The following is a 72,089-nucleotide window of genomic DNA, read 5'->3' as shown; positions in this document are numbered from 1 at the left end:
GTGCTATTTTCAGCAGGGTTGCGTCGGTTATGTTGCCTATGTTTTAGATGCCCGGGAGAAGGGCAAGACGACAGTTGATGATGTTCCGGTAGTGCGAGAATACTCGGATGTATTTCCATAGGATTTTCCAGGAATACCTCCAGAGAGGCAGGTCGAGTTCGGGATTGACCTAATCCCTGGTGCGGCTCCGATAGCCAAGGCACCGTATCGGTTGGCTCCCCCAGAGATGCAGGAGTTATCTACGCAGCTGCAAGAGCTACTAGACAAGGGTTTTATCAAGCCGAGCAGTTCGCCCTGGGGTGTATCATTTTTTTTTTGTGAAGAAAAAGGATGGGTCGCACCGTATGTGTATAGATTACCGGGAGCTGAATAAGGTAACGGTGAAGAACCGTTACCCACTTCCAAGGATAGATGATTTGTTTGATCAGCTGCAGGGAGCGTCTTGGTTTTCAAAGATCGATTTACACTCCGGGTATCATCAGATGCGAGTCAGAGGCGAGGATGTGCAGAAGACTGTTTTCAGGACCAGGTATGGACATTATGAGTTCGTGGTGATGCCATTTGGGCTCACCAATGCCTCAGCTGCATTCATGGATCTCATGAACCGCGTGTGCAGGCCGATGCTGGATCGGTCTGTGATAGTATTCATAGATGATATCTTGACGTATTCGAAGACTCAGGAACAACACGAGGACCACCTGAGGGAGGTGCTGGAGATTTTGAGGAGGGAGAAACTTTTCGCAAAGTTCTCCAAGTGCAAGTTCTGGTTGCCCGAGATGCAGTTCCTTGGACACCTCGTCAACCAGAAGGATATTTTGGTAGATCCAGCCATGATAGAGGTCGTGATGCAGTGGGAGGTCCCAAGGTCTCCATCTGAGATTCGAAGCTTCCTAGGTTTGGCAGGGTACTATAGGAGGTTCATTCAAGATTTCTCCAAGATAGCAGTACCGCTCACCCGACTGACCAAGAAGTCGGTGGCGTTTCGTTGGGGGCCTGAGTAGCAGGCAGCATTTGAGACCTTCAGACAGAGATTGTGCGAGGCACCAATTCTTACCCTGCTAGAGGGCATAGAAGATTTTGTAGTATACTGTGATTCCTCGATCACATGTATGGGAGCAGTGCTGATGCAGCGAGGCCGTGTGATAGCTTACGCCTCGAGACAGTTGAAGCCTCACGAGGCTAACTATCCTACGCATGACTTAGAGTTGGGGGCAGTGGTGTTTGCCCTCAAGATTTGGAGACATTACCTCTATGGGGTCCGATATACCATATACACGAATCACAAGAGCTTGAGGTACCTCATGGATCAGCTGCATCTGAACATGAGGCAGAGGCGATGGTTAGATGTGTTGAAGGATTACGACTGTGATATCCTTTATCACCCAGGGAAGGCCAATGTAGTGGCCGATGCCCTGAGCAGCAAGGCAGCAGCGGCCCCGATCAGATATATTTGTTTGAGGATGACAGTGATTACTCCATTGTTGGAGCAAATCAAAGAGGCGTAGGCCGAGGGCCTCAAGGAGGAGATGTAGAAGTGTGAGAGGACTTTGGGCCGAGTAGCTTCTTTTGATTACGACAGTTGAGGATTGTTGACCCTTCATGGGAGAGTATGGGTACTGTACTGGGGCGGAGTAAGGCAGGTATTGATGGACGAGGCCCATAAGTCTCTATTTTCCATCCATCCAGGGGCAACGAAGATGTATAGAGATCTTCGACCCGACTATTAGTGGCCTTCATGAAGCGGGATGTTGCCTGGTATGTGGAAAGACGCCTGACCTATAGGAAGGTTAAGGTGGAGCACCAGAGGCCTCACAGCAAGATGCAACCGTTGGATATTCCAGTGTGGAAATGGGAGGATATCACTATGGATTTCATCACTAAGCTTCCTAGGACCACACATGGAGTGGATTCGATTTAGGTTATAGTGGATTGATTGACGAAGAGTGCTTATTTTATACCGATCCAGGAGAACATATCAGCTGAGAAGCTAGCCGATATATATGTGCGAGAGGTTGTGGCACGGCATGGACTGCTGGTATCAGTGGTGTCAGACAGAGATGTCCGTTTTACTTCCAGATTCTGGAAGAGGTTTCACGACGAGATGGGTACTCGTCTCCATTTCAGCACCACTTTCCACCCTCAGACGGATGGGCAGAGCGAGAGGACGATTCAGACCCTTGAGGACATGCTCCGGGAATGCGTCCTAGATTTTGGTGGCAGTTGGGATACGTATCTTCCATTAGCGGAATTTTCATATAACAACAGTTATCATGCGAGTATTGACCGCCCTCCCTTCGAGATGCTTTATGGGAGGAAGTGCAGAACCCCAATTTGTTGGGGCAAGGTCGGTCAGCGTGTCATTGGGAGCACCGAGGTGGTGCTCAAGACGACAGAGTTGATCCAGCAGGTTCGTAGTAGACTGCAGACTGCGCAAAGTCTGCAGAAGAGTTACGCCGACAGGAGGCGTTCAGACTTGGAGTTTCAGGTGGGTGACATGGTCCTTCTGAAGGTATCACCCTGGAAAGGTGTCATCAGGTTTCGGAAAAAGGGCAAGTTGGGCCCCAGGTTCATCGGTCCTTTTAGGATTTTGGCCCGGGTGGGTTAGGTCGCTTATCGGTTGGATCTTCCGGCAGAGCTTAGCCAGATCCACAACACTTTCCATGTTTCCCAGTTGCGGAAGTGTTTGGTGGACGACTCAGTAGTCGTACCCTTAGAGGACATTCAGGTTGATGGCAGCCTAAATTATATTGAGAGACCGATTGCAATCTTCGATCGAAAGACGAAGAACTTGAGGAGCAAGGTGGTTTAGTTGGTAAAGGTGCAGTGGCAGCACCGGAAGGGATCGGAGTGGACGTGGGAGGCAGAGGAGGAGATGAGGGACCACTACCTAGAGTTGTTCCTAGATGCAGTAGCAACAGACTTCGAGGATGAAGTCTGAGACAAGTGGGGGTGAGTTGTAACACCCCGATTCTGGTATGTTATTTAATGTTATTATTTATTCAAGTTTCAAGAGGGACTCGACGATTCAGTAGCCCGACTCGTCGAGTAGAGACGGGATTTCGAGCACGTTTAAGTTGGCGACTCGGCGAGTTCATATCCTGGACTCGGTGAGTCCATCAGTCTAAATGAAACCCTAAATCCCCGGGTTTTGCACCCTATTTAAGCCATGTTATGAGCCCCAACCTCGTCGCCTTCACCCTCAGAGCATCATTTAGCAAACCTAACCTTTCCTTGAGCATTTTGAGCATTTATTGTGTGAATCTTGAAGTTTTGGAAGAGAAGAAGGTAGCTAGATCCAAGGGAGTAGAAGAAGGTCCAAGATCTTGCATCTGTTGCAGAGTTATTGAGGTAAAAACCGGATTGCCTCTGTTGCTATGATTGATTCTCCTTTGTTTAATCACATTTAGACCATTTTAATCCTTTCCTTAGCTTATTTATGGTAGAGAAATCACATTGGGGTGATTGGACTTTGGGTCTAGCCATGTTTTAGTCCCAAAGTCGTGGATCTAACACCTTTATGGAGCCTTCTTGCTTGAAAGCCCTAGATCTATTCCTTTAAGTGTCTTTTTAGCCTTTAAATCCATTTTCATGCATATGTACACGTAAAGTTGGAAACTTTACGTGGTAACTAAGCTTTATGAACCCAGATCTATAAGTTGTATGCATTAGATTTAAGTAGAATCATCGGAGTAGTGTTGCATGCAACCGACTCGGCGAGTTGCCCTTCAGACTCGGCGAGTCGGGTCGAGAGTCCCCGATTTCTTCCCCTTTAATGTGTCATTCCGATTGAAATTAGTGAGTTCTGGGTGGACTCAGTAAGTCGGAGTTCGGACTCATTCATGAAGGGACTCAGCGAGTCAATGCCCTAAATCGGCGAGTCCAAGGCAATCTTCATACCTCAAGAACAGACTCGATGAATTGTTCATATAACTCGGCGAGTCACAGCCAGAGTGTCATGTGTTGAAGGAGGACTCGACGAGTTTTTCATACAACTCGGCGAGTCGGATGCAAATTGACTGAGTGTTAGTATCGAAGAGGAACTCATCGAGTCTATGCCAAACTCGGCGAGCAGAAGCAAGAAAGTGAGAGTAAGGACTCGACGAGTTGGTGACCCAACTCGACGAGTCAGGTCAACTGTATGTTGACTTTGACCAATAGGTTGACTTTCACCAGGGGTAAAATAGTCATTTTACTCTCAGTATAGTTATCAATATTTGATTGAGTGTGCTTATGGAAATTGTAGCCGGGGTGAAACCGTAGCAGCAGCAGATAGATTCCAGAGCAGTACATTCAGCAGCTAGACTACGAGGTGAGTTTCCTTCCAGTAGGAATGGGTCTACAGCCACAATGCTGGCCCGATTAGCTAGCAGTAGTTTTCGGACTTCGGTCCGACGCAGCAGATAGTGTGTTTGATGCCTTTGTGGCTCAGACAGGATTTATGTGTTATGTGTTTCGGGCTACGGCCTGTTGCAGTATGCAATATATGTGTTTATGATGATATGTGTTATGCTAGTTGATATGTGTTTATGCTATGCTATGATCAGTTAGTTCCGGACTTCGGTCCGATGCAGTCAGTTCCGGACTTCGGTCTGATGCAGCTAGTTCCGGACACCGGTCCGATGCAGGGGACAAGGTCCCAGTTAGTTCTGGACTTTGGTCCGATGCAGTTTTCGGACTTCGGTCCGATGCAGTGGGCAAGGCCTAGTGTTGGGTCGTGTTTTGTATTTTGTGTTGCGTCTATTGGGCTCGTTTGTTAGTCTAATATGTATCTCCGGTTTGGGCCTGTACATCCGTGAGTTTTGTAGGGTTTAGTATATATAGGTGCTTGCATGCATCCTAGAACGAGACGATAGAAGAGTACGATCAGAGATTTATTATTCAGCAAGTTTATCGTTCTTGTTTTTGTAACCCTAGAATCCTCTACAGCGGAAGTTCTTAGTCGAGCTCTGCTGAGGATTGAGTAATCTAATCATTCGACACATCTTGATTCATACTTGGGTTATTTATTGTTTTTATATTCATCGCTTACCTATTTCATAGATCTAATCGATCATCAAGTTTAATTATTAACTTATCAATTGGTATCAGAGCGGGAGGCTGTGTAATTCATACACATCTTTTCTGTGAAAGAGTTTGCGATTAGGGTTATCCCGCATTAACTAATATTTATTGAGCCGTCATTCCATAATTGACGTAACTCAGCATTTATTTGTTTTGCCCTAATATTATTCATTAAAGTTCTGATCTTTCAAACAGGTTAAACGATCAAGCATGGACAAGTCACAATCAAATCCCATCAATATCTCAAACAGCATCGGATCAACGACAAAAATTCCTATTCTTTACACCCAGGATTATGAAGTCTGGGCACATCACTTTGAAGATTATGTCATTGGATCGGAAGACAATGGATACCTTATTTGGGAAGCAATAGTTTCTGGACCATTTGCTCATTCTGCAACGTCAAAAATCATTAAAACTCAGAAAGAGTACAATGATCTGTTAAAAGACGTAAAAGATATTGCTCAAGACGAAAAGGATAAGTTTCAGTGCAATATTAAAGCATTGAGACTGATTCGATTCGCTCTTCAATCCGACACATTTAGGCTAGTGAGTTCATGTAGCTCCGCTAAAGAAATATGGGATAGGCTGCGAGAGCTATATTCCACAGACGAAGATCTGGAGCATTCCATTCAGACCTTACTTTTGTCTGAGTTTGGCAAATTTAAGCAGAATCCCGAGGAAACTGTTACTCAGACGTTCGATCGCTTCAATCATCTTCTTAGTAAGATGATCAAACACGATATAGAAAGGAAGTTGATTGAACAAAAAGTTACGTTTTTGAATGGTCTTAGATCTGAGTGGAGAGCGGTTGTGTCCACTATTAAAGCTCATGAGCAATTCAAATCTTATTCTTTGGCAAAGCTGGTAGGGATTTTGAAATCTCAAGAAAAGATTGTCTTGTAGGAGAAAAATGTGGTCTCAAGCTTGGGATCCTTGGCCCTTCTGTCTAAAAGCAAAAGTGTGGTAGAAGATGAAGACCTTAACTTAGAAGACTATGACCTTACCTCTGATGATTATGCTATGATGGTGTCAAATCCAAAGAGGTTTATTAAGAAAAGGTTTCCTACCAATAAGAACCGAAATTGGCAGGGAAGTTATAGTTCTGAAAAAGTGAGGGAGGAACCGAAGGCAGAAGAACCAAAGAAAGAGCTGAAAGTCGAAGGGGATTCTGGTGTGAACTACTACTACTGTGGAGGAAAGAACCACTATGCCAAAGACTGTGTCCTAAAGAAAATGGCAGAGAAGGATGGAGAAAATGATGAAGAGGCTGTGTTGATGAAAAAGCTTGAAGAGATCAAGAGAAAGAAAACTACTGCTAACCCTTCAATGAATGCTTTAATTGTGCAGGGTTCGGCAGCGGATGATGAGTTCGGTGGCGTGCAGGTCTGGTCAACCGACTCAGAGGATGATGAAGTCAGGAAGCCATCTCATGGAAAGGCTTATGTGGCTAGAGGTGAAGAGAGTAGTGGGAAGTGCTTGATGGTGACGGATGTATCTCAAATGAGGGGATACAATACAGACGGTGGGAATGAAGACACGAAGGAGCGAGAGGACTTGTGATTCACAACAAAACCTCTCAGCGTGCAGTTTAATGAGCTTGATGAATTAATCAAGAAGGTAAAATCCATTTTTGTTTCATTCAAAGTCCCACCAAATTCATATGAAAAAGAATTAAAAAGTGTAAATTCAAGAATCTCATAAATAGACAGCAGTTTAACACAAACACGGGTCACCAATTCTAACCTAACTGACCAAATAAGCAGGGTGTCTTCAAAGAGTGAGGAACGGAGGATGTGGATAGAACTGAAGGAGTCGGAGCTGATCAAATCCAAAGACAAAAACATTTATTTACAAAGAGACAATTTAAAACTTTGAAACAAAGGAATGTGTTTTGTTTCATTGCTAAGCGTCTTTATTCTAACATTACTCAGCTTCATCTTAACTGTGAAATAGGACAGAAAATTCGTCGCATGATTTTGCCCTTCCTTGAGTTTAAGGAGGATGAAATTGACGTTGAAGCATATAATTGTGAAAGTGTAGTTTCGTCTGATGATGTGAATCCAACTTACATGCATGGTCTAGACAAAATTGAATCTTGCATAAAATCCAAGGACCATAAGGACATGTTGAAAAATCTTTTGGATGAAAATGATAAACTGAAACTAAGGACCGAAACCATACAAAAATTTGACTCATTGAATGCCAACTTGAGCTCAGAAAATAAAATAGATGTTGAAAACGCGTCTGAGCTTAATGAGGATGATGATATGAGCGTAATTTCTGTAGAGGATGAAGTTGAATGTTCTGAGTTTGTCAAGAGCGAACCCGAAAACCACAAAAATCTTATTTCTGAAAATTCTGTGGAGTTGCTCGTTTGTCCCAAACTAAGTCCCCGATTCTAGAGGAAAAGGTTGTTGTGTATCAAAATGTGAGAACAACACCAAATCAGGTGTATAAGGTCACATGAGTAACCGAACATCAGACAGCCGAACTCACAGCCATTGTAAACGAAGATAATGCAGATGGTTGTGATGAGTTCTTCTAGTCTGCTCCTATAGACAATGCAGATGAAACCATCGGTCTGTCAGAACGGACATGCTGGAAAACCAAAGGCAGATATGTGCCGGAGCCGCTAAACAAGCCTGACAACTTCGACGTGCCAAGTACTAGTGGTACAAAAGAAGTTCCTGAAGAAAAAGGAGTTCCTTTAGAAGAAGTCACTCCTTCGAGCGAAACATCATCAGTTCAAAGTGAACCGGCTGACAAAAAGAAAAAGCAAAGAGCCAACATCCACTGACAGCCGAAGCAAGTAAAGGATCAGAAGCAGCAAAGAAATCTGAGATACAAGAAGAATCTCTCAGAACGAAAACAGTTTTGGCGATCCCAAAACGCCCATTTCTCTTATCATGACAGAAATTCAAAGTCAGAGAAAAATGTTGTTAGGCAGCAAGAAAGTAATAACAACCGAAAGGACAGGTTCGGTTCTGAAAGGAATATCAACCGAAGGGAAAGGTTCGGTTTAGAGAAGACCAGCTACCGAAAGCATAGGTTCGGCTCCGAAAGCAAAAGCTTCAAAGGTTCAAGGTTCGGTCCCACTAATGACCAAAAACAAAAGGGGCACCTAGAACCTCAAGTCAAGAAAACTTCTCAGTCTAACTTCTCTCGTTCTAATTCTTCTAATTCTTCTCAACCCCATTCTAAATCCAATTCTGTTTGATCTCAAAATCCAAAATCTTCAACGGATTTGAAAGGAAAATCGAAGGTTTCGTGAGTCAAGAATGATCAAAAGCATTCCAAGGTCCAAACGCCTAAACCTGAATCCAAACCGTCTGTAACAAATCCCAACAAAATTAAAGTTGTTACCATTAAGAAGAAAGATGAAACAACTTTAATTAAAAGAACATATCTTGTGGCATCTCTCTTACTATTCTTGTTCATGTGAAAGGCTCATGTGGACCCAAGAAACTTTGGGTTCCTAAATCTGCTTGATTTTTGCAGGTTATCAGTGATGAACAGTTCGACGAAGAATGGTATATTGATAGTGGCTGCTCACATCACATGACAGGGAGGAAGGAAGAGCTGAGGGAATATCTATCTCTTCCAAACGGCATGAATGTCAAATTCGGGAACAACTCATATGACACAATAAAAGGTTTTAGGATGATTACAAACGGAGACTTCACGATTAGAAAGGTTGCATATGCTGAAGGACTACAGCATAACCTCATCAATGTATCTCAGCTTGTTGGAGGTACCGGTCTTAAAGTTTCGTTTGATGATGAGGGTTCAGAAATAATAGAGAAGAAAACAAAAAGAGTGATTCTCAAATCGGAGCGCAAAGGCGAAATGTTTCCTCTTAATCTCAAACCTATCAAAGGAAATCCAGCTATCTGTCTGTTATCCAAAGCACACTCTGACGAAAGCTGGTTGTGGCACTGAAGGCTCTCCCATCTCAACTTTAAGGATATCAACAAACTTGTCACCGGTGGTCATGTTCGGGGTCTTCCATTGCTCAAATTTGATCGAGAACATTTGTGTGCTGCGTGTGAAATGGGGAAACAGAGTCGTCAAAGTCACCCATCCATCATAAACACTAAAGTCGTTGAACCACTTGAGTTGATTCACATTGACTTGTGTGGTCCATCATCTATTTAAAGCATTGGCGGTAGCAAGTATATTCTTGTTATTGTTGATGACTTTTCACGTTTTACATGGGTGTTCTTTCTGAAGCACAAATCTGAAGCAACTCTCAAGCTAAAGACGTTCATCAAGCAGGTTGAAGTGCAGCTGAGGAAAGTCGTTCGTAACATCAGAAGCAACAATGGGCTGGAGTTCAAAAATAAAGAATTCGAAGACTTCTTGGCAGAAAAAGGAACCAGTCACAACTTTTCAGCTCCCTACACCCCTCAACAAAACGGGATTGTCGAAAGACGAAACCAATCTTTGTGTGAGGCGGCTCGAACCATGCTAAGTTTTGCTTCTTTACCATTATATTTTTGGGCTGATGCTATTGCTGCAACATGTTTTACGCAGAACAGGTCCTATCTCAATAAGCGCTTTACTCTCACTCCTTATGAGATCATCAACAACAGGAAGCCAAACGTCAAATTCTTCCACGTATTCGGCTCACGATGCTTTATCTTCAATTCTAAAGAACATCGTAAGAAGTTCGACGTAAAAGCCGATAAATGGATTTTTCTAGGATATTCTCTCACTTCGAAAGCATACAAGGTTTTAAACAAGCGTTCGAGGAAGATTGAAGAAACGTATTATGTGACTTTCGATGACAACTATGTCAAGAAGCTGAAGGCCGCGGAAGAAACAGTTGGAGAAATCGTCTCTCAAACAGGCCAAGTCACAGCCTTGATTGCAAATTTGTTTGAGCAATTTATGGAGTTATTTGATGAAACGGAGAAGGCTACTCTCTCAGAAGCCAATGCAGCAGACAACAAAGTTGATCATATGAAGCAAATCGTCGATGACGCTGCCAAACAACTGGGTGAAGGAGAATCAGTTCCAACTGAACCTTCTCAGCACGGTGCTTCAGTTGAGGGGGATAATTCATCTTCTTCAAAACAGCCAAGTTCACAGGTTGAGGGGGAGAACTCTTCTCCAGCTGCACCCAAAAGCTCTACTGCACCCGAAGGTACTGTAGCTCCCGAAAGCTCTACTCCACCCGAAGGTACTGCAACACCCGAAAGCTCGACATCACCCGAAACTCCTGTAGCACCGGAAAGACATGATACACTTGAAAGCTCATCAGTCGAGGGGGAGAATGCCAATATGTTTTACAACGATGATAGTCAATCTGAACTAGAAGAGATGGTAAATGCCGAATTAGATCCATCCTATGATCCAAATTACCCTCCTCTTGTCAAATGGACTAGAGACCATCCTGTTTCACAGGTTGTGGGTAATATCTCTAAAAAAGGTCCTGACTCGATCACAACTGAAGGCAAAGCAAACATCCTTATTTTCAAAAGTGGAGTTCTGTATGTTTAACTCCTTCATCTCAAAAGTTGAACCAAAGACAGTGAATACTGCTCTTGATCACTCTGATTGGGTTCAAGCTATGCAAGACGAAATTAATGAGTTCGAAAGAAATAAGGGTTGGCGCCTTATTCCAACTCCTCAAGATGCCTCGGTTGTTGGTCTCAAATGGGTATTTAGAAATAAAATGGACAAGGAAGGCAATGTGATAAGAAATAAAGCTCGTCTAGTGGTGAAAGGATACTACCAGGAGGAAGGAATCGACTATGAGGAAACTTTTGCTCCTGTGGCTAGGCTGGAATCTGTTTGAATATTTCTTGCCTATGCTGCACACAAGAACTTTGAGGTCTACCAAATGGACGTAAAGTGCGCATTTCTAAATGGAGAACTCGAAGAAACGGTTTACGTGGAGCAACCTCCGGGATTTGTCAATGAAAAATATCCCAATCACTGCTATATTCTGGACAAAGCAGTTTATGGACTGAAACAAGCGCCTAGGTCCTGGTATGAAACGCTAACCAAGTTTTTAAAGATGTCCAAATTCAAGCAAGGTTCGGTTGACCCAAACTTCTTTTGTAAGAAGGAAGGTAACCACCTTATGATTGTTCAAATCTATGTCGATGATATCATCTTTGGCTCAACGAATCCTAGCTTAACAGTTGAATTCAGAAAGCTGATGGAGACTAAATTTGAAATGAGCTCAATGGGTCCGATTAACTTTTTCCTTGGTTTAAATATTAGACACGGACCCGAAGGCATCTTTATTAACCAGGAAGCTTACACCAAGACTCTCCTTGCTAATTCGGCATGACGGGAGACTCAAAGGTTAAACTTCCAATGGCGTTCAGTACCAAGCTCACTCCATCCTTGGATAAGCCAGCAGTCGATATTACGCTATATCGCCAAATGATTGGTTCTTTAATGTACCTTACTGCTAGCAGGCCTAATATAATGTTTTTTGTTTGTTATTGTGCTAGATTTCAGGCAAATCCTCGTGAACCTCATATGCTTGCAATGAAGAACATACTTCGATATCTCAAATGAACTACCTCTCTCGGTTTATGGTATCCATCCAACTCAGGTTTCTTCGTTCAAGCCTACTCAGATGCAGACCTTGGAGGTTGTGGACTAAACAGGACAAGCACCACTAGAGACTGTCAATTCCTTGACGGGAAGTTGGTTAGCTGGCAATCAAAGAAACAGACTTGTGTATCTTTGTCTACCGCTGAAGCAGAATACATCGCAGCTGCCTCCTGTACATCTCAAGTGATTTGGATCCAAAGCCAACTCCGGGACTATGGACTCAATATGAAAAAGATCCCACTATATTGCGACTCTGAAAGTGCAATTAGGATCTATCATAACCCAATGCAACATTCCAAGACTAAGCACATCGCACTGAGGTATCACTTCATTAAGGATCATGTGGAAGATGGGAACGTCGAAATTCACTTTGTTCGAACCACTGATCAACAGGCTGACATGTTCACCAAAGCTCTTCCTGAAGCATCTTTTAACAAAATTCTACAAGGGCTTGGAATGATGGAATCGGAGTCAGTACCAAAAATTACCTCTCAAGATCAAAAGTAAGAAGCGAAACAGACCGAACGTTCGGGTTCGGGTCTCTTGTATGCCGAAATAGACCGAACGCTCGGGTTCGGTTGAATCATCTAATCTTCGCTTATCACTCAAAGGTAGTTTTCTTGCTTGTAAATCTTTTGTATTATTTTTCAAAAATTCATTTATCTTATTGTCAAAATACCTTTCCTTTCTAAACTTACTTTTTTGGGAAACCGAAATGGACCGAACGCTCGGGTTCGATTCCAAAATTTTTCTCACCTGAAATAGACCGAACGCTTGGGTTCGGTTCCAAAGTTTTCTCAACCGAAATAAACAGAACGCTCGGGTTCGGTTCCAACATTTTTTTTATTCATTTTTTTTATGTCTTATTTTTTTCTTATTCTTATTATCAAAAATTCCAAAAATATTTTTTTATTTTTTCTTTCGTAAATCCAAAAACTCCAAAAATATTTTTCATTTTATTTTGGCTTTTATTTTTTATTTTTTTCTTCTTTCTTTCATTGTGGGTAAATCATTTCATTAGCTAAGTGTCCCTACAAGCATGCTGTTGTATGTGTCCAAAGCCTCATCTGATTCTAAATAATAGCCTTACTGACTTGGTACAAACAAACATTGTCTTCCCAATTAGGCTCTCGTATTTATTCTAATCATGAGCTACCTAACTCTCTTCTTGTGACAACCCGAAATTTCCATTCTGAACAAGCCATATCAAGCCAATAGAAGTAGAGCAGTTACAGTGAAAGTTCAGATTTCGAGTATAAGTTTGGCAGTTTTCAGGATTTTTACACTTAAGAAGATATTAGGAGAGTGGATGCACTAGGGTTTTGTGCAACACTGTTATTCCAAGACTCTAGGACATTAGAGTTCGTTCCAGAATTAAAAATATTTTCTGCCAAAAATATTTCAGGACTATAAATAGATTTCTGAACTAAATTCATTCATTATTCACAATTCCAACTAGAGAAAAGTCGTTTCTCTCTCACGGATCTTCGGGTTTTTATCCCAAATCGTGAGTACACTTCTCTAGTTGTGTTTTAATACTTGTTTTATGCCTATTAACATAGATTGTAGGTCAAATATATGAGATCCGGGAGTTTACCGCCCAAGAACGTTCTTGGGGAGTAAACTCCAAAATGGAGCTTAAAGGCCATCTAGTCCCATTTCCTTGTTAGGTAACTAGCTTAGGGTAATGTGTATGATCATTAGAGGCTAGAAATCAATCAAGAACACATAGTTATAGGAGTTTACGGCCCAAGAGTTTCTTGGACCGTAAACACCATTTTCAAGGGCTTAAATGTGCCCTAATCATCCCAAAGGCTTAGGCTTTATTATAGGCATGTACCCTAAAGTATTTAGAACCAAGAAAACATAAGAAAGCACAAGTGTTGAAGAGTTTACGGCCAAGAGTGGTTCTTGGGCCGTAAACTCCTATTAAGGGGTCAAAGGACACCCTAACTCCTTCCTTAAGCCAAGAGACAATTTGGGCATGTACCTAAATGAGTTATGGACTAGTTAAAACACTTAGAACCCCATGAGTGAGGGAATTTACGGCCCAAAAGGTTCCAAGGCCCTAAACTCCATAAAATGGCACCAAATGGTGCCATAAACTCTTCTAAAGCCAAGTACAAAAGCCTAGATTTGTTCCTAGTTATTATAGAGACTTGAAAGCACCATAATCACCCTCCCAAGGGAGTTTACGGCCGTAAAATCCAAGGGAATATGGTCTATGGGCCCTAAACTCCCCAAAGGAGTTCATATGGTACCCAAACACTTGTATAGCCTTGAAACAATTCACCACTAGAGTTGTAATTATTCTAAGCTCCGTTTAGGCACTTGGTTGAGAGTTTACGGCCAAGAGTTTACTCCCCTGGGCCGTAAACTCCAATGAATATGGTCATTAGACCTTAAACTTCCATTCGGGGCTTTGCACTCCTTTGTTGCAATCCATTATCCTCTTAGCACTTGACCAAAAGTGTTTTCCTCGCGTTTAAATGTTTATACTTGTATAATTAGTGTTTTGATCACTAATTATTTATATACATATGTTTCCATATGTAATTAGGATCATTGTGTGTGTCTAAGTCTTCACTTGACACCAAGCACTTGTCCGATCCTTCCGTACGATAACAGTCCGTTCAATTCCAGTCACTTACTGCAGGTGAGTTCATACCCCTTAACTAATGTTTTAAACTATATTTAAATGTTTTATGGGGGGGATACAAGTAGAATCATGCTACTTCTTATATCAATCACATGTGATTAATAAGTAGAATTATGCTAGTTATTCCATCAATCACATGTGATTAATATACAGTATTCAAATGATTTGGCTACTCATTAGCCGTTTTATCAAACAGTTTCCTTCAAATGATTTTTATAAACATTTTATATGTTTTAAACTCCTTATTACACTATACATTTTACTCTGTACGTTGCCGTTCAAACTTATTTACAACTATGTTTCAAACAAATGTTTCCTTATACTTAAACTGTTTTATCAAACTTATGCCTTCAAATTGTTTTATAGGTTGACATCAAGTCGATCTTTTCTTAAAATAATATTTCTATTTCAAATGTCTTACAAAACTTATTATGCTTTTATATTATAAATTGCATGCCTCTATATGTATAGTTATATAAGAAATATTTAAAAGACTTAGGAAGGTTGTCCACCCTATTTCCTTTTCGCGCTTGAGATGTGGTCTGGTGGGATATCGGGTACTCGTCCGAAAGTCGTTTAAATATTAGTTATATATCATGTGTACATATATAGTCATAAAAGGTCCTTCCAGTTCATTCCATGCCCTTGGGTAGCAAGGGTATACATCCATGTCCATACGTACCACTTAGATTACTAGTAAGCTACCATCTGGGTAGTTTAGGAAGATACTAGAACAATTACTAGAACACGATATCATACAAATGAGTCAGTTCATTCATGATTCAATACCTTCTAGAACATTACAGTACATTACTATACTTGCTAGACAGAGAGAACACACATTACAGCTAGCACACGTAGAACATTACAGTACATTACAGATAAAACAGTTCGTTACATTACACTTACATTAATACGCCAATAAAATTGTGATCCACTGTATGGAAGCATGCCTTAATTGTCATGCCCCGGGTTGTAGCCAGAGTCTCTTGAAGGGAGAGCATGAGTTTGTGTATAGATCTATACTAGATTGACTATCCTACACCTTGCTGCTAGCTACAGCAGGACCGATAGGTCTGCAGGTGCCAAAGGTCATACCTTATTTTCGACTATACGTTGTCATTGTTACCAGTCTATAGTATGGTGCAATTTATCACACAATGCCTTAATATAAATCCGGTTTAAGGTAGTTAGTACAGCAGTAGTTCTTATAGCGCTATGTTTTAGTACTACTTTAGTTTTCCCAATACATATATTTAGTGATCTTTTCACTTAAACTATAAATGTAAAAACTATATTTTATAAATGATAGTTATACTTGGGAAAATTACACCCTCTTACAAGAGACGAACATGGAGAATAGTTAGGTCTTGGTAGAAGACTACCTTCAGAACAGTTAGGTCTTGGTAGAAGACACCATCACATACTGGTAGGAATCATAGGGATTTATAGGGTTTTTCAAACACTTACAGTTCATATACACTTACAAATTCTTACATACAAATACTTACTTACAAATTAAGACACTAAATACTTATGATCTCACCAGCTTCAAAGTTGATACTCGCTTTCAAAATTACTTGTATCTTCAGGTCATCATAGACAGGTACCGATGCAAGGAGAAAGGAAGATGGAGCTTGTTCAAGACTTATCTTTCATTTTGATTTATGCTTTAGTGTTTATCAAAATTTGACAGAACACATTTGTATAATAATTATATTATTAATGCAATGGATGATGTTGTTGCTTGTTTACTACTTTACATTGTTGTTGATATTACATGACGTCCTCCGCCCCAGAACGTTTATGCCGTTCTTGGTTTTGGGGTGTGACAGATTGATATCAGAGCATTGTTTATAGTGAATTAAGTATATCAACCCATAAAAGATATACTAAATATAAATACATAAGGGATTAAAAATACTCTGACCAAGAGTTTATACTTTAAATAGTAAAATATTTAAGTAAGTATACGTGCTGCATTCATACTAAAATCTGTGTCACTAGGACAATACAAAAGAATTACGATTGTTGGGCAACACAAGTAGGCTTAGAGACATATGGTCAAAACTAGGAAGATATAGACTGATCACTTATATTATCCGAGGGTTGACTAGCATGTGCCTAAGTTTAAGTGTGTGGTTGCAACAATGCTAAAATCTTACCAACCCTACCACAATGAGAACAATAGAACATAACATTAAAATTAAAATACTATAGGAGTATTTGGTGTTACTATAAGTACTTTATACTTGAGAACTAAAACGGGATCTTCATTACGAAGTTGATAGTTGCTAACTGGATACACTGAGGTTATATGTAATTAGGATGTTATAGACTTAGAATCTGTGATAATTTTGCCTTACCCCTATTCTGTGTGAATTTGGAATTAAAGGTCACTTATTCGAAGGTCTATCCTGCTTAGATTACACATAGATGGTATGCACTTCACAAATAGCGATGTAACTAATGAAGGTTTTCTAAATAATTATCTAGATAGTTCGTCTAATAATTATTCTCTTACCCTAAATTCTCGCATAGAAAACATAACTGGACTCCATCCCCTCGGCAACCAGTATCTTCCGAATGAAGTCATAGCTGGTTGGTTTGGAGAAGAACCAGAGAATGACCATCCTATCCCCTTGAATGATCACCATGATGAAGACCTTTCGTATGATGCTAACTCCGAACCAGAGGTTGAGAACCTACCCCGAGCAGCTCCCTTTCCAATTCCTAACCCTCGTCCGGCTTTTCATGGCCCGACCCTAAGTGAGTGGAATGCTTGGAAACATGGAGCCAAGGACAAGATTAGCCTATTCCATTTGATGGCGACCGAAGCTTTTACAACATAAGCAATGGGGGCTCAGCAGATAGAGTCTTGCCAATCTTGGTCCGCAGAGTGGCCCGAGATGAGATTCAAGGCAGGACAAACTTACATCAGACTACCGAAGTTGTCGCCGATGCGAGAATGCATACCCTCCGCACCATTCGTCTAGAAGATGCTCACGAGGGATCTGAAGAAACCATGAAACCCTGCTGCAAGCGCTGGCTGAATCACGAGCCGAAGTCATAGAGCTCCGAGTACGCCAGATGGTGTGCGAAAGATACCTACTTGACATGGAACGTCAATTGGCTGAACTGAGAGTTCACCAGAGGGATGACCGTCGCCAATAGTAGACGCTTTACTTTATTTCTTTATTAGAAAGGAATCGTGTTTCCTGTCAATGCCCGATGTGGCATTTTCTATTAAATTATCTTGTACCGTAAGTACTTTAGTTAGGTCTTTATGCTGTCAGGAACTATCTTCTATGGATATGATGTAAGACCTTTACAAGGTCCTTTTCCAGAATCTTTACATCGTGAATATCAAAGGTATTGATAGCCGGCTAACTTCTGTGTCATTCTTCATTCGAGTACTCTTATCATACTTTCATTGGGGTCTATCTAAAATATGCTTTAGTCAAGTCATTGGACTATAGTGATTTATCTCCGGAGACATTTCCAAGTCTCTTTCAATGGTTGGATCTTGTTATTCACCAACCCACGATACCTCGGCTTGAACGACAAACGTCTTGAGACCATTCTACGAACTTACTTCCATTCCGTACTAGGAATGCATCATAGGGATGTATGTCAAACTTTCGAGAACATACTCTTACTCTTTACATGAACAATCTAAGTACATCAGGGTCAACCAGAATCGCTCACAAAACCCTTATCTTTCATGTTACAGAATCATATCGTCATCTGGAAGCAATCAGTCGAACAGGGAAACCTCCGCTTTTCCTATGGACACCGCTACCTTTCAAACAGTAGTTACAGCTGCTGTGGTGGCTGCCGTAACCGCGGTCCTTGCGCACCGTAGTGCTAACAGCACAGTCAATGCTGCTGATGGGAATGAAGTTTCCAATCGTGGTATCCATCCAGGAAGTCACCAAACAGTAACAGCCACAGGCTCGCAAAGCCGAAAAGCTGAGAACAAGAAACGAAAGCGTCAAGCCCGGAAGGAGCGCAAGAGATCCCAAAAGCTGGCTATACAATAGCAGCAAGTGGAAACCCCTGCCGTTCCCGTACCAAGCAGACCATACAAAGGAACACTCCCGAAGTGCGACCAGTGCAACTACCACCACGAGGGAATGTGCCGATTCTTGCAATACGATAATTGCAACAAGATAGGGCACATTGCTCGTTTCTGTAGAACTACCTCCACCACTGGGGCAAGCCTAGTTTGCTTTAATTGTGGTGAGCTTGGACACTATAAGAGGGATTGCCCGAAGAAGGAAATCAAGGAAAGAACCCGTGTCCCCATAAGTCCCACTCGACACTTCACTTCTACCACCAAAGTTGGTGCTGTCCAAGTATGTCACCAATGCGGTGAAATTGGACACTTCAAGAAAGATTGCCCGATAGCAAAGAACTCGGGTGCTGATGGGAAGATTCTCAGGATCACAGCTGCAGGAGAGCCTACTCCGGAAACCACGTTAATGTAATTAAGGCGTTTCGTTGTAACAGACTTATAAACTATCCAGAACTAGTGCAACTAGAGTCTTACCTTTTGCGAGATCCTGTCTGTATAGGAATTCTCGTGTTGCGTATACTTGTCTTTTGTAGTATATCTTATTCGTAGCAATAGTCTTGTGGTAAATCTAAGTACTGTAACTTTGTTCATGGTTGCACGGTCATGTTTTGTCTGTAAACGTCTTATGTTCAAATCTAATGTCTTTAAGTTTCAGTATGATTCTGACATTATCATACGACTCGATTCAATTTGATCCTCACAAAAACAGCTTCATACGTACATCTCTTTCTTCTAGATCACTTTTCCAGCGAAACTGTCACATCAAAACACCGAAGTACTCATGCCAGGAGTACCTCTTAGTTATTTTCTTTCCGAAGAAATCCCCGAAGTTCCACTCGTGCAGTACGTCAAGTTCAATCCAAGGATTCATGCGATTGATCTATCACTGAGGAAGGTATACGTAAGCGTTATATATGATCAAGCTTCTACATGTTTAGAATTGATGATTCCACTTTAACTTCTTTTTCCCTGATGGGATGTGAGCTTAAACAAGAATCAGTTATTCGACTACCTTTTCAACATTAATTATATGCGACTCGTATACCCGAAATTGTGATTGTGAAACCATGTATGAATTCTAATATGAACTTCAGGATGGAGAACTGCTTAAGCCTGCGAGTAATCACATCGTCATGTGAACAAACTTAGAACCCAGTACGACACCCGTAAACAGATCACCCTATAGTTTAAACACCTACGGAAATACCAGAACAGTACAAACAACTTAACGAACTGCACAACGATAGAATAAGATGACTAGGTTTCTCACCCTAGAGAACCCCGGTCATATTCTTCCAGAGATCGACGGATCGCATTGTATGTACCTCGGTTATCGAGGACTCTGTCAAGATTTTTCATTAGAAATCGTTATCTCTGCCCCGCGTAGACGAAATGGTTGAGCAAACGCAAGGAATGAAACTACTTCCAGGAATGGATCTGAGATCTGAATATCACCAGTTCGAGTGTTAGGGAAAGATGTCCGGAACACTATCTCCTGAACTCGATGCGGACACTTCGAGTCCATAGTGATACCCTTCGGATAGGACCAATACGCCCATAGTTTTCATGAGCTAAATGATTAGGGTACGTCTTTCTTACTTGGATCAGTTCGTCATTCTCCATGTAATGACTTACTTATCTACCCTTGTAGTAAGAAGAAAACCCATAGAAACATTTCCTACAGAGGAACTTTAGCGAAGTTCTCTAGAAACGAGTCTTGAAATTGAAGAGTCAAATTTCTATGACAAACTGTTAGTAATGTGGGAAATTTTGAGTACTCTTTCAATTTGTCAAAACCGTTGAGCATTTATCGATACCAGAGACGCTGGCAGTCTTTCGCCAAATTCTAGGTCTTACCGACCTACCATCTTAGTTCATTCAGAACTCCTCGCAAGCTACAGAAACTCGTACGACTTTGACCCAGCAAGGGGTGGCCTTTGACTGGGAAGTTACGCAAGAAAATGAACCTTTGAAATTCCAAGTGAGTGACCCAGTCCTTTAGGATAACTCACTCTGGGAATGGCTTAATACGCTTCGTATCACGTGGAAAGCTAAATCCAATATAGTCAGGACCTCCGAGATTCTCGACAGAATCGGTCCTGTGCCTCGCACAAACTAGACCTACTCCGCGAACTCAGTAACGTACATTCTGCTCTTCGCATCTCGATCGTGAAACCATACCTTTTCGTCAGGACTCTTGTAAGTCCACTCGTCGAGATCCTAGCCTTCATATTAGAACCGTAGTGACCCTCGACAGAGAGGTCAAGCGGACGAAGCAACGTCGTCGCCTGTTAGTGAAGGTTCGTTGGAATGCCAATCGAGAACCCGATTTCACTTAGGTACGCTAGAACAAATTGATTAGGAAGTTTCCTCCTCACGACTCGATCATTTGTGCGTACTTCCTTAACTAAATCCTAATTTCGGGACGAAATTCCCTTCAACAGGGGGATGATGTGACAACCCGAAATTTTCATTCTGAACAAACCATATCAAGCCAATAGAAGTAGAGCAGTTACAGTGAAAGTTCAGATTTCGAGTATAAGTTTGGCAGTTTTCAGGAGTTTTACACTTACGAAGCTATTAGGAGAGTGGATGCACTAGGGTTTTGTGCAACACTGTTATTCCAAGACTCTAGGACATTAGAGTTCATTCCAGGAATAAAAATATTTTATGCCAAAAATATTTCAGGACTATAAATAGATTTATGAACTAAATTCATTCATTATTCACAATTCCAACTAGAGAAAAGCCGTTTCTCTCTCACGGATCTTCGGTTTTTTTTATCCCAAATCGTGAGTACACTTCTCTAGTTGTGTTTTAATACTTGTTTTATGCCTATTAACATAGATTGTAGGTCAAATATATGAGATCCGGGAGTTTACCGCCCAAGAACGTTCTTGGGGAGTAAACTCCAAAATGGAGCTTAAAGGCCATCTAGTCCCATTTCCTTATTAGGTAACTAGCTTAGGGTATTGTGTATGATCATTAGAGGCTAGAAATCAATCAAGAACACATAGTTATAGGAGTTTACGGCCCAAGAGTTTCTTGGACCGTAAACACCATTTTCAAGGGCTTAAATGTGCCCTAATCATCCCAAAGGCTTAGGCTTTATTATAGGCATGTACCCTAAAGTATTTAGAACCAAGAAAACATAAGAAAGCACAAGTGTTGAAGAGTTTACGGCCAAGAGTGGTTCTTGGGCCGTAAACTCCTATTAAGGGGTCAAAGGACACCCTAACTCCTTCCTTAAGCCAAGAGACAATTTGGGCATGTACCTAAATGAGTTATGGACTAGTTAAAACACTTAGAACCCCATGAGTGAGGGAATTTACGGCCCAAAAGGTTCCAAGGCCCTAAACTCCATAAAATGGCACCAAATGGTGCCATAAACTCTTCTAAAGCCAAGTACAAAAGCCTAGATTTGTTCCTAGTTATTATAGAGACTTGAAAGCACCATAATCACCCTCCCAAGGGAGTTTACGGCCGTAAAATCCAAGGGAATATGGTCTATGGGCCCTAAACTCCCCAAAGGAGTTCATATGGTACCCAAACACTTGTATAGCCTTGAAACAATTCACCACTAGAGTTGTAATTATTCTAAGCTCCGTTTAGGCACTTGGTTGAGAGTTTACGGCCAAGAGTTTACTCCCCTGGGCCGTAAACTCCAATGAATATGGTCATTAGACCTTAAACTTCCATTCGGGGCTTTGCACTCCTTTGTTGCAATCCATTATCCTCTTAGCACTTGACCAAAAGTGTTTTCCTCGCGTTTAAATGTTTATACTTGTATAATTAGTGTTTTGATCACTAATTATTTATATACATATGTTTCCATATGTAATTAGGATCATTGTGTGTGTCTAAGTCTTCACTTGACACCAAGCACTTGTCCGATCCTTCCGTACGATAACAGTCCGTTCAATTCCAGTCACTTACTGCAGGTGAGTTCATACCCCTTAACTAATGTTTTAAACTATATTTAAATGTTTTATGGGGGGGATACAAGTAGAATCATGCTACTTCTTATATCAATCACATGTGATTAATAAGTAGAATTATGCTAGTTATTCCATCAATCACATGTGATTAATATACAGTATTCAAATGATTTGGCTACTCATTAGCCGTTTTATCAAACAGTTTCCTTCAAATGATTTTTATAAACATTTTATATGTTTTAAACTCCTTATTACACTATACATTTTACTCTGTACGTTGCCGTTCAAACTTATTTACAACTATGTTTCAAACAAATGTTTCCTTATACTTAAACTGTTTTATCAAACTTATGCCTTCAAATTGTTTTATAGGTTGACATCAAGTCGATCTTTTCTTAAAATAATATTTCTATTTCAAATGTCTTACAAAACTTATTATGCTTTTATATTATAAATTGCATGCCTCTATATGTATAGTTATATAAGAAATATTTAAAAGACTTAGGAAGGTTGTCCACCCTATTTCCTTTTCGCGCTTGAGATGTGGTCTGGTGGGATATCGGGTACTCGTCCGAAAGTCGTTTAAATATTAGTTATATATCATGTGTACATATATAGTCATAAAAGGTCCTTCCAGTTCATTCCATGCCCTTGGGTAGCAAGGGTATACATCCATGTCCATACGTACCACTTAGATTACTAGTAAGCTACCATCTGGGTAGTTTAGGAAGATACTAGAACAATTACTAGAACACGATATCATACAAATGAGTCAGTTCATTCATGATTCAATACCTTCTAGAACATTACAGTACATTACTATACTTGCTAGACAGAGAGAACACACATTACAGCTAGCACACGTAGAACATTACAGTACATTACAGATAAAACAGTTCGTTACATTACACTTACATTAATACGCCAATAAAATTGTGATCCACTGTATGGAAGCATGCCTTAATTGTCATGCCCCGGGTTGTAGCCAGAGTCTCTTGAAGGGAGAGCATGAGTTTGTGTATAGATCTATACTAGATTGACTATCCTACACCTTGCTGCTAGCTACAGCAGGACCGATAGGTCTGCAGGTGCCAAAGGTCATACCTTATTTTCGACTATACGTTGTCGTTGTTACCAGTCTATAGTATGGTGCAATTTATCACACAATGCCTTAATATAAATCCGGTTTAAGGTAGTTAGTACAGCAGTAGTTCTTATAGCGCTATGTTTTAGTACTACTTTAGTTTTCCCAATACATATATTTAGTGATCTTTTCACTTAAACTATAAATGTAAAAACTATATTTTATAAATGATAGTTATACTTGGGAAAATTACACCCTCTTACAAGAGACGAACATGGAGAATAGTTAGGTCTTGGTAGAAGACTACCTTCAGAACAGTTAGGTCTTGGTAGAAGACACCATCACATACTGGTAGGAATCATAGGGATTTATAGGGTTTTTCAAACACTTACAGTTCATATACACTTACAAATTCTTACATACAAATACTTACTTACAAATTAAGACACTAAATACTTATGATCTCACCAGCTTCAAAGTTGATACTCGCTTTCAAAATTACTTGTATCTTCAGGTCATCATAGACAGGTACCGATGCAAGGAGAAAGGAAGATGGAGCTTGTTCAAGACTTATCTTTCATTTTGATTTATGCTTTAGTGTTTATCAAAATTTGACAGAACACATTTGTATAATAATTATATTATTAATGCAATGGATGATGTTGTTGCTTGTTTACTACTTTACATTGTTGTTGATATTACATGACGTCCTCCGCCCCAGAACGTTTATGCCGTTCTTGGTTTTGGGGTGTGACAGATTGATATCAGAGCATTGTTTATAGTGAATTAAGTATATCAACCCATAAAAGATATACTAAATATAAATACATAAGGGATTAAAAATACTCTGACCAAGAGTTTATACTTTAAATAGTAAAATATTTAAGTAAGTATACGTGCTGCATTCATACTAAAATCTGTGTCACTAGGACAATACAAAAGAATTACGATTGTTGGGCAACACAAGTAGGCTTAGAGACATATGGTCAAAACTAGGAAGATATAGACTGATCACTTATATTATCCGAGGGTTGACTAGCATGTGCCTAAGTTTAAGTGTGTGGTTGCAACAATGCTAAAATCTTACCAACCCTACCACAATGAGAACAATAGAACATAACATTAAAATTAAAATACTATAGGAGTATTTGGTGTTACTATAAGTACTTTATACTTGAGAACTAAAACGGGATCTTCATTACGAAGTTGATAGTTGCTAACTGGATACACTGAGGTTATATGTAATTAGGATGTTATAGACTTAGAATCTGTGATAATTTTGCCTTACCCCTATTCTGTGTGAATTTGGAATTAAAGGTCACTTATTCGAAGGTCTATCCTGCTTAGATTACACATAGATGGTATGCACTTCACAAATAGCGATGTAACTAATGAAGGTTTTCTAAATAATTATCTAGATAGTTCGTCTAATAATTATTCTCTTACCCTAAATTCTCGCATAGAAAACATAACTGGACTCCATCCCCTCGGCAACCAGTATCTTCCGAATGAAGTCATAGCTGGTTGGTTTGGAGAAGAACCAGAGAATGACCATCCTATCCCCTTGAATGATCACCATGATGAAGACCTTTCGTATGATGCTAACTCCGAACCAGAGGTTGAGAACCTACCCCGAGCAGCTCCCTTTCCAATTCCTAACCCTCGTCCGGCTTTTCATGGCCCGACCCTAAGTGAGTGGAATGCTTGGAAACATGGAGCCAAGGACAAGATTAGCCTATTCCATTTGATGGCGACCGAAGCTTTTACAACATAAGCAATGGGGGCTCAGCAGATAGAGTCTTGCCAATCTTGGTCCGCAGAGTGGCCCGAGATGAGATTCAAGGCAGGACAAACTTACATCAGACTACCGAAGTTGTCGCCGATGCGAGAATGCATACCCTCCGCACCATTCGTCTAGAAGATGCTCACGAGGGATCTGAAGAAACCATGAAACCCTGCTGCAAGCGCTGGCTGAATCACGAGCCGAAGTCATAGAGCTCCGAGTACGCCAGATGGTGTGCGAAAGATACCTACTTGACATGGAACGTCAATTGGCTGAACTGAGAGTTCACCAGAGGGATGACCGTCGCCAATAGTAGACGCTTTACTTTATTTCTTTATTAGAAAGGAATCGTGTTTCCTGTCAATGCCCGATGTGGCATTTTCTATTAAATTATCTTGTACCGTAAGTACTTTAGTTAGGTCTTTATGCTGTCAGGAACTATCTTCTATGGATATGATGTAAGACCTTTACAAGGTCCTTTTCCAGAATCTTTACATCGTGAATATCAAAGGTATTGATAGCCGGCTAACTTCTGTGTCATTCTTCATTCGAGTACTCTTATCATACTTTCATTGGGGTCTATCTAAAATATGCTTTAGTCAAGTCATTGGACTATAGTGATTTATCTCCGGAGACATTTCCAAGTCTCTTTCAATGGTTGGATCTTGTTATTCACCAACCCACGATACCTCGGCTTGAACGACAAACGTCTTGAGACCATTCTACGAACTTACTTCCATTCCGTACTAGGACTGCATCATAGGGATGTATGTCAAACTTTCGAGAACATACTCTTACTCTTTACATGAACAATCTAAGTACATCAGGGTCAACCAGAATCGCTCACAAAACCCTTATCTTTCATGTTACAGAATCATATCGTCATCTGGAAGCAATCAGTCGAACAGGGAAACCTCCGCTTTTCCTATGGACACCGCTACCTTTCAAACAGTAGTTACAGCTGCTGTGGTGGCTGCCGTAACCGCGGTCCTTGCGCACCGTAGTGCTAACAGCACAGTCAATGCTGCTGATGGGAATGAAGTTTCCAATCGTGGTATCCATCCAGGAAGTCACCAAACAGTAACAGCCACAGGCTCGCAAAGCCGAAAAGCTGAGAACAAGAAACGAAAGCGTCAAGCCCGGAAGGAGCGCAAGAGATCCCAAAAGCTGGCTATACAATAGCAGCAAGTGGAAACCCCTGCCGTTCCCGTACCAAGCAGACCATACAAAGGAACACTCCCGAAGTGCGACCAGTGCAACTACCACCACGAGGGAATGTGCCGATTCTTGCAATACGATAATTGCAACAAGATAGGGCACATTGCTCGTTTCTGTAGAACTACCTCCACCACTGGGGCAAGCCTAGTTTGCTTTAATTGTGGTGAGCTTGGACACTATAAGAGGGATTGCCCGAAGAAGGAAATCAAGGAAAGAACCCGTGTCCCCATAAGTCCCACTCGACACTTCACTTCTACCACCAAAGTTGGTGCTGTCCAAGTATGTCACCAATGCGGTGAAATTGGACACTTCAAGAAAGATTGCCCGATAGCAAAGAACTCGGGTGCTGATGGGAAGATTCTCAGGATCACAGCTGCAGGAGAGCCTACTCCGGAAACTTATTTACAACTATGTTTCAAACAAATGTTTCCTTATACTTAAACTGTTTTATCAAACTTATGCCTTCAAATTGTTTTATAGGTTGACATCAAGTCGATCTTTTCTTAAAATAATATTTCTATTTCAAATGTCTTACAAAACTTATTATGCTTTTATATTATAAATTGCATGCCTCTATATGTATAGTTATATAAGAAATATTTAAAAGACTTAGGAAGGTTGTCCACCCTATTTCCTTTTCGCGCTTGAGATGTGGTCTGGTGGGATATCGGGTACTCGTCCGAAAGTCGTTTAAATATTAGTTATATATCATGTGTACATATATAGTCATAAAAGGTCCTTCCAGTTCATTCCATGCCCTTGGGTAGCAAGGGTATACATCCATGTCCATACGTACCACTTAGATTACTAGTAAGCTAGCATCTGGGTAGTTTAGGAAGATACTAGAACAATTACTAGAACACGATATCATACAAATGAGTCAGTTCATTCATGATTCAATACCTTCTAGAACATTACAGTACATTACTATACTTGCTAGACAGAGAGAACACACATTACAGCTAGCACACGTAGAACATTACAGTACATTACAGATAAAACAGTTCGTTACATTACACTTACATTAATACGCCAATAAAATTGTGATCCACTGTATGGAAGCATGCCTTAATTGTCATGCCCCGGGTTGTAGCCAGAGTCTCTTGAAGGGAGAGCATGAGTTTATGTATAGATCTATACTAGATTGACTATCCTACACCTTGCTGCTAGCTACAGCAGGACCGACAGGTCTGCAGGTGCCAAAGGTCATACCTTATTTTCGACTATACGTTGTCGTTGTTACCAGTCTATAGTATGGTGCAATTTATCACATAATGCCTTAATATAAATCCGGTTTAAGGTAGTTAGTACAGCAGTAGTTCTTATAGCGCTATGTTTTAGTACTACTTTAGTTTTCCCAATACATATATTTAGTGATCTTTTCACTTAAACTATAAATGTAAAAACTATATTTTATAAATGATAGTTATACTTGGGAAAATTACACCCTCTTACAAGAGACGAACATGGAGAATAGTTAGGTCTTGGTAGAAGACTACCTTCAGAACAGTTAGGTCTTGGTAGAAGACACCTTCACATACTGGTAGGAATCATAGGGATTTCTAGGGTTTTTCAAACACTTACAGTTCATATACACTTACAAATTCTTACATACAAATACTTACTTACAAATTAAGACACTAAATACTTATGATCTCACCAGCTTCAAAGCTGGTACTCGCTTTCAAAATTACTTGTATCTTCAGGTCATCATAGACAGGTACCGATGCAAGGAGAAGGGAAGATGGAGCTTGTTCAAGACTTATCTTTCATTTTGATTTATGCTTTAGTGTTTATCAAAATTTGACAGAACACATTTGTATAATAATTATATTATTAATGCAATGGATGATGTTGTTGCTTGTTTACTACATTACATTGTTGTTGATATTACATGACGTCCTCCGCCCCAGAACGTTTCCGCCGTTCTTGGTTTCGGGGTGTGACACTTCTCACATGAGATAAGAGTTTTCTGCTTGGTCCTATTTTTATAGCAGAGGTACTTTGGTTTCTTTACACCATCTACACTACATTTCTCCATTACATTCGCTTCATAAATGTAACCCTTGAGACTCTCAGAAATTACCACTGAGGTTTATGGTTACACAATTTCTGTGTTAATGATCTTATCTTCGTGTCACTACGTGCTAAGTAAAACGCAAAATTCAATAGCTATTATGCATTGATGGTGAACAATTAATTTGCTCTAGCTTTCACTAATGAATTGACGGACTTATCCATGGTGGTACTGTTGGATTAGTGTCTAAGTCCATAACTATTTTGGTATGTACTTGACCCGATGGTGCATGGTCCTTTTAGGTTGCCTTCACCAAAGCAACTTGATTGGAGAAATAAATAAAGAGAGAGGTTATTATGGTTTATTAATATGTTATAAGAATAATATATTAAAGGAGAAATCATATTTGTTTAATTAATATTGGTCAATAATTAATTAAGAATTAATTTTGTGATCAAGTGTAATTAATTAAACTAGAGGGGCTGAATTGTAATTATGTGATAGTTACAAAATAAGGTAAGGATTATCTTATATATATGGTGAACAAATTTGAGGTGTAAATCTCTTAGAATTCGACTAGGATAAGGGTTTCTAAGACTTATCTTATGGTTGCTTGGTGGGCAAGCAACTAGATAAGGATAAGGACTAAAACCCTAATCCTTACACCTATATAAACCCCCTAAGGCTTATGAATTCGGCCAAACCTTCCCAAGAGGTCCTAAGGACGAATTCTATCCTCTCTCCTCTCTCTTTATACCTTCTCCACTTGCTTATGGTGTTTGTAAGCCATTAGAGGAGTGACACTTGTGACTCTCAGCTTTCCAAGGTCAATTCAAGGAGGAATTGGATTGTTATTGCTATATAACAATCAAGGTATGTTCTTAAACCTAATTACATGTGAATTCCGATTTCCATATGCTAAAATTAGGGTTCAAAGTCTTGGATTCAAAGTATATACAATAGAGAAACCTAGATCCAAGTTTTAGGGTTTGTATGAGCACATAGGATGTCTTATGACCAAAACCCATCAGTGGTATCAGAGCCATGATTGGTTTCTATTGTATTGATGCTTGATGTAACTGAAAATCGTGTTTTGGCCTCACTGTTCGACCTGACTCGGCGAGTCACTCTTGGACTCGGCGAGTCAGCCCTACTCGGCGAGTTCTAGAGGGTGACTCGGCGAGTCGGTGCGTCAGATAGTGCTTATCTCGGGATTTCTTGCTGTTTTTGCATTGGGATAATTACCTTATCATGTTAGATTAATATTAATCCGATTATATGATATATTTGACTATATTTTTAATCTAATTGAAGATATTTATCAATTAATAAGATAATTGTTTCCTTATAAGATAATTGATTAATTATTTTAAGTAAATTGATAAATTGTCTTGCAAGAAATCATTAAACAAATCAAATATGGATAATTATGTAATTAAATGTTAGTTTAGATTATTTGTTATTTGATCCTTGTTGTTATGAAAAGTTTCATATTTTGCTCTTTAGGTTTTATAGTTTAAATTTGAACCCCAAAAGTTTTGTTGTTTTGAAATTTAAATAGTTAAAACCCTAATGTTTTGAAAAAGGTTTCAAAACTTGCCCTCAAGTCTTGGAACTTAAAAGTTGATTAAAAAGTTTAATTAGGAATGTTAAATTCTAAAACTCTAGTATTGTTTTGAAAAGGTTCACATCACACCCTTATGGTTTTGTTAATTAATTAAGGTGTATAATTAAAAGAAGTTTAATAAATCCATACAAGTTTAGGTTTACAATTTAATTGAATTGAAGGTATAATTGTTAAATTAGACCACCTAGTATTTTGAAAGTATAAAATACACCCTATACCATATATAACATTAAAAGTCTAACATTATATATATGTATGAGTAAAAGTCAGTCTTACCGTTAATAGGCCTCATTCACGAAGCTAGTCTATAAGGGGCGTTTAAGGAAATTGCCTATAAAATGGCGATTGAATGGGTATCCACTCTTACCCACCGCACTCTTGACTACTAGAGGGTCGTTAGCCGAACGGGTAGGATGGGACAAAACCTTCCATTATAAGTATAATGAAGTATAAAAGTAACTAAATGTTTTCATAAAATTCACAATCTTAGTTATTTAGGCAAAAGTGAATTGATGCAATTCCATGAAATTACACTTTGTGCCCTTGCGAAGACGTTAGTGGAGCGTGTGTGGTTAACCGGCACACTAAATGGGTCTAAGCAAAGGTAGCAAAGGGTGACTCAATGTTTGTCATAGTTCGGTGGAGCGTGTGTGGTTTACCGGCACATCGAATAGGTGACTGTAACATGTGAGGGCACCATGTAAGTTTGCATGGTTATTCACACCCGCTTTGTGATCCTCGGCATCCTAGTCACAAACTAGAGGGGCATATCGAGATTTAAACATGCCATTGAAAGTTCAATGAATCTCAAAGGATCTAGGAGTTTTCATAGATTTAAAACCTAAATTTCTTTTCGTTTTTCATGGTGGAAATTAGTGAATCGTCATTCACTTACCTTCAAATGTTCTGCAATTTGGGTTATGGCATCCCTCTCCCGAGTTGTAGAATATTGTGTTGGGTCCTAGCCTTAGTATTTCATTTGGGTGATTTACTAAGGACTCAATCAATCAACTAACTTGAATTTGTTTTTTCTCCCGTTTTGTAGATGTCAAAGTTCGACAACTATGGTCTTCCCAAATCCCGTGGAACAAGCATTCCACATGAAGATGGTATTCCACGATTCAATCGAGGAACGAGAAATCATGCTTCACTTCCTCCTCCTCCTTCTATTGTTCTCCCCAACCCACAAGATCGAAGAATTGAAAGGTTCAATATCACTAAAGCCCTATTGGAAATGAAACATGAAGATGGTAAACCCGTGTGTGCCCACGTTCTAGGAATGAAATCACACATTGATAGGTTGATAATGTTGGGTGTGTCATTCCCGAATGAGTTGGCTGTAAATTGGGTTTTGCAGTCACTTCCAGAATCATATAATGAGTTCAAAAGAAAGTATTATATGATGGATCATGACGACAACCTCATTGACCTAACTTACATGCTCATTGCTGCTGAATCAGAAATGATTTGGCGAAGCAATGGAGCGTATTTGTTGGGAGAGTCAACCAACCATACTTCCGGGGACGTTCTAGGAGAACCGACTTGCGTTTGCTGCCAAAAGAAAGGGCGTTGGATACAAGTCTGCCCAAAGAGCCTGAAGAGTCCAGAAGATGGGAGAGTCAAAGAGTATGGCTGCGCTTCAGGTAAAATCCACTATCTAACTCCATTAAGTTCCTATTCATTAATTCTTAATACATAATGTAATAAGATTGCATTTGAATGTTTTAAAGGATCGGTGAAAAGAAAGGAAGCTTGGTGAAAGAGCAAGATGAATCTAATCACAAGGAATGGATCTTGATCGCATGGACTTGAAGATTAGATTTTGATCTTAGATAGTTATGATAGAGTTGTTAGAAAATTTTCTTTTGAAATACATAGTTTTCAATGGATTTTGCATTGTAAGGACATATGTTTTCCGCTGCTTTTATAAATAAAATAAATTTTCGTTTGACTTATTTATTTCCTTGCAATGAAATCGTTATGAAAAATTGGTGTTTGCATATTTCTACAACAAATAGATATGATTCTTATTCATGGTGTTTATGGAAAAGTCAAGAATTTACCAAATAGGGAGAGTTTTCTCATCGCCCAAGTTTCAATTGGACAGAAATTTGGAATCATGCAACTTGGTTACATGATGAATGAGAAATTTCATATATGGAAATTAGACTAATTCGTTGACAAGGTGTCAAGTGAAGGACTAAAAGATCGAGCACACAATGTTGCGTGTTGATCAAGTCCACCATAAGAGTAAAAATGATATTCGTCATGATTTACTAAAGGTTTAGTAAATATGATTATACTTACATGATTAGGTGTAATTCTGAATTGATTAAAGGGTTTAAATCAATAGCAGAACGAATAAGAAGAATCAAGTAGGCAGAAAGATAAAAGTTACTCCATTCTAAGATGAAGGGAGAGTACCTTTTATGCTTTATGATAGGTCTTAATGATTAAGAACCATATCTCAATTGATCCTCTAAGTGAGTCTTAGTACAATTGTATGTCTAAGAAGAGGAATCAAGAATTGAAGAAATGGTTAAATCAATAAGTCAATCATACTTCGTTCCAATAACAAATCTTAAAGTTAAGATTGTGACATTGAGTGAAAGGTATTAAGAAGGTTTGTAACCTTCATTAAATGTGGAAAGTTGTGATGTCTTGGATAAGACAAAGACCAACTAGGACCAATTTATGAAGTGTTTTGATAAAAACTACACTAACTCTTGAATATTTGTTTGTCAAGAAATGTTTATTGACAAGAGAATCTTATATGTCAAGGAGTCAGTGGGAGTCTTAATGGTCTTGAAAGGTTTCAAGAACAAATCAAATAAACCTTATCGATCATCACTAGCACACGAGTTGAGGTTTACAACCTATCGTGTTGACATTATTTTGATTCTGTGCCAATCCAATCGAGTTAATTATGCATGTGAGTTCTATGAGTTCTCATTTTGAACGCATAAAAGGCAAAGCACCTTAATCAATGAAAGGTACATTGATAGGAAAAGGTGAGCTGCTTAACTACTTGGAAGACATGGTGGGCAGCTGTGCTACCATAAAGGCAAGAAATCAAGATCAAGAAAGTTCGATCCATAAGAGTTTGAATTTGTCGTAAACTTTGGTTTTGACAAATTCACATGGATAGGAACACATACACCGCTCAAATCTAAGTGTCATAAGATTTCCTCCTTCATGAAAATGATTGTGAGGAAATGCTTTCACTAAGAAAGATTTAAGAAGATAGTGATTGTAAAATTGCATTCTCGAATTCGATTATGGTTACGGTATCCCTTTCCATAATTTGAATTGTGAGGTTTGGCAATTAGTCTTAATTGTTTAGACACACATATGAACTATCGAAGGCAAAGGTGTATAAGTTCAAGAAGCCTTGATAAAAGATTATCAAAGCACTATGTATTAGAAACATGGACTTAAGAAATTCAATAGGTATTGCTTTTCTGAAAGTTAAGATGTTCAAAAATACATGTCGAAGCTAGTGGGAGCATAAGTGTTATGTTTTATAATAATCATCAAGATAGTGGGAGCATAAAAGTTATGATTGTATGATTATTAAGGAAAGTATTGCAAGGTTAGCAATATTAATTATAGAAAACAAGAGTCATACTTTGCAAAGTCGCAATAGTTGAAGAATTGTTTTGCTATAATTAAGGGAAAAAATATTATGCTTCATTTAAAATCTAAAGGTTTAGGTTGAGAAATGTTAATAAAATTTAGTCAAAAGTACAAAGTGTGTTTTTAAAATTTCGATTATGATTACGGCATCCCTCTTCACAATTCGAATTTTGAGAACATAGCAAATAAAACATTATGCGTCGTGTCCCATACGCTTCGGGTATAGGATCGATTGCAAATGCTTTAATGTTTGACCATTCTAAAATTTTCCAAATGTCGAGCGCATTTAGAGGGAAAAGGGACTAGAATTGGTTTTGACTAAAACAATTAAACAACTATCAAAGGACAACCCAAAGTTCGACGAGGATTGGTCGCTTGTGAGTAGTTGGAAGTATAGTATTGGAAAATATGGAAATGTTTCCATATTGGATGGACCATATCGACATCATTACGAATAGATAAGATTCTATTAAGAATGAGTTGTCATATGGAACATATGGAAGTGTGTCCATATTGGGAATTGAATATTGAGAAATCTATGACTAGATTAGAAACTTCTATGCAAAAGGATGTTCAAAGAATCTACTTTGAATGAGAGACATCACGTCTATGGAATTGTCTTGTAACAATCTCCGATAGAGGACTTTGTAATATCATTGGCAATAGTCTTTGTGACTTTGGTGCAGTGACATTACGAAAGGATAGTTGCATAGAATGTTAGAATCTAGCATATTCTATAAGTAGCAAGAATTTGATATTCTTTCACTTATGAAAAGGATTTGGAGTTGTGAAATGAGAATGATTGGAAATGTGTTCAATTTGATCTATTTCACAAAGCAAGAACCATAGGAAAACATTGTGTGCATGCTAGGAGCATGGGACAAGTGTTGTAATTCAAGTAAGAAGTTGATTACCCGGAACTACAAATAATGAGTAATCAATATGGTGATAAATAAAAGGTGTTTTATTTATACTCAAAGGTTTGAGGCCATATGGGATTAGTATTATCCTTGTGTTTCACTTTGCATGTTTTGACTTCCAGAATAATTGAGTTTATTACGAATAATCGAATTATTCAAACGGGCCACAGTCGTTCATATGTTGGAAGTAGATATGAATGAAGACTGTCGTGAGTTGGTGTGTGAATTGTCTAGAAAAGTATTAGACATAAGCAAATGTTTGCTGCAACGTTCATGAGTGCTTACGAATATGATTTGAGCATTGGATTAAACCCACGCTCACTTGGATCACTCCATGAATTGTATCACGAGTGATTGGTGAGACGATAACATCTTATATTCTTGAAACCGAGATGTGTGAGTTGTATCTTGCGAATCGGTTGCATATTGATAATATGTAAACGCACTAGTAACTTGGTGTTATAAAACATACTGTTGTGTGTAATTCGGTGCGTGAGTGCAAGTGAGCATTGTATCAAAGTTTATCCATTCCTTTTATTCAAAGTAGGATAAAGGCGATATATTTGGGCCCCTCGATGGTTTAGTGATGACAAACGTAAATGCTCGGCCGGGCTAGGGCTAATTTGATTTGTTCAATTAGTCTGTCGTCATAAATCAGAAATCGAGAAGTAGTACAAAGAGAATGATTTGAAATCATATCTCATACGATATCTAGAATGGAGGAATATATGATCCCTTATCTAAGGACACGCGTATTTGATATGATCAGAGTTGACAGCGGCTTTGGAAAGCTACGATTGCAAATCGAGATCCGAAGTCATACGCAGAATAGTTGTTAGACTTATCCAAGTGGGAGACTGTTGGATTAGTGTCTAAGTCCATAACTATTTTGGTATGTACTTGACCCGATGGTGCATGGTCCTTTTAGGTTGCCTTCACCAAAGCAACTTGATTGGAGAAATAAATAAAGAGAGAGGTTATTATGGTTTATTAATATGTTATAAGAATAATATATTAAAGGAGAAATCATATTTGTTTAATTAATATTGGTCAATAATTAATTAAGAATTAATTTTGTGATCAAGTGTAATTAATTAAACTAGAGGGGCTGAATTGTAATTATGTGATAGTTACAAAATAAGGTAAGGATTATCTTATATATATGGTGAACAAATTTGAGGTGTAAATCTCTTAGAATTCGACTAGGATAAGGGTTTCTAAGACTTATCTTATGGTTGCTTGGTGGGCAAGCAACTAGATAAGGATAAGGACTAAAACCCTAATCCTTACACCTATATAAACCCCCTAAGGCTTATGAATTCGGCCAAACCTTCCCAAGAGGTCCTAAGGACGAATTCTATCCTCTCTCCTCTCTCTTTATACCTTCTCCACTTGCTTATGGTGTTTGTAAGCCATTAGAGGAGTGACACTTGTGACTCTCAGCTTTCCAAGGTCAATTCAAGGAGGAATTGGATTGTTATTGCTATATAACAATCAAGGTATGTTCTTAAACCTAATTACATGTGAATTCCGATTTCCATATGCTAGAATTAGGGTTCAAAGTCTTGGATTCAAAGTATATACAATAGAGAAACTTAGATCCAAGTTTTAGGGTTTGTATGAGCACATAGGATGTCTTATGACCAAAACCCATCAGGTACAACACGAAATCTCTATTTTTCTTTTGAGTGATTCCTATGAAATTGTTAAGTCCAATAACATTTCTTCCCTTGGGATCCAGTTCTATTTTTTTTTTGAGATTTCACACATATATTAGTTTACCTTGCCAATTAAATTATATCCAACCTACTTGTTCAACAGACTACATTGGTCTCACAAGTACTTCGTTCGATTTCTATCTTATATCAAGATTAGGAATTCTGAATCAAAGCGAAAGCCACCCTCATAAGCCTAAATAAAAGAAGCCTTTCAACACTTCTTAATAAGTGTCTGATCGTTATTCAACGGGAAACCACACAAACACTTTAAGGTCTCTCTTGACCTTGAAGGAAGAGATTCGTGCCCGGGATCCTCTGTTTCGTGTCATTATTGACTTCACATAATCCCTCAAAAGGTGTTGCTTTATTTCTTATTCTTTTACACACTTAGCACGAAAATCTTTTTGATTTTCCAAAATTCAGGTTTCATTAATTTCAAGGCATTTTAATTGGTTTGGCAGTCACCAAAGCCTGTCAGGCAGCGACCGAAAAAGTCGATAAACTATTTACTGATGCCTCTTCCCTGTTGAAGTCTTTACAGGAAAGTGCTGAAGCCACCAAGACCATGCTGGAACCCGTTATCACCTAGTTGGCTACATCAGTCGCTTCTGAGCTGAAGTCGTTCGCTTCCCTCAGACAATCCATTTCTGAAGACAACTCAGCTTTCAGAACTACTATTGAAGAACGTCTCTCCAAGCTTCAAGAAGACTTGGCTGCCGAGAACACTCTAATGGATGTTCTTGCAAGGAAAACTACTGCTCTAAAGGTGAAGAGCATTCAACTCTCCAACTCTCAACAGGAGATTGAGTCTCTTCGATCTGAACAAGAGGTGGTAAAATCGTGTGTTTTGGATGTCCACTCTGCTATCTCAAACATCCTTGAAGGACATGATCCCATTCTGAACTACACTGTGAGGCGTGACCTTGCAGAGAAGCTCGCTCCCGCCCTTGCTCTACTCAGCAAAATTGAAGGGCTCCTTGATTTCGTGTCCATTCCGAAACAAGGGGGAGAAAAAGAACAAGTTTCTCAACCACCTCCTACTTCAACAACAACATTCACTACCGAACCTCCTCCAGTAGGCCAAGCCTCCGGTTCCGGTGTGAAAGACAAAGGCAAAAACATCGCTGAGGAGAGTGAAGATGATGATCAAGAGACAATTACCGATATTCTGAAGCAGCAAAGTAGAAACAACGAGGCTGACATCAGTGCTCGTGTGGCTAGAGAGGCTGAAGAAGCCGAACGTAAACAGAAGGAAGCCCACGACCTTCTTAAGAGCAGGAAAACTCTTTTTCCTTCCTGGACTCTTGAGAGGCTGATTAAGGAAGCCATTGACACACCAAGTATCTTGTGGCTGGAACCTGTGATCTCTTTAGATCGTTCCAATACTGTCGACTCACAGTTCGACATGCTACTGACCCGAAAGGCGTTTATCTTTCATGCCTTTTCCAACGTTGCAGAGTTCCCTCATCCTCATCCACAGGTTGATCGGGACGTAATCGATTTTTATCTGAAGGCTACTCAACCCCAATATCAGACTTGGAGCGCTCAGAAAATTGTCAACGTTCAGGTCCTGAAGCCATACAGGGAAGGCAACTTCACCAATGTTCGCTTCAAGGTACTTCCGGGATCTGCCAAGACCGAACATGCTATTTCACTTGCAGATCTTCCCAACCTTAATCCCCATGATTGGATTATCTTGCACAACATCCTCCTCACTAACGAAGCTGAATACGGTCCGATCATCGACCACTTTAAGAGGATGCTCGTGTGCTACATCATGAAAGTTGCATTGATGGATCAGGAGATTGCGAGCGTATTCAAGAAGAAACCAAACATATCTCCTGTTGGCTCTGCCAGTGATCTCAAATTGATGCAGATGGGGAAGATTGACCCGAAGAGAAACTCAGTCATGTTTACCAGGAACAAAGGACAGAAATGTCTTTTCGCCTTGGCAGACAAACATCTCTACACCACTGCCTGCTTGGAACACGTTTTGGGGATCATCCATCGTTGCAAGCAAAACACAGTGGATGATGTTAAGTACTTTGATGATATGATTCAATGGTACATTCGGTTCAGACAGACAATTCTATCGCTGATCTGGCGTCTGTTTGATACAACGAAGAAAGTTCCCGTTGCTGGCCCAAGCAGAAGAAGAAGTAGTCTCGCTCCAATTTGACGCAAAGGGGGAGATTGTTGGGTCGTGTTTTGTATTTTGTGTTGCGTCTATTGGGCTCTTTAGTTATTCTAATATGTATCTCCGGTATGGGCCTGTCCATCCGTGAGTTTTGTAGGGTTTAGTATATATAGGTGCTTGCATGCATCCTAGAACGAGACGATAGAAGAGTACGATCAGAGATTTATTATTCAGCAAGTTTATCGTTCTTGTTTTTGTAACCCTATAATCCTCTACAGCGGAAGTTCTTAGTCGAGCTCTGTTGAGGATTGAGTAATCTAATCATTCGACACATCTTGATTCATACTTGGGTTATTTATTGTTTTTATGTTCATCGCTTACCTGTTTCATAGATCTAATCGATCATCAAGTTTAATTATTAACTTATCACCCAGTATGTGATTTATATGTATTGTATGGTATGTGGTAGTTTGGGGGAGCTCACTAAGCTTCGTGCATACAGTTTCAGTTTTGGTTTCAGGTACTTCCGCAAGTAAAGGGAAGAGCTCGGGATGATGACATTGCACACACCACAGCTTCAGTCTTTGTCCTGGGAATTTGTTTTGATTGATAGTTTGATTTGATACAGTTGTTTCACAACATTTTATTATGATTTGAGACAATTGACGTATGGTTTTATGATACGACATTCAGTATATGATTTTTATTATTATTAAAACAAAAAATTTTGGGTCGTATTTTTAGATGTAACAGCGCGTTTCTTAATCCGAACGGCATCACTACGAATTCGTAGTGCCCATAACGAGTCCGGAAGGCTGTCTTTGGAATATCCTCCCCTAGCACTCGTAGTTGGTGATATCCGGATCTCAAGTCGATTTTTGAAAAGAAGTTCGCCCCTTGATGTTGGTCAAATAAATCGTCGATACGAGGCAACGGGTAACGATTTTTGACGGTCAATTTGTTGAGCTCCCTGTAGTCGATGCACATACGAAACGATCCATCTTTCTTCTTGACGAACAAGACTAGAGCTCCCCAAGGTGAGAAGCTTGGTCTTATAAAGCCCTTACTGAGCAGTTCATTAAGTTGACAGGACAGTTCTTGCATCTCTGCAGGTGCTAGACGATAGGGCGATTTGGCTACGGGGGTAGCCCCTGGAACTAAGTCGATTCGGAACTCGACTTGACGTTGCGGAGGTAATCCTGGGAGTTTTTCTGGAAAGACGTCGGGAAAGTCGCGTACTACTGGAATGTTCTGAATGTCCTTCGTTTCTTGGCTCACATCGACCACATGAGCAAGGAATGCTCGACATTCCTTTCGCAAGAATTTATGAGCTTGAATGCTCGAGATTATACGAAGGTTCGTGCCAGATTTGTCGCCATAAACTACCAGGGTTTCGCCAGACAGCAGATTAAGGCGAACAACCTTTTTGTAACACATGATATCGGCACGATGTAAACTCAACCAATCCATGTCGATAATGACGTCGAAACTTTTAATTGAGACCGACATGAGATCAATCGAAACTGAATGGCTATCTAAAGTCAGGGTACACCCTATGAATATACTGCTAGTGCTCTCTGTCTTTCCATTAGCCATTTCTACAGTGAACGATTCTTTAAGTGCTCGTGATTTTTGCTTAAGTAAATGAGCAAATTTTTGGTTCAAGAAGCTCCTCTCCGCTCCACTATCAAATAGAATGCATGCATAAGAGTTATCGAGGAGGAACGTACCAGTGACCACTGTGGGATCGATAACCGCTTCCTCATGGCCTATGGCCAGGACTCTTGCTGCTCCACCTGCAAACCCTGCCTTCAGGCAGTTCCTTTTGAAGTGGCCTACCTCGCCACATCCGTAGCAAGTTTGGCCCACTCCAGCATCGGGGACTTGGTTGATTGGATTCGCCGGAGCTTTACAGAAACAGGCAGTGTGCCCCTTCCCATTGCAGTTCAAACACTGCATTTCCCGGCAAGCACCAACGTGATGGAAGTTGCATTTGTTGCACTTGGGAAAACTTCCAACGTACTGCTTTACCGGAGCAGCAGCGGCAGGTGCTATCGCAGCATGAATTGCCACGACCTGCTACTTCTTGGCAGCCTTTGCCATCTTTTTGTCCTCCCAGATCTTCCGCTTGGGGTCAACGGTTTTGGAAGGTTCTGAGATGGCCAGGGTTGTTGTTGTGATCGGGGTACGAACCCCATGGTCTATGAGTCGCTGTGCCAATCGTTTGGTACTATCAAATGTGTTGGATTAATGTCTAAGTCCATAACTATATTTGGTATGTACTTGACCCGACCCGGCATAGTCCATTTGGGTTGCACTTCACCGGCACAATTTATATGGATAATCTTTTGAGAATAGTATATTTATGATTAATATTAATATATTATAAGTTCTAATATATTAATATGGAATCATATTATTTAATTATTAACGATCAAGAATTAATTTAGAATTAATTAAGTGATCAAAATGAACTAATTAAATATGGACTCTTATATATATATGGAATGGGACAAGTTCGTTTAGGTTGGGCTAAGCTTTCATGGATAGTCCATGGAGTGTTTAACCCATGGATCATATGAAATGAAAGGTCATGGGTTTAACCCTAGTCTCCATACTATATAAAGATGTCATTGGTTGGTGAAATTGACACTAGTGTGGGAACACTAAAAAGGGCTAGCCGATTTCACTAAAGAGAGCCAAGTATCCATATTCTTTAAAGTCTTCCAAGGTGTTTTTGGTGATTTGTGATTCCAGTTGAGGCTTCCACACTATTGGGGCTAAGCTCTTAAAGCTTGAAGACATCAAGCTACACCAAAAGGTATGTCATCTAACTAGTCTTTGTAGTATAGTTGCTTCATAATACGCTAGTTAGGATTTAAGCCTTGGAAAGTTCTTATTTGCATGTATAATAGAGAAAACATAGATCCAAGGTTTATAGGGTTGCATGTACACCATAGGAGTGTTAGAATGCTCAAATCCCAACAGTGGTATCAGAGCCATGGGTTGTTTTCTGTTATATTAATGCAAATGTTTTATTTTCAAAGTTGAAAAAAAAAAGAAAAAAAAACATGACGTTTGTCAAATTTTAAGATAATTACTTGTTTTTGTGAAAAACTAATTATTTGTAAAATTTGAATCATTTTCTATATGAGTTGAATTAGGTCAAATTTAGTAAAAGATAAAATTATATGATTATTTTATTAGTTTTAAAAGTTTGATCTAAAGAGTTTTTTGAAACCTCCATAAGTTGTGGATATGAAAAGGTTTAAAAAAAATTGATTCACAGTTTTTTATGGAGTTACAAAACTTGGTCTTAATGTTTTAAAGAATTCCATAACTTGTTCTTAAGTTATGGAACATTAAAAGTTTCATCATAAAAGAAACATTAAACTCCATAAGTTATGGAATCCAAAAGTTTTTTGTGTTACCTTGTTTTGTGAGTTATTTTTTAGATTAATGAAAAATATGTGTTAATAGTTTTCAATACTAGTTAATCTAAAAGTTGTTCATAAAATAAGTTTTTGTAACTTGTCCTCAAGTTATATGAAAAGTTACATTTATGAACCTTAAAAACTCATAAAAATGCCTTAGGTTACAAAAAATATGAAGAGTCTTTCCTTATAAATAGTTTTTATGGCTCCATAACTTGTCCTCAAGTTATGGATGTCCAAGAGTCTCTTCATTAAAAGTTAAGCTTTAATTAAAACTCATAAGTTATGAAAATCCAAGAGTTTTGAAAAGTTTCAAAACTTTCCCTCAAGTTTTGGAATTTGAAAAGTTTTCATTTATGAATACTTTAATTCCAAGTTAGCCCTTAGAATTTTAAAAGTTAAAATTCAACCCTTATACTTTATATTATTATAACTTAAGAATATATATATATATATATATATATATATATATATATATATGTATAAGAGTAAAGTCAGTCTTACCATTAGTAGGCCTCATTCACGAAGCCGGTCTATAAGGGGGGTATGTGACAACCCAATATTTCAACTCTTTGTAATGACCTAAAAAGTCAAGTATTGTAACCATTTTTGAGTTAATAAAATTAACTTTGATAATAAATTGTCCAAAAAGTTCTATTTAAATTCCCTCTATGTTTAAATGTCATTAAACCATGATCGTACGTAAAAAGAACGCCCAAATCCGACTTCGTATATTGAAGTTAAGATTTTTCCAAGTTCGGCTTAGCAATAGACAACTAAAAACTCGAATCGGAGATCGAGCGACTTTTGGCCGGAATGACCTAAACGAGAATCGAAGGTCTCGACAATGGTATTTCAGCGGTGAAAAGTCTGGCAAAAACCGACGTCAGATAAAGAAGTTATGAGTTTTTAAAGAAATTCCTTAATCACGTCATTTTATAATTAAATAATAAAAATAATTTCGGAATTTGCCAACGGAGTCTAAACGAAAGTTGTAGAGCGTAGTCTCACCTTCGCGTGGATATAAAGACCATCGAAAACGGAGTTCGTATGAAGGAGATATGATTTTTTGAAGTTTATTAAATAATTTATATATATATTTAAAGAAAAAATCCGGTAATATCCGAAGGAGGAGACAGCGTCCTCATCCGAGTTATGCGCTGCGTAACCCCGTATGCCCCGCGTACCCGAGGGCCTTGGTCTTGGTCCGTCCACTTCGCCCCTATGCAAAGCTACCGACCCGCCCCATCCGATCCGTCCCATCCGAAGTCGAGGCAGTCGAGGACTCGCTCATGCATGACGTACGCGTACGCAATGCGTACGAGCGTACGCCCCGCGTACCGAGGCTTCTCAGACCCCCTATAAATAGAAATGCGAGGGTTCCGGAAAAATCACCCCATTTCTCTCCTTTCTCTCACGATCTTGCCTCGATTTCCGTGCCCGTTCAAACCCGAAGCTCTGGTCTTTTTGCTCAAGTCCCGAGGGTCGATTTTACTCCCGAGATTCCCAAGAATCCCGAGAAAAATCTGTTTCTCAAGACGAAACTCTGCCCGGTTTTCCATCTCGCTATCTTCAAACTTTCAAGTGAGTTCATACCCCTTAATTAACCTTTTTAAGATATTCTAAATGCTTTTATATGCTTTCAAGGGGGGGGGGGGGAATACAAGTAAAACACACGAGTATTATCGTGTTTTACATAATAAATTATTTTATATGCTTTTATATATCCAAATCACATGTGATTTATAAAATGTATAGGAAACTTTCGTATATAAAATATGTTACAATAGAACTCTATCTTTTCAAATATAAATTGTTGTAATGCATGTATAAACTAAACATTTTCTTAGATTTTATGTATACTTGTCTATCTTAGGCTCTACAAAAATCTATACTTTCATAAGAAGTGATTCCTTTTCTAGGTATTTCTAAACAAACGAGACACACTTTTAGAAAACTATAATAGGTATAGTTTTACAAGGATATTGCTAACTTTTACATACTAGAAACTTGATTTTAAAGAAGTCACTTTCATATACAAGAACAAATGAACATTTTAACACGTAAATCTATTTTTATACCACGGTTTTGTGAGACATAAACTTCACGTACGTTCGAGTACACATTTCAAGTCCTGTATTATATACCAGAATCCGTTGGAGGGGGAGCATGGTGTTTGTGTATAGATCTATACGGGCTTGACAACCCGCGCCCTGACTGTTAGCTACAGTCCACCGTTTGGGGTAACAAACGTCATAACATTCCAAAGCCTGAAGAACGTTGCGTATAGGCATTCCGAGTCAATAGTATGGTTATAAAACTCACATGGGGTATTAAAAATGCATTGATTTACAAGGTTTTCAAACACATTGGTTATTTCACACTTACATACATTTTAGAAACAAACATTTGTCTTGAGAGAAGGCTACTTTTATACTAGTAGGAAATATAGGATTTTCTAAACCCAAACAAACAAGGACAAAACATTTCATTTCATACAAACATTGTCATTTAAATACTTATGAAACTCACCAGCTTAAATGCTGATCTACTCTTTCAAAATTACTTGTATGTCCCAGGAAATCAGTAATTTCAGGTATCATTATGCTTTTGATGAAGGGATGCTGCGGCGCCAGTTTAATCTCATATTTTGACATCATATTGTAATTGGTTTTGAACATGTAACTTTTTGACAAATGTAAACTTTCAATTATATATATGATGGTTGTATTGCTTTCTTTACTATGTATTCTATTGTTACGCTACCACATGAAGTCATCCGCCCCCGAACGTTTCCGCCGTTCAGGTTTGGGGGTGTGACAGATTGGTATCAGAGCAATGTTTATAGTGAACTAAGTATATCGAACCACATAAGATATACAAACTATAAATGCTTAAGGGACTAACACTCTCTGGCAAAACATTTTTCTTTTTACACTTAAGCAGCGTTACGTTTAACTTAAATTGATAGTTCATTTAATTACAATTACATGCATACAACAAATTATTTTCATGATATCTAACTATACAACAAGTATTTAGACAAGTTGACACTACGATTAAGCCTCAATATATGTAATCGGATTTTGGACAAATATAGCGTGATCAACTATATTTGCCCGAGATTGGACCAACGTATATCGAGGAATGATCGTAGTAAGCAAGAAGTCAAAACTTACCAAACCGTTACTAGAATCAAACACAAGAAATTAAATACTATAGGAGTATTTGCTACCTAAACTAGTTTAACTTACATGTTTTGCAAGTTTCAACTTTATTCAACTCCTATAACCCTATTTCTCGTACAGTCAAATGGCTGGATTTCACCACCCCGACGACCCCTACTTTCCCAACCAAGGCAACGGAGGATGGGTCGAAGATGATCCCGAAGAGGACGAGGAACCCATAGAAGTGGATGATGACTCCGGTACTGACTCAGAACCGGAAGTGATCGATTCACCACCCCGACGACCCCTACTTTCCCAACCTCCCGTCTGGGGAAGTCACCTCCATCATTGGAGCCAACAACAGAACTTACGCCCTCCCTACGGCATGTGCCGGGACTTCTATGATGTCCGCGGCGAAGGTTCGGCTGATCGGGCACTCCCGGTAATGGTGGGTAAGCTAGCCAATCAGTCCTATCAGTCCGAAGTTCAAGCTAGCCGACTCCGAGATGTCAACGTGGAAGTGCAGGTTCACACTTCTTACATCCGTAGGCTGGACAAGATACAAGACAATGCTGAACTCCAAACCGAGGCATTCCAAGCGCAAATGATTGCAGCCCTCGCTGAACTGAGGGAACAACAAGCCGCTTTTGATAGGCGTCTAATGGAGTCGAAGCAATCAGATGTAGAGTCAAGCTCCAAGCGCAACTTACGTCGCAAGTAGTGCTTGTCAAAGACTCAAATTTTGTTATAGCTTAGGACCTCGGCTAAAAGTCTTTAAATTTCTCGAACTTTGTAATCGGAGACCCTTATAGGGGTCAAATTTTCATGATCGTTGTATCAACTTTTATATTAATATAAGTGACACTATCATTACTATGTTGAGTATTTCGTTCAAACCTTGAAAAGTCTTTGAGAAACCAAATATTTGTTTCATACTTTCAGTCTTACAAATAACTTTCATCCTTCTATTTTAAGACTCATACTAGCATCTGTTATTGAACTATAGCAATTTAGTTCATGAGACACATAAATTCTCTATTCTATGGAATTCTTATCTTTACCTTTTCAACCTATAGTTGAAGGATGCCTCCGCGTAGGAATCCAAGGCGAAACAACGGTGGGGAAGCACCTGTACCACCACCACCTCCACCACCTCAATTTGATGTTGTTATGTTCCAAGCAGCAGTCACCGCAGCAGTAGCAACTGCCATGTCACAGATCAATAACTCGAGTACTAATGGCTCGGGATCTGGCACACACCCATCCAACCATGGCGAGAGTCATGGACCACCTCGAGAATGCACCTATAAGGACTTTACTAATGCGAAGCCCTAGATGTTTTACGGATCTGGTGGTGTGTTAGCCCTAAGACAGTGGATTGAGAGGACAGAGTCAGTCTTTGAAATCTGCTCCTGTCCCGAGCACAGCAAAGTCAAATTTGCAACTTTCACCCTTATTGATAGAGCTTTAACTTGGTGGAATGGCCACGTTAAAGTACTTACCCTGATAGTGGCAAACTCCATAAGTTGGGAGAGCCTAAAAGCCATGATGATGAGTGAATACTGCCCACGGGGAGAGATTCAAAAGCTCGAACACGAACTATGGACTCTCGGAATGGTTAGTACCGACATCGCAACTTATACCAACAGATTCTACGATCTGGCAATCCTTTGCCCCGATATGATTGCTCCCGAGAGCAAGAAAATACAAAGGTACATCTGGGGACTGACGCCCCAAATACGATCAAGCATGTTAGCTTCCAAACCTGACACCTTTGAAAGTGCCAAGGAACTGGCACAATCTCTGATTGACTACGGAGGTCATCAGAACTCAACCGTTTCTGCACCAGAACCACAGAAAGGAAACAACAACAACAACAACAACAACAACAACAACAACAACAACAGGAAGAGAGTATGGAATAAAGGGAAGGGTGGGTCTTCCAAAGAATCCGCAAAGAAACAATTGGTTTCAGTGAATGCTGCCACTGTACCTACTACAGTCCCTACAAATCCCTACCCCACAAAGCCTTATGTGGGTAACCTTCCAAAGTGCACCAAATGCACTTACCACCACCATGGACCTTGTCGGGAAATGCAGTGCGCCAACTGCAACCGGAAGGGACACACAGCCTGTTTCTACAAGGACCCCGCCAAGCCGATCACTCAAGTTCCCAGTGCGGGTGTAGGCCAGACTTGCTACGGTTGTGGCGAGGTGAGCCACTACAAGAGGAACTGCCCTAAGGCAGCAGGCACCGGCGGTGTGGGACGAGTTTTGGCGATAGGCCACGACGAAGCTGTAGCTGACCCAACTGTAGTTGCTGGTACGTTCCTTCTCGATAATTCATATGCATGCATATTATTCGATAGTGGAGCGGAGAGAAGCTTCGTAAGTCAAAACTTTATTCATTTACTTAAACCTAAACCTAGCAAGTTAGAAAATATGGCCAATGGAAAAATCGAAAACACTAACTGCATATACATGGGCTGTACGTTAACTTTAGACGGCCATTCTTTTCCAATCAATCTCATGCCGGTCCAAATTAAAAGTTTCGACGTCATAGTCGGCATGGATTGGTTGAGTCTTCTGATGGGTTTTGAGCATTCTAACACTTCCTAAGTGTACATGCAACCCTAATAACCTTGGATCTATGTTTGTCTAATTATCATGCAAAGTTGAATTCCAAGGTTATATTCCTATCTAGCATACATGGGGAACAATTTTAACTTGAATCATAGATAGAATAACTTACCTTGTTGTTGCTTGTGTTCCTTGAAACCTTGTGAGCCTAGCACCCCAAGTGTGATGCCTCAAATGCTTCACACAACACCAAATGCTCTTGGAGAGACTCTTGAGATAACACACACTTCTCAAAATCGGCCAAGCCCTCTAGTTTCTTATGTCTCTATGTGTGTAGCCGATTTTGGTGGAGAATATGCTTCTTATATAGTGTTGACACATCTAGGGTTACACCATGTAAACCCTAATGTGTCATGACTCTTCATTTCCATGACCCATGGGTTTGTAACTCCCATGGAGCATCCATGGAGCATCCTATGGGTAGAGCCCAACTTGATAATCCATGGAGCCTCTTAGCCCACTATACAAGATATGGATGATTTACATAATCAACCCATATATTTAATTAGTTATCCTTTGATCACTTAATTAATTCCAAATTAATTCTTGATCAAACTAATCAAATAATATTATTAATATATTAGAACTTATAATATATTAATAATCTCCAAGTGTTATTTCTCTCATTTAGTCTATCCAATTGCATGGTGCCATGCAACCCAAATGGACCATGCCGAGTCGGGTCAAGTACAAGCCCGAAATAGTTATGGACTTAGACACCTTATCCAACAGTCTCCCACTTGGATAAGTCTAATAACTATATCTCTAGTACTTCAGGAACCGACCGGCAATCGTAGCTCTTTCAAGGTTTCTCGGAACTGAGAAGATGATAGTACGCCATTTAAGATAAGTGATCATATAATCCTCCGTTCTAGATATCAGCCGGACAAATACATGGAACATTGTCTTACTTCTTGTCCAGCATTTGTTCCTCGATTTCCGATTTGTTTGACATAGAACTTAATTGAACACATCAACTTAGTTCTGACCGGGCCCGGTACATGGGTCAAAACAAAATCATCGAGGGGCCCAGATATCAGCTTCTAATCCAAGAAGGAACAGATAAACTTCGACTCATATGTTTGTTCTACCACTCATTGAATTACACACAAAAGTACGTTTTATAACATCGAGTTACCAATGCGATTTCGTACAGTCAATGCATAACCAACTTGTAAGTAACAAATCATATCTCTAGGTTTGAAGACTTATATGATATTACCGTCTCACGATCACTCGAGATAGAATTCCATGAAGTGATTCCAGTGAGCGTGGGTTGAGTCCAATACTCAGAACTTATGAGCACTCATGATTGTTGTAGCCTTGTCCAACACCTTAGACCTCTACAACCCATCATGACAGTCTTGATTCATACCTACTTCCGACATATGACCGACTGTGGAGGTTTGAATAATATGTTATACCAAACAAAATTATTCTGGAAGTCAAAACATGCAAAAGAAATATAGTAAACGATTGACAAGAGATAGCAACACTTTACTCATAAATAAAACACCTTTTATTCATCATCTAATGTCAATTACACTTTACAAATTTCTGGGTTATCTAACTACTAAATCTAATATCATCCTTCAGCCCTATGCTCCGAGCATGCTGAAGATGCTTAACCCGAGTCAGTCCCTTCGTGAGGGGATCTGCTGGGTTCTCATCTGATGATACCCTCTTTGCCACGAGGAGTCCTTCTTCGATCCGATGTCTGATGAAATGGTATTTTCTGTCGATGTGTCTGGATCTCCCGTGATCCCTTGGTTCCTTGGCTAAGGCAACAGCACTTTCACTATCACAGAAAATTTCCATTGGCTCTTTAATAGCTGGTACAACTCCAAGGTCTCCAATGAAGTTCTTCAGCCATATCGCCTCCTTTGCTGCTTCACTAGCTGCAATATACTCTGATTCACAAGTAGAATCTGCCACTGTCTCTTGCTTGGAACTCTTCCAAGAAATTGCTCCTCCGTTTAGGGTAAAGACCCAGCCCGACTGAGAGCGGAAATTATCCCTATCAGTCTGGAAGCTAGCATCACTATACCCAACAACTCTCAAGTCATCACTCCCACCGAGGGTAAGAACCCAGTCCTTAGTCCTCCGCAGGTACTTGAGGATATTTTTTACCGCAGTCCAGTGTGCCTTGCCAGGGTTTGCCTGATACCTGCTAACCATGCTCAAGGCAAAAGCTACATCGGGTCGAGTACACGTCATAGCATACATGATCGATCCTACAGCCGAAGCATAAGGTGTTCGACTCATTTCTGCTATCTCAGCCTCAGTGCTAGGGCTTTGTGTCTTACTCAATCTGGTGTTACTCTGGATGGGTAACTCTCCTTTCTTGGAATCCTGCATGCTGAATCGCTTCAGCACTTTATCCAAGTAGGTACTCTAACTAAGTCCAATTAGTCTTTTACTCCGATCTCTCAAGATTCTTATCCCTAGAATATAGGCAGCTTCACCAAGGTCCTTCATAGCGAAACACTTCCCAAGCCAGGACTTTACTTCCTGCAGGGTTGGAATGTCGTTTCCTATGAGTAGTATGTCATCCACATACAATACCAAAAAGCTAACTATACTCCCACTAGCCTTGACATACACACAAGATTCATCTTCACTCCTAGAAAAGCCAAATTCCTTGACCTTTTCATCAAAGCAAAGATTCCATCTGCGAGGTGCTTGCTTCAATCCATAAATGGATTTCTCAAGCTTACACACTCTATTAGGGTACTCGTTGCTGACAAAACCCTCTGGCTGACTCATGTAAACATCTTCAGCCAACTTTCCATTAAGGAAAGCGGTTTTGACATCCATCTGCCATATTTCATAGTCATGAAATGCAGCTATGGCTAACAGAACCCGAATAGACTTAATCTTGGCTACCGGAGAAAAGGTCTCATCATAGTCCACTCCAGGAATTTGAGAGAAGCCCTTTGCAACCAGTCTAGCCTTATAAGTGTGTACTTTACCATCCATGTCGGTCTTCTTCTTGAAGACCCATTTGCACCCTACTGTCTTACGACCTGGTACATTTTCAACCAAGTTCCAAACTTGATTGTCATACATGGATTGTATCTCGCTATCCATAGCCTCTTTCCATTTAGCAGACTCGGGGCCTGCCATGGCTTCCTCGTAGCTGTTAGGGTCATCTTGACTTACTAGTGTCCCATCACTAATAAGTGTCTCACCTTCTGCAGTAATATGGAATCCATAGTAATGCTCAGGTGCACTCCTAACTCTCGTGGAACGTCTCAGAGGTACAGTTTTGTCAATTTGCTCAACAGGAGTTTCCTCCTCAAGTTGAGGGCTAGAGTTTGAAGTTCCTTCACCGCTTGATTCTTGAATTTCTTCAAGATCAATTTGCCTCCCACTGTCTCCTTGGCTTATAAACTCTCTTTCTCGAAAGACTCCTCTTCTTGCTACTAAAACCACATTGTCACTAGGTCTGTAGAAGAGGTAACCAAAGGATCGCTGTGGGTAACCGATGAAAATACACCTCTCGCTTCGAGGTTCGAGCTTATCATGAGTCTCGCGTCTCACGAAAGCCTCGCAACCCCAAATCTTGATGTGGTCTAGTTTAGGTACTTTACCAGTCCACATCTCGTGAGGAGTTTTGGCAACTTTCTTTGTAGGGACTAGATTAAGAATATGGGCGGCAGTCTCTAAGGCATACCCCCAGAATGAGATTGGTAGCGTAGCTCGACTCATCATGGAACGAACCATATCCAACAAGGTTCGATTACGCCTCTCAGCCACACCATTCAACTGTGGTGTCCTGGGAGGTGTCAATTGTGAGACTATCCCACATTCCCTTAGATAGTCGAGGAACTCTGAACTAAGATACTCACCACCACGATCGGATCGAAGCATCTTAATGTTCCTGCCCAATTGATTCTCGACTTCCTGTTTAAATTCCTTAAACCTCTCGAAAGTCTCTGACTTATGCTTGATCAAGTAGACATATCCATATCTACTATAATCATCAGTAAAAGTCAAATAATAACGATTAGCATCCCTTGTGGCATGTTTGAATGGTCCACACACATCCGTGTGTATAAGGTCCAACAAACCTTCACCCCTCTCACACGAACCTGTGAAGGGTGACTTTGTCATTTTTCCAAGTAAGCATGATTCGCAACTATCATCTGACTTTAGGTCAAACGACTCCAAGACTCCATCCTTTTGGAGTTGGCCTATGCGTTTCTTGCTTATATGTCCAAGACGACAATGCCATAAAGATGCTTTATCCAAGTTATTATTAGTAGAATCAATACACAAAACATTATTTCCCAAGTTATCTACAACAGATACAGCTTCATACACACCATCACAAGGTAATGCTTTAAAATAAAAGACATTATTATAGAAAACATCTATAGAACCAACTTCATTATTAAATGAAAAGGTAAACCCTTGTTTGTACAAAGCATGAAAGGAAATAATATTTCTTGCCATTCCTGGCGAATAACAACACTTATTCAAATCTAAACTAAACCCACTACTTAGCGATAAAGTATAAACTCCAATCTTGGTAACAGGTATAGCTTTCCTATTCCCCATGATCAAGTTTATCCTTCCTTGATCCACATCCTCACTTCTTCTTAGTCCCTGCAAGTCACAACAAATGTGAATACCACACCCAGTATCAAGGACCCAAGAATTAGAATGGGGTGAGTTATTAGAAATGATAGTGTAAATACCTGCATGGTTGGGTTTAACTTTCCCATCCTTCACATCTTGCTGGTATTTTGGGCATTTCCGCTTCCAATGAGCTTTTTCATGGCAATAGAAGCATTCAGCCTCTTTTGGGTCAGAAGAAGGAGTAACGAAACCTTTCTTGGTTCCACTTGAAGAAGAGCCATCAAGGGTCCGAACCTTGGTACCCTTAGAAGAGCTCTTTCTCTTCCTCCCTCGACTTTTCCCGATTGCCAAAACCGGAGTAGAGTTTTGAGTAGGAGTGATAGCAACCGACTTCCCTTAAGACCTGTTTCTGCGGTCTTGAGGAGTCCCTGAAGTTTGCTGAGGGTGACTTCTTCCTTGTTCATGTGATATGTCATGCGGAATTGATCATAGCACGATGGTAAGGAATGCAAAATAATATCTATTGCAAGATCCTCCGGGAAGATCACATTAAGCTTCAGCAAACGATCCACATACCTTTGCATTTTCTGCATGTGGCTCGTGACGGATTCCCCGTCCTTCATCATGGTTGTTATCATGGAGCAGATGATTTCATATCTCTCTTGTCGTGCACTTTGATGGTATCTTTCCATCAAATCTTGGTGCATTTCATAAGGGTAGAAATCCTCATAAGACTTTTGGAGTTCCGCTGTCATCGTGGCCATCATGATGCAAGCCACTTTCGTAGCATCCCTTTCATGTGCCCGAAATTCAGCGATCTCCTGAGGAGTTGCAGTGGTCTCATCAATCTCCTTAAGCTCCTTGTCAAGGACATATTCTTTGTCCTCATAGCGGGTAATCATCCTGATGTTTCTGATCCACTCATTGAAGTTGGATCCATCAAAGGTGACTTTCCCACACAAGTTCATAAGGGAAAAGGAGCCATTAGGATTAGAGCCAGAAGCATTGTTGAAAGACATCTTAAGGAAAGAGGACAAGATTAGTTTAGATATAAGAGAGTCCTTAATAAAACACCCAAATGTAATATTAAGGCTAGGATCCAATCACAATATAATATAACTTAGAAGAGGTATGCCGTAATCTAAGCTATATCATATTTGAAAGGTAGGTGAATGACGATTCACCAATTTCCACCACGAAAACCGCAATATTTTAGTATTAGGTTTTTGAATGGTTCTTAGAAATTCCTAGATCCTTTGAGATTCAATGAACTTTTCAAAGGCATGTTTCAATCTCGAGTGTGCCCTCCAAGTTTTGTGACTGGGATACCGAGGATCACAAAACGAGGTGTGAAGTAACCATGCAAATCACTTGGTACCCTTAAAGTTTATCACTCAATCGATGTGCCGGTTAACCACACACGCTCCATCGATACTATAATAAACCCTAAGTCACCCTTTACCTACCTTGTTAAGTCCAAGTTAGTGTGCCGGTTAACCACACACGCTCCACCAACGACTTAATCAAAGTGTAAAGTGTAATTTCATGGAATAGCACCTTATTCACATTTTTCCTAAAGTAACTAAGATTGGGAATTTAATAAAACATTTAGTTACTTTATAATATTCATCATACTTTGAATGAGAATTAATAAGTCCTTGTCTTACCCGTTCGGCTAACGACCCTCCACCGATCAAGCAAGCGGTGGGTGAGAGTGGACACCCATTAAGTCACCATTTTATAGGCAACAACCTTATACCCACCTTATAGACCGGCTTCGTGAATGAGGCGTACTAGCGGTAAGACGACTTTGTTCTTATACATATATATATAATTATTAAATTATAATAATATAAGTATAAGGGTTGAATTTTAACTTTTAAAATTCTAGGGGTTGGAACTAAAGTTTTAACTTAACTTTACTTGTTCCAAAACTTGAGGGCAAGTTTTGTAATCTTTCAAAACTTTTCATTTCTTGTAACTTATGAGTTTAATAGAGTAATAAAATGAGGACTTTTCATTTTTCCTAACTCTTGTGTTCTTTTAATGGTTTTTAATCCAAGAGACTTTTGGTTTTTCCATAACTTGAGGACAAGTTATGGACTCCATTAAAACACATTATGATCATGAATTAATCTACCACATAGGTTACAAATAATTCCTATGATCATCTAAACATCATAAGAACAAGAATATGAATATGAACACTTTCAAGAATCAAAATCACATTTAATCTTTGTAATTTTGATAACTAGTTGTTGTAAATGAGTTAGAAAAGACATTACACCTTCTAAAATAAGTTTTCAAGTACCAAAACATTTTAGGGTAATGATTCTAATCCATTTCCAGCAACACAAGTCGAAATTCTGCACTCTGTCGACCCTACTCGCCGAGTGCATAAACCTACTCGCCGAGTAGGTTGAAGATACACATGAACTCGTCGAGTCCTCCCCATGGACTCGCCGAGTCCATCAGTCAGACAGCAAGATTTTCGACTTTCTTCAACTTTTAAGCACAAATAACAAACAAACAAGCCTAGGCTCTGATACCACTGATGGGTTTTGAGCATTCTAACACTTCCTAAGTGTACATGCAACCCTAATAACCTTGGATCTATGTTTGTCTAATTATCATGCAAAGTTGAATTCCAAGGTTATATTCCTATCTAGCATACATGGGGAACAATTTTAACTTGAATCATAGATAGAATAACTTACCTTGTTGTTGCTTGTGTTCCTTGAAACCTTGTGAGCCTAGCACCCCAAGTGTGATGCCTCAAATGCTTCACACAACACCAAATGCTCTTGGAGAGACTCTTGAGATAACACACACTTCTCAAAATCGGCCAAGCCCTCTAGTTTCTTATGTCTCTATGTGTGTAGCCGATTTTGGTGGAGAATATGCTTCTTATATAGTGTTGACACATCTAGGGTTACACCATGTAAACCCTAATGTGTCATGACTCTTCATTTCCATGACCCATGGGTTTGTAACTCCCATGGAGCATCCATGGAGCATCCTATGGGTAGAGCCCAACTTGATAATCCATGGAGCCTCTTAGCCCACTATACAAGATATGGATGATTTACATAATCAACCCATATATTTAATTAGTTATCCTTTGATCACTTAATTAATTCCAAATTAATTCTTGATCAAACTAATCAAACAATATTATTAATATATTAGAACTTATAATATATTAATAATCTCCAAGTGTTATTTCTCTCATTTAGTCTATCCAATTGCATGGTGCCATGCAACCCAAATGGACCATGCCGAGTCGGGTCAAGTACAAGCCCGAAATAGTTATGGACTTAGACACCTTATCCAACATCTTCTTCGCGCCGACATCATGTGCTTTGAGAAAGCAGTCCGTCTTAATTTCCCTAACAACGAAACATTAGTTATCTACGACGACAAATCAAGTACAAACCTTCGCATCATTTCGTGCATCCAAGCTCGAAAGTGCTTGCGGAAGGATTGTCGAGCATTCCTAGCGCACATCATTGATACAAGTCAAGAACTGAAGGACATCAAGAACATTTCGGTAGTACGCGACTTTCCCGATATCTTTCCAGAAGAACTACCAGGATTACCACCACAACGCCAAGTCGAATTCAGAATCGACTTAGTTCCAGGGGCTACCCCAGTAGCGAAGTCACCTTATCGTCTCGCACCAGCAGAGATGCAGGAACTTTCCAGTCAACTTAATGAACTCCTTCAAAAAGGATTCATAAGACCAAGTTTCTCACCATGGGGAGCACCGGTCCTGTTTGTAAAGAAGAAAGACGGATCGTTCCGTATGTGCATCGACTACAGAGAGCTGAACAAACTTACTGTCAAGAACCGTTATCCTCTACCCCGTATTGACGACCTATTCGGTCAACTTCAAGGAGCAAACTACTTCTCAAAGATAGATCTACGATCCGGATATCACCAATTACGAGTTCTAGAGGGTGATATTCCAAAGACAGCTTTCCGAACTCGTTATGGACACTACGAATTTGTAGTGATGTCGTTCGGATTAACCAATGCACCAGCAGTATTTATGGACCTAATGAATAGGGTATGCCGTCCTTACTTGGATCATTTCATCATCGTCTTTATCGATGATATACTTGTCTACTCCCGAAGTGAGGAAGAGCATAGTCAGCACCTACGAAAAGTCCTAGAAACACTGCGAACGGAGAAACTCTATGCGAAGTTCTCTAAATGCAAATTTTGGATTCGAAGAGTCGAATTTTTAGGCCACGTTGTTAGCGAGAAAGGTATACACGTGGACCCCTCCAAAATTAAGGCCATTGAGAACTGGTCGGCACCAAAGACACCTACAGAAATTCGTCAATTTCTAGGTCTCGCTGGCTACTATCGCAGAGTCATAAAGAACTTCTCTAGCATTGCGAAACCTCTTACTACATTAACCCAGAAAGGCGTGGCCTTTCACTGGGAAGTGAAACAAGAGAAGGCATTCTAGACACTAAAACAGGCCTTGTGCACCGCACCGATACTATCCCTCCCCGAAGGGATAGAAGACTTCGTAGTGTATTGCGATGCGTCAAATCAAGGACTGGGTTGTGTTCTTATGCAGAGAGGGAAGGTTATTGCTTATGCCTCCCAACAGCTTAAGACGCACGAAGTGAACTATACGACACATGATCTTGAGTTAGGAGCAGTGGTATTTGCTCTGAAGATCTGGAGACACTACTTATACGGAACAAAGAGTACTATTTTCATCGATCACAAGAGCCTTCAACACATTTTCGATCAGAAGGAACTCAACATGCGGCAACGAAGATGGGTTGAGTTACTAAATGACTACGAATGCGAAATTCGTTATCATCTTGGCAAGGCCAACGTGGTAGCTGACGCCCTCAGTCGAAAGGAATACACTGGTCGGAGGGTCAAATCTCTGACTATGACTATCCATTCCCACTTATCCACACAAATTAAGGCGGCACAAATGGAAGCTTTGCAACCTGAAAATGTGGCGGGTGAATCCCTGCGAGGAATGGAAAAGAATCTAGAAGTCAAGGGTGGCGGAGCCTACTATCTCATGGACCGAATCTGGACCCCGAAACATGGTGGTTTCAGAAACGTAGTCATGACCGAAGCACACAACTCAAGATATTCCGTTCACCCAGGTTCGGATAAAATGTATCTGGATCTTAAGAAACTGTACTGGTGGCCTAACATGAAAGCAGAAATTACTACCTTCGTAAGTAAATGCCTTACTTGCACTAAGGTTAAGGTCGAGTATCAGAAACCGTCAGGATTACTACAACAACCGGAGATACCATAATGGAAATGGGAGCGGATTACTATGGACTTCATAACCAAGTTACCCAAGACGATGAGTGGACTCGATACCATATGGGTCATCGTCGACAGATTAACCAAATCCGCACATTTCCTACCCATCAAGGAGACTGACAAAATGGAAAAGCTTACAAGAACTTACATAAGGGAAGTAGTGCGACTGCATGGTGTTCCGATATCCATTATCTCCGATAGATATAGTAGATTCACTTCAAGATTCTGGTAGTCACTACAAAGTTCCCTGGGGACTAGGCTGGACATGAGTACAGCCTACCACCCACAAACAGACGGGCAAAGTGAGAGAACGATACAAACTTTAGAAGATATGCTAAGAGCCTGTGTGATTGACTTTGGAAAGGCATGAGATATCCATTTACCCCTTGTCGAATTTTCATACAACAATAGTTATCATACAAGCATAAAGGTTGCTCCGTTCGAAGCCCTCTATGGTCGAAAGCGCAGATCCCCTCTGTGCTGGACTGAAGTTGGTGATACCCAGTTAGCTAAAGGAAGAGTTCCTGAAAGCACTCTCACCGGTCCAGAAATCATACGAGAAACGACAGAGAAGATCGTTCAGATTCGTGAATGATTGAAAGCCTCCAGAGACCGACAGAAAAGCTATGCTGACCAAAGGAGGAAACCTTTGGAATTCCAGGTAGGAGACCACTTTTTATTAAAGGTCTCACCGTGGAAGGGTTTAATACGCTTTGGAAAGCGTGGGAAACTAAATCCAAGATACATAGGGCCTTTCGAGATTCTTGCCAGAATCGGCCCTGTGGCTTACAAGCTTAACCTACCGCGTGAACTTAGTAACATACATCCAACCTTCCACGTCTCGAACTTGAAAAAGTGTCTGTCCGATGAGACTCTTGTTATTCCACTCGACGAGATCGAGATCAACGAGAGCCTCAACTTGGTGGAAGAACCAGTAGAAATCATGGACCGAGAGGTCAAACAAACAAAGCAAAGTCGCATACCCATCGTGAAGGTTCGCTGGAATGCCAAGCGGGGACCTGAATTCACATGGGAACGCGAAGATCAGATGAAACAAAAGTACCCTCATCTCTTTCAGGTTCACTAGTATCTTTACTACTTTAAATTTCGGGACGAAATTCCCTCTAACGGGGGGATGATGTGACAACCCGATATTTCAACTCTTTGTAATGACCTAAACAGTCAAGTATTGTAACCACTTTTGAGTTAATAAAATTAACTTTGATAATAAATTGTCCAAAAAGTTCTATTTAAATTCCCTCTATGTTTAAATGTCATTAAACCATGATCGTACGTAAAAAGAACGCCCAAATCTGACTTCGTATAATGAAGTTAAGATTTTTCCAAGTTCGGCTTAGCAACAAACAGCTAAAAACTCGAATCGGAGATCGAGCGACTTTTGGCCGGAATGACCTAAACGAGAATCGAAGGTCTCGATAATGGTATTGCAGCGGTGAAAAGTCTGGCAAAAACCGACGTCAGATAAAGAAGTTATGAATTTTTAAAGAAATTCCTTAATCACGTCATTTTATAATTAAATAATAAAAATAATTTCGGAATTTGCCAACGGAGTCTAAACGAAAGTTGTAGAGCGTAGTCTCACCTTCGCGTGGATATAAAGACCATCTAAAACGGAGTTCGTATGAAGGAGATATGATTTTTTGAAGTTTATTAAATAATTTATATACATATTTAAATCAAATATCCGGTAATATCCGAAGGAGGAGTCAGTGTCCTCATACGAGTTACGCGCTGCGTAACCCCGTACGCCCCACGTACCCGAGGGCCTTGGTCTTGGTCCGTCCACGTCGCCCCTATGCGAAGCTACTGACCCGCCCCATCCGACCCGCCCCATCTGATCCGTCCCATCCGATCCGTCCCATCCGAAGCCGAGGCAGTCGAGGACTCGCTCATGCATGACATACGCGTACACGCTGCATACGAGCGTACGCCCCGCGTACCGAGGCTTCTCAGACCCCCTATAAATAGAAATGCGAGGGTTCCGGAAAAATCACCCCATTTCTCTCCTTTCTCTCACGATCTTGCCTCGATTTCCGTGCCCGTTCAAACCCAAAGCTCTAGTCTTTTTGCTCAAGTCCCGAGGGTCGATTTTACTCCCGAGAATCCCGAGAAAAATCCGTTTCTCAAGACGAAACTCTGCCCGGTTTTCCATCTCGCTATCTTCAAACTTTCAAGTGAGTTCATACCCCTTAATTAACCTTTTTAAGATATTCTAAATGCTTTTATATGCTTTCAAGGGGGGGGGGAATACAAGTAAAACACATGAGTATTTTCATGTGTTACATAAAGAATTATTTTATATGCTTTTATATATCCAAATCACATGTGATTTATAAACTGTATAGGAGACTTTCGTATATAAAATATGTTACAATAGAACTCTATCTTTTGAAATATAAATTGTTGTAATGCATGTATAAACTAAACATTTTCTTAGATTTTATGTATACTTCTCTACCTTAGGCTCTACAAAAATCTATACTTTCATAACAAGTGATTCCTTTTCTAGGTATTTCTAAACAAACGAGACACACTTTTAGAAGGATATTGCTAACTTTTACATACTAGAAACTTGATTTTCAAGAAGTCGCTTTCATATACAAGAACAAACGAACATTTTAACACATATATCTATTTTTATACCACGGTTTTGTGAGACATAAACTTCACGTACGTTCGAGTACACATTTCAAGTCCTGTATTATATACCAGAATCCCTTGGAGGGGGAGCATGGTGTTTGTGTATAGGTCTATACGGGCTTGACAACCCGCGCCCTGACTGTTAGCTACAGTCCACCGTTTGGGGTAACAAACGTCATAGCATTCCAACGCCTGAAGAACGTTGTGTATAGGCATTCCGAGTCAATAGTATGGTTATAAAACTCACATGGGGTATTAAAAATGCATTGTTTACAAGGTTTTCAAACACATTGGTTATTTCACACTTACATACATTTTAGAAACAAACATTTGTCTTGAGAGAAGGCTACTTTTATACTAGTAGGAAATATAGGATTTTCTAAACCCAAACAAACAAGGACAAAACATATCATTTCATATAAACATTGTCATTTAAATACTTATGAAACTCACCAGCTTAAATGTTGATCTACTCTTTCAAAATTACTTGTATGTCCCAGGAAATCAGTATTTTCAGGTATCATTATGCTTTTGATGAAGGGATGCTGCGGCGCCAGTTTAATCTCATATTTTGACATCATATTGTAATTGGTTTTGAACATGTAACTTTTTGACAAATGTAAACTTTCAATTATATATATGATGGTTGTTTTGGTTTCTTTACTATGTATTCTATTGTTACACTACCACGTGAAGTCATCCGCCCCCGAAAGTTTCCGCCGTTCAGGTTTGGGGGTGTGACAGGGTATAAGGTTACTGCCTATAAAATGGTAGTTTAATGGGTGTCCACTCTCACCCACCGCTTCCTTGACTGGTGGAGGGTCGTTAGCCGAACGGGTTTGACATGACTATAATTCTCCATTCATTAAAAGTATTAATGATAAATACTAAGTAACTAAACTCTTAATAATACCCAATCTTAGTTACTTAGGAAAATGTGAATAAGGTGCTAGTCCATGAAATTACACTTTGCACTTTGTTTAAGTCAGTTAGTGGAGCGTGTGTGGTTAACCGGCACACTAACTCGTATTTAACAAGGTAGGCAAAGGGTAACTTAATGTTTATCATAGTATCGATGGAGCGTGTGTGGTTAACCGGCACATCGATTTAGGGGTAAACACTTAAGGGTACCAAGTAATTTGCATGGTTACTTCACACCTTGTTTTGTGATCCTCGGCATCCCAGTCACAAAACCTGAAGGGTACACTCAAGATTGAAACATGCCATTGAAAGTTCAATGAATCTCAAAGATCTGGGAGTTTCAAATCCAATTAAAACCTAATAAATTATTTCGTTTTTCATGGTGGAAATTGGTGAATCGTCATTCACCTACCTTCAAATATTCTATAGCTTGGATTACGGAATCTCTCTTCCAAGTTATAAAATAGTTTGTTGGGTCCTAGCCTTAATATTTCATATTGGGTGTTATATTAAGGACTTTAAATCAACTATCTTGAATATCTCCCAAAAGATGTCAAGTTCAGACATCTATGATCTTCCCAAATATCTTGGAACCTCACTTCCTCCACCACCTCCAATTATTATCCCTAACCCACAAGTTCTGGGTCACTCAAGCCCTATTGGCAAGGCAAGGTCTAGGTGTGATCACATCTTGGAGATGAAGTCACATGCTGACAAGTCGGGAGAGTTGGGTGTCAAAGTCTTGAGAAAGTTAGTGGTTCAATCACTTTCTAAGTTACATAGTGAGTTCCTTTGGGACTCCTATGAAATAGACTATGACAAGACCCTTAATGATCTTATCTATTTGCTTGGTGTTGCTAAATCAAAAATGATTTAGTATACTAGTAAAGCAAATTTGATTAGGAGATCAACTTCCCAAAACTTTATGGACAAGGACAATAGTTACACAGGAAATCCAGAAATGCATTCTCTTCCCAATGGAAAGGAATTGGCCATAGTCAACTTGGTTGACCAAATGGTAAAGAGAAAGGCTAAGTCTGAGATAGTCCCATGTACTATTACCTAAGGGTCCATATATTTCTATTGCCAAAAGAAGGGGCTTTGGTTATGAAGCTGCCAAACTTACCTAAGGATGGTAAAGTCAATAAGTTTGACTTTATTTCAGGTAAATTCCATTGTCTAACTCTATTAAGTTCCTACTTGGAGATTCTTATTACATGATGTGGCTGGGTCAGATGTTGATGTTTTAAGAATCAAATAAAAGTAAAGAAACTTAAAGGAAGTATATGTTGATTCTGATCACGAAGATGGATCGCATGGTCCGGTGATCAGAATTTTGAGCATGTGCTTAAGAGTTATGATAGATTGCTTAGGAATAGATGACAACAAGTTTTCATATACATTTGCATTGTAAGGATTAGTTTTTCCGTAAAGTTTTAAAATAAAAAGAAAAGTTTTTAATTTTATTTATTTTAAAATATCCTTACAATGGCATTTGTAGAAAAAGGAAAAGATGTTGCTTATATGATTCCATTGATAGCAATATTGGAAATATGAATTTGATTCTTTCATTTGTGGTAGTGTCTAAATTTACCAAATCAGGAAAGATTCTCATCACCCAAGTTTCAGTTGAATAGAAACTTGGAATCACGCAAGTTGTATAGTATGATGAATGAGAACTTTCGAGCATTGGAAAATTAAGACTAACTGCTTGTTCACATGGATGTGTGAGTCAAGAGAAGGACTAAGGGATCAAGTACACTTTCTTGTGCACTTGTCAAAGTCCACCACAAAAGATGGATAAGACTATTCGTCATGATTTACTAAGGTTTAGTAAATATGATTATACTTATAGGCTTAAGTATAATTCTGAAGCATTGGAAAATTTTCAATGTATGACAGAACGAATAAGAAGAATCAAATTAGGCAGAAGGATAAAAGTTTCTGAAATCTGAAAAGATGGGAGAGTACTTTAGTATCATGTTTTAAGATCATCTTAATGATTTTGAGACCTTATCACAATTCATCCTCTAAGTACATTCTGATAGTTAAGAAGAGGAGTTATGAATTGTTGAAGTGGTTAAATCAAGAAGATGATTCATACTTCATTCCAAAACAATTCGTAGAGTTATGCTCTAAGATTGTAACTTGAGTGGCATATCTTAAAGAAGGTTTAAAACACTTGTCAAATGTAAGAGTAAAAGTTTTCTACTCTTGTACATTTGAAATTGGTAAGTTGTGATGTTTTGGATAAAACAAAGACCAACTAGGGCTAATTGTGTTAAGTGTATGTCTTGGTTAGAATCCATACTATCTCTTGAATATTTGGCAAGAAAGTCTTATAGGTCAAGGAGACAGTGGGAGTCTAAAAGATCCTGAAAGGGTTTCAAGAAGTAATCAAGAACAAAAACCTGTATTTCATCACTAGCACACAACTAGTGGTTTATAACCTATCTTGTTGACATTTCTGTGCACATTCCAGTTAAGTTGGCTATACATTTGAGTTCTACATGTTCTCAATTATTTTCATAACTACTTGGAAGCAATGGTAGGCCCTTGAGCTGCCAGGTGGAAAGAAGTTAAGATTGCACAAGTTCAATCCATATGAGTTAGGATTTGTCACTAACCTAGTATTGTGATTATGGTTTTGACAAATTCACGTGGATAAGAACACATATACCATAAAATCTAAGTGTCATAAGGTTTCTCTTCGATTCATGAATATGATGGTAAGGAAACTCTTTCACTAAGTAGATTTTAAGTAGATAGCAATTGTGACTTTTGCAGTTCTCAAAGTCGTTAGTGGAGCGTGTGTGGTTAACCGGCACACTAACATTGACTTATGAGAAATGGCAAAAGGTCTAAACAATTTAGACTATGATTACGACATCCCTTTTCATAGTTCTGAAATTGTTTAGACACACTTGTGAGCTATCTAAGAGAGGTGTGTGATTTTGATAAAGTCTTAACAAGGTAATCTAGTATCAGAAATCTGAACTTTGGTAAGAAAATCAATAAAGTATTGATTTCTAGACGTCTAGTTGATTTCTGGATACATGTCAAAGCTAGTGGGAGCATAAGTGGTATGCTATTAATCATCATGTTAGTGGGAGCATGATAATTATGATAAAGGTTGCAAGTTAGAAATGTTAATTATAGAAAAAAAAAAGGTCTCAATTGGGAAAAAGTTGTTTTGCTATAACTAAGGGAGAGCATATTATACTTCATCTCAAATCTAAAAGCTTAGCTTGAGGTCTTAATCTTATTTAGTCAAGAATATATATGAATTTCATGTTGGAATGGCTCAACATAAGGAAATTCTCTATATCGGTTCATTATTTGCGTTCTAAAATTCGATTATGATTACGACATCCCTTTTCATAATCTGAATTATGAGAACTTGACAAATAGAAATGGAAATATTATAGCAAAAGACTGGTTTAGTCTTTATGTGAGACATCATGAATCGTGTCCCATATGCTTCGGATATAGGATCGATTACATGTGCTATATTCATCCTGTCTAAAATTTTCCAAATGCCTGGGGCATTAAGAAGGGAAAAGGTCTAGAATTGGATATGACTAAAATGATTAAGCAATTGTTGAGGACAATCTAAGGTTTACCAAAGATTGGTTGCTCAAGGACAGTTAGAAGTATAGTATTAATTCTGGAAGGACCATATTGACATAATCTGTAAAGAGGCAACTCCTGTTCAGAAGTGATAGTCAAAATGGAATATGGAAATGTTTCAAAGTTAGAAAGTATTCAATCTGTAAGATTAGGAAACTTAATGCAAGAAGGATGTTTCCAAGGAGTTGATCTCCTTTGGATTACTCTGTAATGATAGTTGCCAAGTCTTTTCTGAATTTGTGCATAATCATTACAAGAGGATCAATGCATATAAGTTTAAAATCTAACAGATTTCTATAAATGGCATGAATTTGGAATTCTTGCATTTGCAGTAAGGGTTTGGGACTGTGAAAAAATGATCATTGGAGTTATGCTCAATTGATCTATTTCACAAAGTAAAGATCATAGACAAACATAGTATGCATACTTTGTGTATGGCATGACTAGTGTTTAGAAAACATAGTGTACATGCTTGGAGCATGGGACAACTATTGTTTTAAATTCAAGTATAAAGTTGATAAAACCTAAACAATGAATAATGAGTAATCAGTATGCTAATAAATAAAAGTCTTTACTTATATTCATAGGGTTTGATACCATATTTGATTCATCTATTCTTGTGTTTAACTTTGCATGTTTTGCGTTCCAGAATAAACTAGGTTATTCTTCCGGAATGACTAAGTTATTCAAACCATCCACATTCGGTCATATGTTGGAAGTAGATATGAATCAAGACTGTCATGGGTTGGCTTGTAGAGGTCTAAGATGTTGGACAAAGGGCTGTAACACTCATGAGTGCTCATAAGTTCTGAGTATTGGATTAAACCCACGCTCATTGGAATCACTTCATGGATTTTATCACGAGTGATCATGAGACGATAATATCTTATATTCTTCAAACCTAGAGATATGAGTTGTTACTATGAGTTGGTTGTACATTGAATGCACGAAAACACATTCAGTAACTCGGTGTTATAAAACATGCCTTTGTGTATGATTCAACAAGTAGCAGAACAAGCCATATGAGTCGAAGTTTATCCATTCCTTTTACCTTCAGGATAAAAGCGATATCTGTGGGCCACTCGATGATTTAATGATGACACATGTGAGTGCTGGGCCAAGCCAGGACTGATTTGATTTGTTCAATCAGTCAGTCATCATGAATCGGAAATCAGAAAACAACAAATGGACAGAGAGAATGATTATAATCCATGTCGCAGTCCATATGATATCTAGAATGGAGGAATATATGATCCCTTATCTAATGGACAAGTTCGTTGACAAGATCTGAGTTCGACAGCGGCTTTAAGAGCTACAATCGCCAATTAGGTTTTGAAGTGACACTCAATAATAGTTTTAGACTTATCCAAGTGGGAGACTATTGGATTAATGTCTAAGTCCATAACTATATTTGGTATGTACTTGACCCGACCCGGCATGGTCCATTTGGGTTGCACTTCACCGGCACAATTTATATGGATAATCTTTTGAGAATAGTATATTTATGATTGATATTAGTATATTATAAGTTCTAATATATTAATATGGAATCATATTATTTAATTAGTAACGATCAAGAATTAATTTAGAATTAATTAAGTGATCAAAATGAACTAATTAAATATGGACTCTTATATATATATGGAATGGGCCAAGTTCGTTTAGGTTGGGCTAAGCTTTCATGGATAGTCCATGGAGTGTTTAACCCATTGATCATATGAACTGAAAGGTCATGGGTTTAACCCTAGTCTCCATACTATATAAAGATGTCATTGGTTGGTGAAATTGGCACTAGTGTGGGTACACTAAAAAGGGCTAGCCGATTTCACTAGAGAGAGCCAAGTATCCATATTCTCTAAAGTCTTCCAAGGTGTTTTTGGTGAATTGTGATTCTACTTGAGGCTTCCACACTATTGGGGCTAAGCTCTTAAAGCTTGAAGACATCAAGCTACACCAAAAGGTATGTCATCTAACTAGTCTTTGTAGTATAGTTGCTTCATAATACGCTAGTTAGGATTTAAGCCTTGGAAAGTTCTTATTTGCATGTATAATAGAGAAAACATAGATCCAAGGTTTATAGGGTTGCATGTACACCATAGGAGTGTTAGAATGCTCAAAACCCAACAAAATGTAGTGGGGTGTGATGCCAATACATTTCCCTGGTATGGTGGCATCAGCCCCCATATATACCTCTTGATCTTCTTTCCCTCTGTATGAACCATGTTGGGACAGAGGGCCACCAGTTCACAGAATCTAGCAGTGTAGGCGACTACATTGGAGCCCTTCATGGTTAGGCTCCACAGTTCTTCCTCTAGCTTCTGGATCTCACCCCTCAGGCAGTACTCCTCAATCATAAGGTATTTCAAAGTTTCCCAGCCCATAGAATTAGCCACTATGAGAGATAGTGACTTAACATGGCTATTCCACCATGTTAGGGCTTTTGTTTCAAAGGCGCAAGAATCAAACTTGACCTTGCTCTCCTCTGGACAGGAGCAGATTTCAAAAACCGATTCGGTTTTCTCGAACCATTGCGAGAGGGCAATGACTCCGCCAGTCCCTTTGAAGGACAATGGCTTGCAGTTGGTGAAGTCCTTGTAGGAGCACTCTTTCAAGCGCATAGGGATTTCACCATGAGTAGAAAGGACAGGGGTTCCTCCTCCAGTGGAACCGGATGAATGATATTGAGCCATGGCTGTAGCCACAGCTGCAGCTACAACAGGATTTAGGGTTGTCGTGTCGAACTGAGGAGTAGGTGGTTGAGGTGGTGGTATTGGTGTTTCGTTATTAGGGTTACGCCTTGGATTTCTGCGAGGCGGCATCTTTTAACTATAAGTTTACGAAGATGAAACATTGATAATAATTTAATAGAAGAATTGATGAGAATGACTCATGGAATAACTCTTCATAGCCCCAACAGTATGATTGGATGTAGATCTAGAACTAATAGATAATCACATTGGGATAATAATTCCCATGAGATTAGGTACCTGTCAATATTACTGGAATTATAGATGTAACAAGTTTGGGAAAAACGGCCAACAGAAGGAGGCCTTACATCAACCAAAATGGAAAATTTTGACAGAATAACAACCTAACCAAGATCTAACAGGCCTAAGATTTACAAAGATAGGGAATTAGACCGAAGTTTTACATAACTAGGTTATATCCAAAAGAGAGAAGTTTATGAGAATCTATCGGCGACGAGAACTACCAGAGTGATTTCTTGACCCCGACAGAAGACGTTCTATGTCCCTCACGCGCCTCTCAGATCTTGCTTGTTGAGCTCGAAGTTCCCTGACTTCAGCTTGAGTTTCGGCGAGTTCCCTCTGAAGAGCTACATTGTTGACCAGAGTCCTTTCATGAGCGGGCTCTAGCTGGCGAATGCGGACTGTGTTAACACCAGAGTTGGCGTCAATCTCCACGACTCGGCCGATAGTCGTTCAACCCTGTTCTGTGTTCCGAGCAATCCTACTAACTATGATGGGTAGGACTCTGTCAGTGGAACCTCCCTCAATAAGGTTGTAGAAGCTTCTGTCTCCGTTGTAGGGGATCAATTGACCTTGTTCCTGACTGCATCTATTCAAGTTGGCCCACAGGGGTGTGGGTCCTTGAAATGTTGGGCGAGCGTTTGGGTTTTGATCAGCTGGAGGTAGGTTGTTGACTTCTGAGTCAAAACCATCAGAAAAGCCTTAAGCTTCTTGATCATCTAGAGGGATTGGGTAATCATCTTCTGGTTCTTCTTCCAGCCATCCTGCATTGCCGTGGCTGGGGTAGTACGGGTCTCCGAGAAGGTGGAATCCAGCCATTAAATCTACGCGAGAAGAGAGGTATAAGAATCTAGTACATAAGTAGCTTGTAGTAACACAAAATACTCCTATAGTATTTTAAGTTTATGTTCTATTGTTCTCATTGTGGTATTGTGGGTAAGTTTTTAGACTTGTTTCAACCTCACAACCACACTTAGGCACATGCTAGTCAACCCTCGGATAATATAGTTGATCAGGCTATATCTTCCCAGTTTTGACTATATGTCTATAAGTCTACTTATGCTGCCCATCAATCGTAATACTTTTGTATTGTCTTAGTGACACTAATTTTAGTATGAATGCAGGCACATATACTTAATTAAGTATTTTAATATTTAAAGTATAAACTCTTGGTCAGAGTATTTTTAATCCCATTGTATTTATAGTTAGTTTATCTTTTATGGGTTGATATACTGAATTCACTATAAACAATGCTCTGATACCAATCTGTCACACCCCAAAACCATGAACGGCGGAAACGTTCTGGGGTGCAGGATGTCATGTAAAGTATAACAACATTGAATAGTAGTAAACAAGCAACAACATCATCCATTGCATTAATAATATAATTTTATACAAGTGTGTTCTATCAAGTTATATAGACACCAAATATACATATCAACATAAAAGATGAGTCTTGAACGAGCTCCATCTTCTCAAAACCTGGCACCTGTACCTGTCTACCGGTGACCTGAGAATAAAAGTTATTTTGAAAGCGAGTATCAGCTTTAAAGCTGGTGAGATCATAGGTATATTAGTGTCTGTATTTGTATGAAAGTATTTGTAATATGTTTTGTAAGATGTTTTGAACTCTCCTAGAAAACCCTATGTTTCCTACTAAAAGCAGCCTTCTACTAAGGCATCTAGTATCTGTGTGTGTCTCTTGTAAGAGTGTATTTTCCCAAGTCCGACTATCATTAACCAAAATATAGTTTTTTACATTACCGTGCGTCGTTTGAATGTTCACGAAGTGAATGTAATGGGGAAATAATATAGTACTGTAGAATTGTAATAAGTAACTACTGCTGTACTAACTACCTTAAACCAATTGAATTTAAAGTAACATGTGACCGGCCTGTATCCTGCTACCGACTCTAGTAAAACGACGATGTAAGACGCCGTAAGAAATGATATTTGGCACCCTTAGACTTGCAAGTCCCACTGTAGCGAGCAGCAAGGTGTAGGATAGTCAATCCAGTATAGATCTATACGTAAACTCATACGCTCCCCAATTAAGGAGATTCTGGATACAAAAACGGTCATCTGCAGGTAGTGCCATGCCACGTTTAATGTCTCACATAACTGCATGAATGTATATGGAATGAATGTGCTAGCTGTATTGTATGTTCTCCCTCTGTCTAGCCTGTATGTATTGTAATGTTATGCGTGTACTAGCTGTAATGTGTGTTCTCTCTCTTTCTAGCAAGTATTGAAATGTACTATGTGTACTAGCTGTAATGTGTGTTCTCTCTCTTTCTAGCAAGTATTGAAATGTACTATGTGTACTAGTTGTAATGTGTGTTCTCTCTCTATCTAGAAAGTATTGACTCATGAATGAACTGAATCATTGTATGATTTTTCGTTCTAGTAATAGTATTAGTAACTTCCTAAACTACGCCTATTGTAGTTTACTAGTAATATGACCTGTAAGTATGAACATGAATGTATACCCTTGCTACCCAAGGGTATTGAATTGACTGATAGAACTTTTATGTCTATATATGTATACATAATATATAACTAGTACTTAGATGACCTTCGGACAGATAAACGATGCCCTAAAGCCACATCCCAACGAGGAAAAGGAGATAAAGCGAGCTAGCCTTCCTAAGTCCTTTAAACATTACTTATATAACTATACATCCATATGCATGCATTTGACAATATAAAAGTATAAAAAGATTTTAAGTAAAAGTATTTGACAACAGAAGAGTTTGTAAAATAGTTTGAAGCAAAATAGTTTGATAACACAGTTTGAAAAGTAAGAAAACCACTTGTTTGGTAGTTATTAATCACATGTGATTGATATAATAACTATAATTGTTCAACTTGTATTCCCCCCCCCCCCATAAAAGTATTTAAAAACATTTAAAAGGTCAATTTAAGGGGTATGAACTCACCTGTAGTGAGTGGTATGGATGAACTGATGAAACAGGATTTCTAGGTGTTAAGTGAAGACTTGAGCATACACAAGGATCCTAGTTAACATATAATGACACATATATGTATCCAATTAGTCTTTAAACAACTAATCAACAAAGTTAAGACATCCTAGGACATGCTAAACACCTTATATAAGTGTTATAAGTCCCAAAGATTGCATCTAAGTGTTGTAGGACATTGGTATTGAGTTTAGGGTTCAAGGAAACCCCCTTAAATGAGTTTATGGTTTTGTGACCATCACTCATTGAGTTTACGGTCGTAAAATCATACTCCTTTGACCATGTTTTGTTTTGAAGCCCTACATGTCCTTTAGAAGCATTTCTACTTGATGGTTAAGCCTTTGGAAGAGATTAAGGCACTATTTCCCTCCTTTGAAGAGTTTACGGCCCTAAGACCATTTCCTTTTGGGTTTACTACTGCAAACCCTTAGGGATTATGGTATTTTGATGTTTTCAGGTTCTAAACATATTAAGGAATGAGTCTAGACTAGTTTCCAAAGCTTGTGAAGGGACTAGGGTCACTTTGGCCCCTAAATTAGGGTTTACGGTCCAAGGTGTTCTTGGACCGTAAACACCTTTGATCTTCGGTTTCAATGGTGTTTTCTTGATGTAAAGAAGTGTATCAAGCCTTAACATACTCTAGGATAGAAGTACTTACAATATAGAAGCTTGAAAAAGGTCCAAAAGTCCAAGAACACTAGTGTGTGTTCTTGGTGAAACTTGAAGAATCAACCTTTTGGAAAGATTTCATGGATAGAAGTGTGTTAAATCACTAAGTTAACTGATATACTAACTTAAGAGGGCTAGAAACACTTACTAGATGAAGGTCTTGAAGAATTCTTTGGATGATACTTGAGAGAGTTTGAGATTTGGATCTTGAAAGTTGGAAAAATGGTAAAAATAACTAAGTGTCACCTTTACACCACTTTCCTTTAGGGTTTACGGCCGTAAACTCCTTGTTTAGGCCGTAAAATCTAAACTTTTGATGTGTCGGGACTTTATTGTTGCACAATAAACCCTAGGGCATCCTCTCTCCTGATATCTCCTATGTTGTTAATCCTAAAATACTCTAACTTATTCCAAAAAGCTTGAAAGTTTCCAGAAACTGTTCTGACTTCTATTGAATGGAAATGTTGTACATAATAGAAATTTCGGGTTGTCACAGACACTTTGGTCTTGACATGTGATGTTTTTATGAATGTTTTTAATTATACTGTTGGTTTTATAATAACTTAATTAAAAACGAAAATTTGGTCTTGAATTTTGGGATGTTACAATTTTTGTGTTAGCTTTACTTCAAACAATCATAAAAACATTTT

Source organism: Lactuca serriola, chromosome 2, assembly GCF_051521515.1.
Source record: "Lactuca serriola cultivar US96UC23 chromosome 2, Lser_US96UC23_V15, whole genome shotgun sequence".
Taxonomy (NCBI): domain Eukaryota; kingdom Viridiplantae; phylum Streptophyta; class Magnoliopsida; order Asterales; family Asteraceae; genus Lactuca; species Lactuca serriola.
The sequence above is the reverse complement of the archived record's forward strand: the minus strand, read 5'-3'. Positions refer to the sequence as shown.